We start from the raw sequence: 72,089 nt of genomic DNA on the forward strand, positions 1-72,089 counted from the left end.
TCCTATCTAGGCCTGCAAGGTAGAATTCGGATCATGGTAGTTGGGAGGAAGCATCCAGGATCTGGGGGAAAGCTGTGTTCTTCATCGGTACTACCTCGCACCCTAATTAACCCATCTCCTCTCCTAAACCCCTCTATGAGGGGATCTCCATTGGCCGACACTTGGGCCTTGGGTCTCCACTCTGCACTTCCCCCTTCATTTAATATGGTGTATACACATATACACATACATACACACACTTATATCGTTTGTTTTTTTTTGCATGATGCCTTATACCTGGTCCTTTGGCACCTCGTGATCGCACTGGCCGGTGTGCTTCTTCCATGTGGGCTTTTTTGCTTCTGAGCTAGATGGCTGCTTGTTCACCTTCAAGCCTTTAAGACCCCAGACACTATCTCTTTTGATAGCCGGGCAGCATCAGCTTTCTTCACCACATTTGCTTATGCACCCATTTGTCTTCAGCGATCCTATCATTGGAGGTGTGCAGTCAATGATATGATTTTTTGTTCTTTGATGCCTGGTAACTGATCCCTTTGGGACCACTCGATCACACAGGCTGGTGTGTTCTTCCATGTGGACTTTGTTGCTTCTGAGCTAGATGGCCGCTTGTTTATCTTCAAGCCTTTAAGACCCCAGTCACTATCTCTTGATAGCCGGGCACCATCAGCTTTCTTCACCACATTTACTTGTTCACCCACTTTGGCTCCAGCCGTTGTGTCGGGAGAGTGAGCATCATAGAGTTCCAATTTAATAAAAGAAGGTATTCATGCATTGAGGGAGTGCTTGAGTAGAGGCCCAAGGTCCTTCCGCCACCTTAATACTTGACCTATAAATATAGACACATAGATCTATTTCCCCATCCTCCTATATATATTTGAATGTACATGTCTTTGTCTAGACCTCCATGAATGCCCTTTGACTCCTAGCTCTTTTCTCCATCTCCCTTGACTTTCCTCCTGCCCTACTACCATGCTTCGTCGCCACCTGGGCTAGAGTATACCTCTTCTCTAAGCAACCTTACCCTTGATCATTTCCCACCAGGCCTGCCACTCCCCCTTCTCTACCATTTGGGGTCCCATGTTTTCCCCTTGTCCCTGGGTTTGTTAACACCACTTCCTTAGCCCCCCTACTCCCCCACCCCAAGTCCCCCCGGAACTGTCGGTTCCGTTGTTTTTCCTCCAGATAGTTCATCCAGCCTGTCCTATTCAGACAGACCTGTGGAGACACTAACATGCACGAAAACAAGACAGAGGAAAACAAAGCAACAGTATACAACCAGACAACAAAACAACAAAAACAAACCACTGACAAAGAACAGAACAAAACAGTTCACAAGAGAAAAGCTTGTAGTTAGTTCAGGGATCGTTTGCTGGCCCTTAGGAGCGTTTTCCAGTCCAGTCTGTTGGGGCACCACGCCCTGGCCCCAAAGTCCACTTTCAGCATTCCCTGGGGACCTTGCCACTCCATTCCCTTGCTGTTCCGCTGCACTCCCCCAGTGGTTTGCCTCGGTGTGGTGGGATCAGGTCAGGTGCAATTCCGACACTGTGTCTCCGGTGCTGTCCCCTGTATCGCCCTTAGCCACTGAGGGGCATCATGTCTCATAGTGGGGCCAGCCATGTTATTCTCTCTGTGGACTGGCTGCTCTCAGTCCATGGTTCTTTCCGTATTCTTTCCTAGCACCATAATTCAAATGCATAGTTGTTTAGTCTTCCTTACTCCATGTTCAACTTTCACATATATACTTGAAGTGATTGAAAACACCATAGCATGGGTCAGCTGTACATTCTCAATGTAACATCCTTGTTTTTCAACACTTTTAGGAGGCCTTGTGCAGAAGATTTCACCTAATGCAATGTGTCATTTGGCCGTGACTACTGCTTCCATGAACATTGATGGTGGATCCAAGCAAGACAAAATCCTTGATAACTTCAATCTTTTTCCCATTTATCATGATGTTACCCATTGGTTCAGTTATGAGGGTTTTTGTTTTCTTTATATTACCATATGTACTCGAGCATAAGCCAACCCCAAAATCAGCTGAGACACCTAATTTGCTACAAAGACTGCATAAAAAGTGTGCTGAAAGACTTGGCTTTTACTTGAGTATATATGGTAAATTATAATCTATATTGAGGGCTACAACTCTTGATCTTCATCAGCAAGTGCTTCAACTCCTCAGAGCAAACAAGATTATGTCGTTTTCATACTTCAGGTTGTTTTTAAGCTTCCAATCTTGATGCCATGTTCTTCATATAGTACAGCTTCTCTGATTATTTGCTCAGCATCAACGGATGTTGAGAGGACACAACCCTGTAGCATACGTTTCTCATTTTTAGACCATGTAGTAATTCCTTGTTCTGTTTGCACTACTGCCTCACGATCCAGGTACAGGTTCCACATGAGCACAATGAAGTGTTCTGGATTTCCCATTCTTCTCAAGGTCATCTACAGTCATGATCCACACAGTCTAATACATTTGTAAAGTTTATATGAAACACATTAATCATCTCTCGGCTATTCTGCTTGCAACCAAGACCCAACTGACATCAGCAATTATATCCCTTTTTTGTGCCCTCTTCTATTTCTGGATTGGATTTCTGACAGCTTCCTGACAATGTCCTACTGCGACTGTTGTTGAATGATCTTCAACAAAAGTTTACTTGCATGTGATGTTAATTATATTGTTATATGACTTATACATACCGATGGGGCCACCTTTCTTTGGAGTGGGTAGAAATATGGATCTCTTCCAGACTCATTTGGCCAGGTAGCTGTCTTCTAGTTTTAATTATATTAAAATTACAAAAGTGGACAAAGCAAAAAGGTCATTAAAAAGACAAATGAAAGAAAAGACCTAAACAATGTCGAGAGACTCTGAAACTTGCTCTTGAGGCTAGAGTTGCTAAAGTGAGTTGAAAAAGTAAAAGCTCATTTCAGTGGGTAGCTCCAGACAACCCACCCCACCAATTGCCCTTGAGTAGATTCTGATTCATAGTGAACCCTGTATAATGAAATGAAATGTGCAAAGATCTGGAGTTAGAAAATCTGAAGTGAAGAACATGTTCAGCCTTTTTTTAGCTCAAAGAACTAAAGGAAGGAACAATTTAAGATCTGAGTTATAATACTGAAGGATTTGATGTACAAAATATTGAATGATAGGAGGGAGGGAAAAAAAGAGGACCTGATGCAAAGGGCTTAAGTGGAGGGCAAATACTTTGAAATTGATTAGGGCAAAGAATGTACGGATGTGCTTTATACAATTGATGTATGTATATGTATGGATTGTGATAAGAGTTGGATGAGCCCCTAATAAAATGTAAAAAAATATTGAATGATAAAGGAAACATGAGAAGATGGAAAGAATATGCAGTCATTAAAGAATCGACTGATGTTCAATTATTGCAGTAAGTATCATCAAGAACCGGAGGTGTGGGAGGAAGAAGCTAAACTGAAGGCATTGACAAAAAAAGACTCCCAATATGCCAATTGAGATACTGCAGCAAGTAAACACGCCGTGCTGGAGGCTGCCTAGAATTCACAGAGGATGTGGAACAAGGGCTATCGTTGCTGGAATCAGATCGGGAACACCATGATTTTAATATGTGTGTGACTTTGCAAAGGCGTTTGACTGTGTGAATAACAAATTACGGATAGCAGTGAGAACAGGGATGCCAGAGCAATTTGTTGAGCTCAGGAGGAATCTACATAGATCACGAGGCAGTTGTTCTAACAGAACAGAGATCCAGCGTGGTTTAAATCAGGAAAGATGTGCGTCAGGGTAGTATCTTTCACCATTCTTCTGATTTATCGTATTGCTTTATTCAGAACTGTTCTTTAAGTCTTCCGTATAGAATAACCTGCCTTTTCTAAGTACCAGACTAGTGCAAACAAAATGACAGAGGGACTTGGCTGTGAAAACAAGTCATAGGTGACAGCAACTGGCAACATCAGGAATTGGATCATTGTTCATTTAAATCTTGACCAACCTGTAACTAGATCAAGGTCTGATTTTTGATCTCGTGTGTCCTTCAGGTCTGATGGGGTGCCACGCTCTGGCCCCAGAGTCTCCTTTGTACTCCCTCGGGGGCTCCCTGCTCGGCTCCCACAGTTGCTCTGCCGCACGCCTTTAGTGGATTGCCTCGGTGTCGGCGGGGGCCAGTCCGGGCCAGTCCCGACACCAAGTCTCCAGTGTTGTTCCCTTAGGGTCTTTCACCATTCTTATTCAATGTGTGCTAAGAAATGATCTGAGGAGCTGGGTTATCTGAAGAAGAATTCAGCATCAGGGCTGGGAGAAGGCATCAACAACCCTGTTTTCTGTCAACAAGACATAAGACTTTGTTGTTTCTGTTTGTGTATTTATTAAGTCACTTGTTCCGCAGCTCACTAATGCTCTGTTCATTTCCCACATTTCATTGTGGATAGCTATACTGCTATAGAGGGGTCCCTGGGCGTTGTAAAGATTAAGGTCCTCAGCTGCTACTTAAAGGGCTGAGATTTGAGTCTATCCAGAGGTGCCTCAGAAGAAAATCTTGGTGTTGACTTCCAAAAACATCAGCCATTGAGACTCCTGTGGATCACAGTTCTAATTTGAAACAGAAGGTAGACGGAGCTGGAGTCAAATTGGTGACAATTAGTTTCTGATTTATTTCTAAATAACAGTTTATTCAGCTGTAGTTTCTAATGTGTTAATACCATCCAACATGTTTTTTGCCTCAGAAGTACTTTGCGACTCTGGGAGTTCAATTTGAGCTTTAAAAAAATCTATGGCATATGACAAAACATATCACAACAATAATTTATGAATTATGAAGGGTCCATGGGGAGGAGGGGGAAAATGAGAAGCCGATATTAAGGACTCAAGTAGAAGGCACATGTTTTGAGAATGATGATGGCAACAAATGTACATATGTGCTTGACACAATGGATGTATGTATAGATTGTGATGAGAATTGTATGAGCCCCCAATAAAATGATTTAAAAACCCTATATTTTACATGTTTAAATGTTTATCTTCTTGAATATATAGAGTATAATCATAATAACTTTTCATCTTTTGCCTACTAAATCTACAATTTTTTTTAATTTTAACAATTTATTGGGGCTCATACAATTCTTTTCACAGTTCATACATATACATACATCAATTGTATAAAGCACATCTGTACAGTCTTTGCCCTAATCATTTTTTCTCTTTTCTTCTTTTACATTTTATTAGGGACTCATACAACTCTTACCACAATCCATACATATGCATACATCAATTGTATAAAGCACATCCATACATTCCCTGCCCCAATCATTCTCAAGGCATTCGCTCTCCACTTAAGCCCCTTGCATCAGGTCCTCTTTTTTTTTTTTCCCTCCCTCCCCTTTCCCCCCTCCCTCATGTGCCCTTGGTAATTTATACATCGTTATTTTGTCATATCTTGCCCTATCCGGAGTCTCCCTTCCCCGCTTCTCTGCTGTCCCTCTCCCAGGGAAGAGGTCACATGTGGATCCTTGTAATCAGTTCCCCCTTTCCAACTCACTCACCCTCCACTAAATCTACAATTTTTTCCTAAGTATTGATTGATTTTTCTTTTCAGAATAGTCTGTATTTCCTGTTTCCTTTCATAGTCTTTAATTTTTGTTTGGTTGTTAGATATTATGATTTATCTTATTGGGTGCTGAATATTTTTATATCCTACAGCTAAACAGAGAAAAGATTCAGGTCAAGGATTTCATATTAATTGGACCCATAATCAATGGTCATGGAAGTAGCAGCTGAAAAACCATGCATGCAGCATATGACCTTGGGCAGATTTGCTGCTGCACAAGACTTCTTTAGAGTGTTAAAGAGCAAAGATGTCACTTTGAGGACTAAGGTGTGCCTGACCCAAGCCATGATTCTTTTGTAATTGCCTCACGTGTATGTAAAAATTGGACAATGAAGAAGGAAGACCACAAAAGAGTTGATGTGTTCCAAGTACGGTGTTGGTGAAGAATATTGGAAGTACCATGAACTGCCAAAAGAACAAACACCTCTTTCAGAGAAAATACAGCCAGAATGCTCCTTAGAAGCTAGGATGGTGAGACTTTTTCCACTTACTTTGGATGTTGTCAGGAGATATCTGTCCCTGAAAAGGGACATAATGCTTGGTTAAATAGGTCAGTGAAAAAAAAGGAAGATCTTTTGTGAGCTAATATAAAAAACTTGAATAGAGGTAAAACTGAAATAATACACCCTAATTAGGATGATAGAACCATGCATGAAATGAACATTAGAAATTTAGCAAATGAAAACCAGATAGTTGTCATGTGTATCTGACTCTCTGTCATTGTGTGAATTCCAACTCAATGACCCAAAAGGGTAGGGTAGATCTGCCTCTATGGGTTTTCAAGACAGTAAATCTCATCTTTCTTCAGTGGAGTGGCTGGTGGTTTCAAAGTGAGCAGCCCAAGGCGTAAGGCAACTAGAGTTGTGAAACAACACAGCTAATTGGTTTGGTTTGAGAGAGCCCAGGCTTGTGTGCATGTAGGCTCTTTATTGGTTTTTAACAACAGTGATTATAGACTGGGATACATTGTGGGATATAGAGGCTGTTCCCTAGCTTGTCTCCCCCAAATATATGTCAGATCTGGGACACTGCTTGCAACTGATGGTAAATGATTGTCCAGTTACCTCCCTGAAGGCACCAACCATCCCGAGCAAGCAGACCCTTTGTCTGTCCCGCCATCCAGTGAGGCTCACTCCCTGTTATTAAGGACAGTGGGTTGCTTCCCCTGAAGGGCTCAGAATAGTCTCCAGCTCAAGGACAATCAAGGTTAAGCTACCATCATGAATCTAAGATCCACCCATCTTGTCACATGTGTACCCCGAATCCCTCCTTTGCTATAGCGCGTATACCTCCCATTACTGTATTACCTGTGGTACTCTCCCTTCCTGTGACTTAGGTCACTACCTGTAATCGGGGCTTGCACGCCCCCAAAGGTATATAAGCCTTGATTAGTTATAAGTCGTGCTCTCTCCTCCCGTACGTCCGTGTGGACCACCAAAAAGGACTGAGGTGCGCATGCTACCATGAAATGTGTCTGACTCCTTTATTTTACTCTCTCCCATCTCTTTTATTCTCTATTACTTTCCTATAATCTTTATATGTCAACCATACAGTTGTTCCTATGAACCCGTGATAATGTTAGAGACTGGTCTCCCCTCACAATAAATTAGTAATAGTAATAATAATAAATATATCCTTAGACTTTTCTGAAATGAAGGTGTATCTGAAATCCTCTCAAATAAAATTCAGGAAGGTTGGTGAAAATTATGGGAAAAAGGCTGCCCATGAATGGTGTAGCTGCATGGGTATGTGAATTGACAATATAGCTCAGCTTCCCTCGTCTCTTGAACTAGACATCTTTGTGCAGAACACAAACCATACAATAGTGTGTGTGACTGTGTCCACAGGGCTCCATCCTCTGGCTGGCCTGTTTGGCTAGTAGAGGGATTAAGAGGGCATCACTGAGAAATGTATTGATGTGAAAAAAAAGGATAACCTAGCTGTGGAATCCTGAGCCAATATAGGCTGCAGAGGAAGATGGATAAAATGTTCACATGCAACAGTAATTTTAGAACTTGAAAGGATCTCAGAAATGATTTTTTTCTTCCTGGCTTTTTCTTTCTTTCCAGATGAAGAATTTTTAACAGAAAGGAAGATGGTTGCTCTAAGTCTCCCCACTGGTAAGTAGGTAGCAGAACCTTGGCATTATCCCAATAGCTGATTTCAGGCAGTGTGTTTCCCATGATACAGCTTTAGGCCTTCTGCAATTTCCTTTCCAGGGTCTACCACTTTTATAAGTTAAAACATGGAGGAAAAAAAAAAAAACATGGAGAGGCTTTTTTGCCCCTAAAGTGCTGATTAGGTTACAATTAATATCTAAAATATAGACAAAATGACATTCAATGAGACAGCACATCCAAGCCTTGTTATTTATTTTTTATTTTTGTAGTTAGTTCAAGGATCATTTGTTGGTCTTTAGGAGTGGTTTCCAGTCTAATCTGTTGGGCACCACGCCCTGGCCCCAAAGTCCACCTTCCGCATTCCCTGGGGACCTTTCCTGCTCCATTCCCTTGCTGCTCTGCTGCACTCCCCCAGTGCTTTGCCTCAGTGTGGCAGATTAGATCAGGCACAATTCCCACACTGTGTCTCCAGTGCTGTCCCCTGCAGGGCCATGGGTCAGTGAGGGGCATCATGTCTTAGTGGGGCTGGCCATGTGGTCCTCTCTGGACTGGCTGCTCTAATTGGGGTCATTGTCCTCTAGGCCTGGTGGGCCAGGCTGTGTTCCACTCTCTCCTCCTCCCTCTTCATCTGCTCCTGTGTGCTCCAATCAGATATGTCCCTCTCCGGGAGCTGCAGACTCAATGCCGTCCTTTGAAATAAATTCTTAGGGGGCGGGGGGAAGGGTCGAGCATCGTTATTTATAGTATTTGAAAATACTATAGTTTTCACTCCCTCAGAAACTATGGTTTCTGGCAATAATAACTCCATGGATCTTGATGAACTGTGATAGAGTTAATGTCGTGTGTGTTCAAAGTTGTCCTCAAAGATCAGTATAACTTCATTATCTGTATATGACTTTGAAAACAAGACTTTAGCTATTGAAACAAACACTGAAAATATCCAAAATCACGCTAATGTGATTTTCCATTCTTTCAAGTAATATGGCAAGAGTTTAATGAGCAATTTAATTGCTTGATGTATCAAATACATTTTGCTTCTTGCTCCAAGCATTGGGGTGACTTTGGTTTAGATGAAATATTTAAGTTTTGTTCAGTGTAATTTACCTTCAAGGAATAAAACATGCTTTAGAAATCATCTCCAGGTCCCTCCCACCCCTTTACTAAGGACTGTTCATAAAGTTCAAAGCTTCATTTCAGTTTAGAGATCAGTTATTCTGAAAGTCTCCTTAATCAAATGGCAGCCAACATGGGAAGCCTATCACGTCTCTATCATACCCATTTTGTACTTCTTCACCGAATCCTGGTGTATTGTTGGTGACAATGTGGCCAATTAAAAGAGACAAAGGCCCTACTGCTTACTGAAAGCTATTCCTTTTCAGTAACAACGGAGAAGCTCAAACTGACATGTGCTTTTTGATCCTCACCATTCTCTGTCCGCCTTTGTGCTTGAAGCTCATCTGACTTTTCCTTGCTTTTTTGGGGGGTGGGGGAGGGGTTCATGATTTATTTCTGACACCCAGTACCCTCCTGAACCAGCACAGGTGATGCCACATCTTTCCCGTTAAGGACTCCCTCTGTCCAGGATTCACGCCATCAGAAGTTCTTGGAAATGACGCCGTCTGCCTTGGCCAGCCAGAGGATGGAGTCGCGGACTCCCCCATTCTGCGATGGCCCCGCAGATAGCGTAGGTCTTAAACTGGCCGTTGAACATGCGGGTAACCTTGTCAACCTCGGCCATGTTCATCTGGATGGACGCATGGTCCTTGGCGCCGATGATGCGGTTGCTGGCAGAGCATTTCCACGGCACATACAGGTCCAAGAACTCGCCAGCATCATTCTGCATGTTGGGGCCGGGCCTGAGGACACCACGCCGCGTAGCTTTATCCTGAACTTACATATAGGCATTTGGTGGCCTCTTCCACATTAGTCCCTGGTCTTGTTTTAGCTGCTCTTATTGAGCATCCTGTCTTCCCACAGGTGTAGTTGATTCAATTTGTGTGCGTTCTGTCTGGGGAAGGCCATGTGGATAGTTTGTGTTGTTGAATAAAACGTATCTGCGATGAAGAAGTCATTAGTCTTGCAAAATTCTGTCATGCCATCTCCAGCCTCATTTCTATCACTGCTTGGACTAAGCTGAAGCAGGTCAGGGCCCGGCACGTGCTTCCCTGCGTATCCCAGGAGGTCAGCAGCAGAGGCGCCAGATAAGATAACCCGTTAAGCCAGATGTTCTAGTTTGAAGAAAGCAAGGAGTCCACAAGCAATTCTTGGAGTTCCCAGACCCCATGTGCTAATTGCCATACATTCCTCACCACCCCTTTAAAAACTGAGCATGACTTCCCTGACCTGTTGGCCTAGGTCAAGTAAGCGTCTGATAAAGCTATTTCTGTCTCTGCTCGCCCTTGAGCTGTCAGTTATGTTTGTCTGTCTCCCTGTCCCTCAGTTTCACCTTTACAATCACCAAGCCCCTATTTTCCAATTACTGTTATTTCCTCTTTCTGATTTTGGCATTCCAATCACAAATAGTTATTAATGCATCTTGATTGCATATTTGATCAGTTTCTGAAGATGTTGGTATAATTTACTGGATTTCCTTGAATGCAGAGAGATATATTCCTATTATGGACAGCCCTATACTTCCAGATAGATCTTGAAGCGTCCTTTTTGATAAGGGATCTAATACCATTCCTCTTGATTATGTCATCCTCACCTTAGTGAACCATGATTTTCTGATTAAAAATGCCCAGGACCAGGCCATCTTACCCCAGTAACACTGAGAATATACATTTTTATGGGTTCTGTTCTTTTAAAACAACTTATTATAGCATATTTTTACAATTTCCTAGATTCATACTCCATACATTCTAATTCCCAATTATTAATTACTATTTGCAGCTGTTTCTTTTCCTTTTGAATCATGCCTGTCAATAAATGACGGTCCTGACAGCTTTACTCCCACAGCCTCTACTCCATGCATGTCATCATGGTCAGCTCTACTTCGAGAAGGCAGCTCTTCCTCAGTCATATTTTGGGCACCTTCACACCTGAGGGGCTCATCTTCTGGCACTACCAACAATCATGTTCTGCTTCTATTCGTGAGATTTACAGTATTTGACAATGTTTCAGTGCTATCCATAAGGTTTTCAGCAGCTACTTCCTCTGAGTAGACAGCCTATTCCTTCTCCGTAGTCTGTTCTACGAAGCTCTGCTGAACCCTGTTCCCTCTGGGTGACCCTGCTGGCATTTGAAACAGCAGTGACAGAGCTTCCAGAAGCACAGCAACACATAAGCCACCACAGTGTGACAAAGTGACAGACAAGTGGTGGTGAAACAGATATACACATTTGAAAGTTATGTTTCGACTACTTGATTTTGAATATGTAATGCATTCATATGGTTCCAAATTTAAAAAGCTACAAGTGCATATATTTTACTCCTCAGCCATAATATAGTTTTTTATGTATCCTTTCAGCATTTACTAGTATGCAAATGAATATTCATCTTCCGCTTTTATGATTAATTGCACACCATACCCACAATGATGGACTTTTCTTTTTAATTTAATATATAAAAGTGCCCCTGTTAGAGCTCTCTGGAGCTAGAGTTATACCTCGGTCCTTGGCTCCGCATGAGAAAGAATTCACACCGTAGCCTGGTTCCTGATCCAAGTGAGTTTTATGAGAGTTAGAAGTTTCAGGCTTCCACGGCACCCATAGGACTCTTCCAACCATGTAGCCTGGCAGAAGCTGCTCAGCGTCAAGCAATCTTTCTCTCTCGACTGAGCTCCTGCCTTTTCAAGGATTCCACGGGGAGGCGTGGTGGACAACCCCTGATCGACCCCATTGGCTGAATTGATTTCACCTGGCCTAGGTGGGCCAATCCAGGTTTAGCGTCTACCCATGCCCACCAGCGGGAAACCTGAGCCTCTGAGCATGTGCAGTGCGCCTCTCCTTGTTCCCGTGCTTGGCTCTCTGGGCATGCTTTAATAGACATCTTTGAGCCCTGCCCTAGTCTGCCTAACATCCCCAAGTCCCTTATGCGATGCACCCACAGAGAAGTAATGTTTCTTGTCCACAGAGTTTTCCCATGGTGTTTTGGGGTGAGGCAGGCTATTTCCTACATCAGGACATCAGGCCAACGGACTGGGATTCTAAAATCAGCTTGGGCTGAGTTGCTCAGAAGACTCCAAGTAGATGGTCAGACTTGGCTGGGGTCTTGAAGGAACTGGGGAGAGAGATTTCTCATCTTGCCTTCTTCCACATCCCTAGGTGCCAGAGACCAACTGGAAGCTGAGATCTTTTATTTGTAGGAGATTTTGATCGAGGAACTCTAGGTCAGGCACTTCAAATACTTTAGGACTCCCAATCCCTCATTTCTGGATTTGGGGTGGGGGTGGGGCGGGCGCGCAGGTGAGACCAGGTACTTCAGGGTGTAAATGAAGGCACCGGGGCCTGCTTCTGCTCGGTCTGGTCTGGAGTTTGAAGTTCAGTAACCGGAGGGTCTCCTAAAGATGGATTTTGCAAGCCTGCCACGACTGCCTAGTCCGCTTCCGCCCAAGGCCTCTTCGGAAGAGAGGAGCTGAACCCAAAGGAGCCTGGTTTCTTCGCTTCTTTCACGCTGGGAAACTGAAACACAGGTGCTTCAGTGTGCGTGCGTGCGTGCGTGCGCGCGTGCGCATGCGCACAGAAGGCTTTCTCTGAGGTAGGCTCTCCCGCGCCGGGACTGAGCTGAGTGGTCCAGATTGGCCTTTGCAGGTGGCGGCGGCGGCACCCAGTCCCCCACCCCGGCCCCCCCTTTTCTTTCCGGATTCATCTCCTGAGCTTGGGGCCTCCAACAATAGCATGCTTTTCAACTGACCGCGTGTGCTCTCTGGCTCCGCAGAGCCGGCTCTGCCACCGGGGTGTGCTAAGCAGACGCAGCCGGTGCTTTCCGGGGCCAGGTCTGCGCGCCGGCGGCCCGGGGGAGAGCGGGCGGGAGGAGACCCAGGGAGGGCGCGGAAGACGGCCGCCCGGAGGCTGCGGAAGGGCCGAAAGCACAGTGTGCACCCCGGGGACGTCTGGAAGCTTTGGTGGGGTTCCTCGGCCCTTGGCTTTGCGGGAGAAAGAGTTCACATCCGAAGCCTCGTTTGTGAGCCAAGTGAGCGTGTAGAAAGGATGGGCGTTTCCGGGTGTCACAGGCACCCGCAGGGCACACCCTCAGGGCACTTCTCCCCGCGTGCGGAAACGAGGCCAGAGAAACCGGCAGGCTGAGCAGCACCTGTTGAGAAGAGGGCAGAGGCTCAGTTTCTGGCTTCTCAGGGCCCTCCTCTGGGAGGCGTGGTCCGTTGATCCCGTTGGCTGATTTAAAGCCCACCTGGCCTAGAGGGGGGAACACCCAGGTGAACCGCTCACTTAGGCGGCCGCCCCGCTCGGCTTGTAGCCTGGATGTGACATGCCCTCCAGTGGCATGCTCTGCCGAAACCTCCTGTAGGGCACCTTGGCATAGAGAGGAACAACTCCCCATCCCCGGCTGCCCATCACTTTCTTCCCCCATCTCCAGATAGGACTGAATTCTGAGCAAACGCCTTCCGAAAAAGACACCTCTTAGATAACAGCTCCTTTACTTCACGGACAATGGCTGTGTTGCCAGGTGCCGGTGCACACGTGACCTCATAGGGTGACGTGGGACCCCAAACTGGCCCTTAGTGGCCTCCATATCAAAATTATAGTCAGCCGGGAGACGAGCCTACTTCGTAAGACCTTGCTGACAGATGTCAGCAGGAGCTGGGGGCTGTGTGTTAGTGGGTCTTGGGGGGTTTGCAGTGAAGTTGGGGATATGAAAAGGATGGCACTATAAGGAGGGTTTATTGATAGGCCCCTGACTCCCCACATCCTCGTTGGGAGCATTTCCAGTGGGTGACAGGACTGGCTGATAGGAGGAGGCAGTGATGTCTACAGCTACTGGAGCAGCAGGGCAGAGCTGCTGAGGCAGAGACTGAGGGAAGGGCTCAAGGAGCCCAGGTTGCTGGGAAGGTTAGGGTGCATTTGTTTGGTGAGATCGCAGACCCTGCCATTGACTGTACTCTTTGAGAGACACAGAGGCAGCCCCGGGTGCAGTGGCTAGGAGAGGACTAGCGTCTCGAGGAGCTCAGGCACAGCTGGAGTTGATAGGACATCTGCCACTGACCTGGGGTTGACCTAACTGGCACAGACCATAGACTTTGACTCATGTCCTGTAGAATGCCTCTCAGTGAAGAGAAGCAACCTCCAGAGGCAGCTCAGAGCAGAAAACTGTAACCTCCCCACCCAGAGTCCTGCTCTCTTCCTGAACATTTCTCCCACATGTGAGAGGTTCTCCTTTGTGGGGGTAACCGGCCCCCCCCCACAACTAATCATGGGCCCGATAGGTGCAATCGTACAATTATGATACATAAAATTGTAGTAAAGTCATAGAGAATAGGATAGTAAAATAAAGTCAGACATTTCATGGTAGCATGCTCACCTCCTGGGCAGCCATGATCTCACCAGCCAGGTCTGCGTACATCGCGGGTCAACGAGAGGGCAGGAGCGTCTCTATTTCTGGCCAAGGCCCATATATACTTAGGGGTGTGATTACAGGTAACCACACACATCACAGGAAGGGGATGTACAATAGACATAAACGTAATGGGAAGGGGATGAGCAAGGGGTGTACACATAATAGGAAAGAGAGGGACTAGGAGGTATACATGTGACAAGATGGGCGGACCCTCGATTCAATATGGCAGCCTAACCTTGGTCACCCTTGGGTGGGTTTGACCTCCCTGGTCTCTCCTTCAGGGGAAACAATCACTATCCTTATCAGAAGGGTGCGGGCCCTACTTAGGGTGGGACAGACTATACAGTCTGATTGCTGTAGATGGCTGATAATCCCCAGGGAGAATAACCTCTGACCTTTCGTTGACCTCCAAGTGTATAGTTGTTTGCCATGTGTAGCAAACAGTTAGGTTTGGCATATATTTGGGGGAGACAACTTGGGCGAAATCTTCCTGTATCCCACACTCTAGCTCACTTCTAACCTACCTCAGTTCTTCCTCAGACCCATCCAGGAATCTCCCGCCCTCAGATTCTTTCCCATGGCTGCTCATGCCTGTGCTCTGCATTAAGTCTCTCAGTGACTTTCAGTAACCCTCCGCAAAAAGCCCTGTCCCAGGATGTGGCCCGAAAGGTTTCTGCAGTCAGCCCCTGCTTGCCTTTCCTACGTTCTCCCTTTGTCTGTCAGTGCACGTCCTGCCCTCTAGACTCCAGACCCAGCAGTCAGCTCCTAGCATCTACACATCTCTGATCTTTCCCCTTTCTATAGTTGCCTTAGTAGTTCGGTCAACCCTTCTCCTCTTTTAAGTCTCAGCTTGCGCTGCAGCTTCTCAATGAATGATCCCCAAGGCTCCCAGGGAGACTAACCATTTCTCCATGATACCCTGTTCCTCCTACCTACCATCACACTTGCTCTATCTTCTGACATTAGCTCCAGGTACAGTGTGCCACAATTCCTTTTCCTTACATGCATGTGTACATGTCTTTATTACAAATGTAGATTTATTTCATACCAAATTATACTATAATGTTCCAATTAGAAAGTGAATGTTCTCTCCCTTATTTACAAGTCATTGTTGAAAGGGTGTGTGCATCCTGCTAGCTCTTAGTCAATGTACATGTTAGGTTCATAAGTAATTATGATCCCGAGTGCCCTCTCACTGGATGTGGAAATTGCATCCGGCACCTCTTCTCTTTGCCAATGTCAAGCTCAGGACTGATGGGGCCACAGGCTGGCTGAGAAAATACTGAACTTTGATCTCTTTTCCAGGATCCCAGGTCTCTGCTGCTGCCCCTACAGGGTTTTCTCTGAAACGATCTGAGAGCAACTCTTTCCCAGTGCTCTACCCTCCATCTCAAGGACCTGCCCTCTGCCCTCTCCCACCATAGGAATCCAAGGCTCAGACATAACCCCTTGAGGTTGGAGGCACCTCCGTCCCTCGACCTCTGCACTGCAGTCCGTCCTGCCCTCTGCTGCTGAATTGACCACTCACTGACTTCTCACTCATGCATTGCCATTACCTCGAGTCATAGAAACTCTGTGGAGCATAGGAAAGAGGAGAATTGTCCCCTTTGGGTTTCTGAGGTTGTAAGTCTTTATGGGAGCAGACAGTCTTATTTTAATCCCATATAACAGCTGGTGGGTTTGAACAGCTCACCTTGTGGTTAGCAGCCCGATCAATGCTTAACCCACTATGCCACCAGTACTCCTATCTGTCACTAGTTGACTCTTTTCTTCTTTATGTGACACTGTGCCCTGTAACAGTAACAGGTAGGTCACTCCCCGCCCAGTCAGGAATGGGTGCCCTGTAACAATAACAGGCAGTTCACCCCTCTGCCCGGTCAGGAATGGGTGCCCTGTAACAGTAACAGGCAGGTCACCCCCTGGTCAGAAATGGAAAAATTTAAAATTGCAGCCTGAAACAGGTGTAGCCCAGCCCAGGATGTTTACGCTCCAAGAAGCAGCCTAGCCTACCTATAGTATCATTTGGCAGACCACTGGGGACAAACTGACCTTAAATGTAGAACTTACTTTGTTAGACTTAAAAACTGTTTTGTTTCACTTTTCTGAGAATGCTTTGCCAGTTTCACACAAGAACTTGCCTTCCCCCTCCCCTTGCTTGGCAAGACGCCCCACAAGGATGTATAATAACTTTCCTTTGAAGCTGTTCGGGGCTCTCGCCTTACAGACTGAGCCTGCCTCAGTTGCTGGTGAGGGCCCAGATTCGAATCTGTCTGAATAAAGCTTTACTGTTTCCATCTCTGTTTCAGTGAGTGGTCTGGGTGAGGGTCTCGCTCGCTAACACTTTATTTATCTTTTAATTAAAAAAAATCATTTTATTGGGGCTTATACAACTCTTATCACAATCCAAAAATCAATTGTGTAAAGCACACTTATACATTCATTGCCCTCCTCATTCTCGAAACTCGTTTTCTGCTTCTTTTAAAAAAAATAAATCATTTTATTGGGGGCTCTTACAGCTCTTATAACAGTCCATACATCAATTGTATCAAGAACATTTGTACATATGTTGCCATCATCATTTCCAAAACTTTCAAACTTTCTGCTTGAGCCCTTGGTATCAGCTCCTCTTTTCCCCCTCCCTCCCCACCTTCCTTCCCTTGGGGACCCTTGATAATTTGTACATTATTTTTATTTTCATCTTTTACACTGTCCGCCATCTCCCTCCACCCACGTTTCTGGATGGCTCCTTCTAAATCATGCTTCTGACTTGCCTCTCACCTTAAAAATGTCCACTCTCTCCCATTTTCTAAACAATGTATGTAATCTGATTTTCATGGTCCTCCATGATCCCGTTGTGTAGTAGATATGTAAGTATTGTTTTTATCTCCCTAGGAAATGTTCCTTTCTTTTTCTTTTTCTTTTTTTTCAGGGGAGAGTGCGAACGCAGTCCCCCACTACCACAAATTATGCAGTCGAGTTTCCCACATTTGGGGAAATCGCAGGGGTCAGCACATCCGGAGTGCAATGGATAAGCCTCGCCCTGGGAAAACCACCTTCGTGATCATGGTATCTCCCCTGCCAGGTAAGTATAAATGTTCCTTTCTTCTGGGCACAGCTCCTCTTCTTTGGCAGTAGAGGGGACTTGTAACTCGGGCCTGACCAACTATGGCATCCCATCCACCAGGACACAATGAATGGCCCTGTGGTAGGTGAGTGTCTTTGACAAGGCCAAGCAGAGCAACATACGGCCGAGGGAAAGAGAGAGGCTCGTGTGCCAGAGTGCCAGCTGCAGGGTGCGCATCTGGATTTGCTGATGGCTTTCTTCCCTGACTGTGCGGAGGGCAGTGTTGGTAGGAGAGGCCAGCCCACATACCACAGTAATCACAGCTGAAGGAAGTGTACCGTTTATTGGGGCGCGAACAGAACCAAAGATCCAATTGGCAAAGTTTTAGAAGCAGACTTTATTGAGACGCTTGCGGGCGGGTTCAGTAACTCAGGGTATTGAGCTATTGAAGCTGCGCATTGGGGAGTTCTGGCTGCGTTTTTATACCCACTGCTGGTAGGCACAGCTGGGCAGGATCAAAGCTGGGGAGGATCTGCGCACACAGGTGCTTCAGAAGGGAGAAGGTCGTTAATCTTATCTATATGTCAAGGACGGGTGAAGGGACCATATCTTCAAAGAACCTCTTGGCTTTGGGAATGTTTGGTTCTCAGAACTTGCGGTGTTCAGCGAGGGGAGGGGAGGCCAGCGAAGGGTGAGTTCTGAGAGCTAAGGTGGAGGCGCCGAACTCAAAATGGAGACCCTTGTGCCAAGACCAGGCAGGAAGGATACTGAGAAATGAGCACCCTTTTAGCACTTAGGGGCTCTCATGGCATAGTGGGTTCTGCGTTAGGCTGCTCACTGCAATGTCAGCAGTTCGAAACCACCAGCGACTCCCCAGGAACAAGAGGAGTCTTTCTACTCCTGCAAAGAGTTTTGTTAGGCAGCTAGCACAGGGACTGGGGCATCCCTTGCACATGCTCAGAGGTTTGAGCTTCCGGCCAGGAAGAAGGGGAGGTACACCTAGGTGGGCATTACACCTGGCCTGGCCTATCTGAGCCAGGTGAATTCGATTCAGCCAATGGGGTCCACCAGGATCGTTGGCCACGCCTCCTAGCAGAGCACCTAAAAAACCAGAATCCAGAGCCTTGTGGCTCTTCTGCTTCTCCAGCTGCTTCTCAGAGGCTGTGCAGCATCTCCTCGGGCCTCGGGACTCCAGCAGTCGTGAAAACCCACAGGGAGTTCTGCTCTGTGTTATATGGTCACGATGAGCTGGAATCGATTAGATGGTCGAGTTTTTAGTGCTTGCATCTAATCCTGCCCAGCTGTTCCAGTGTAAGAATCCGTGAATCCTTGTTGACCAGCCCAATGTGGGTTCCCTCAATCTTTCTACATCTTCATTCCTATCTCCTTTGAGCAGATGGGCTGTGCTCCTGCCAAACTCTTCCTCAAAGGCAACTCTCTTTCCTGCCCTCGTCTTCTCAGCTTAAAATGCTGCCTACATTGTATTCCCAATTCCCCACACCCTTGAGTTCACATTGAAGATTCCTCAGATGAGGATCCATTTCCTAGGGCTGCAGTAACAAAACACCACCAAATGGGTGTCTCAGGAGATCTGGAAGCTATTGTCTCAGCCCAAGGCTGGGAGTCCAAAATCAGCCCTGTGGATTCCTCCTGAGGCTCTGAGAGAAAACATGTTCTGTGCCTTTCTTCTAGCTTCAGATAACTCCAGGTGTTCTTCAGCTGCTGGCTGGGGGTCATATGGGTTGGTTCCTAGGCCTCCCTGCCTATGTATTTCTTCTCCTGGTTCCTAAGGACACCGTTCAGATTGGATGAGGACAAGGAGTGGGTCGTAGTGGGTTACTTGTTGGACTGCTAACTGCAAGGCCAGCAGTTTGAACCCACCAGCTGCACGGAGGGAGAAAGATGAGGCTGTGAAAGCCTTAAGGGCGTTCTACTCTGTCCTTCAGGGAGGCTATGAGTTAGATAGAATTGCCTTGAACTCAGTGAATTTGCCTCCTAGCCTCAATTGATAATGCCTAAAGACCCTATTTCCAAACCTTTCATTCCCAGGTGGGGGGGATAGGATTTCAACATATCTTTTCAAGGGGCACTGTTAAATCAATACCAGCTATCTAGAGACTGTCTTTCTCTGCGACTCAAGCTAAAGCCTTCCAAGGTAACACGCACTTCACGGTGCACAGCATGCTGTGGCCTCTCAGAATGCCTGTGCTGTGCTCTGACGGGGCTGCCAATACTGCCCTAGCAAAGACTGAAATCACACCATTTATCATAGAAATGGATTTTCCTCCAAAGTGTATTACTAAGATATATCTATCTGACTTTGAACTTGGAAGGCACTGCGGCACAAAAATCACAAGTACTCAGCAGGAAGGTCAGCGGAAGGTACTGATGCCCAGAAATGTAAATCGCGTCAGTCTCAGAGAGGTTGGAGAATGGCTTTGCAGCCGGAACAAGATCCCCTTCAATGACCTCAGCTTGTTTTTTGAAAAAATTTTCCCTTTGTTTTTAGGATCCAAAGAAAGGCTTAAGAACCGTAGCCAAAACCGAAAGCCAACATTTCATTGGCCTGTCCTTCCTTTCGGTTCGTGGATTGAACTCAATTTTGAAATAAATCAAGCTGGCCCAGTCTTGTCCGTTGTAGAATTAGAACTTGAAGGTAGAAGCATGTTGGTAAGGTCATTCTAGCAGGGGTTCTAGCAACCTGAAGATGCTCCAGGGTGGATGCGAGTGAGCAGGACCCAGTCTAATTACTGTAGATATGAAAAGTATAAAAGTCACTCTTGCACACTGACCTTGGTTTCTGCTTTGGTCTCAGGTTGTTTTAAGAACTAGACATAACATTTAGAAAATATGTAACAGAGTGCTTGGTACACAGAAATACCGAATAGGTGGTTGTTGCTATTAAGATCACCCATTACATTCATTAGACGGACCCTTCCCAAAGAACAACCAAAAAAACTCTCACGGCCGCTGAGTCAATTCCAACTCAAGATTCATCCGATAGGTCAGAGCACGGCCCTTTTTCTGAGGATGGGCATCTTTATGGGAACAGAAAGCCTCCTTTTTTTCCCTGTGGAGTGGCTGGTGATGTTAAACTGCTGACCTTGGTTTTTAGAGCTCAATGTGTGACCCACTGCACTAGCAGGGCTCCTCCAGGAGAAAGATGAGGCTTTCTACTTACTCCTGCAAAGGGCTAGCCACGAAAACCCACAGGGGCGGTTCTTCCCTGTCCTACGGGGTCGCCAGGAGTTAGAATTGCCTCGATGGCACTGAGTTTGGTTTTGGATTACCAGGACCCTCAGGTGGACCCTTATAGATTTATAAACCAAATGAATAGGGTAGGGTGGGGGAGGGCTTATGGGGGTTTTAGAACTGGAATTAAAGGAAAGCAGAGCCAGAGCTGGGTTTAATTTAACAGGTTTTATTAGAGTTAACGACCTGCCTGGCGTTTAGATTGGAATGAGAGTAAAGGCAGGGTGAGGGAAGGTTGGAAGACAGAGTAAAGAAAAAATAGCCAAAGGTAAGAAAGGGAGAGCTAGAGAGAGGAAGGGCCAGAAGGACAGAAGTGTGGCCACTGGACAAGGTGGTGAAAGTCCGAGAGAGAGAAAACAAAGGAATCCCACGTTAATAAACCTTTGGAGCAGAAATAAATCCTTATGTCTAAAAGGAGCCTGCACCACCCCGCCCCCCAATGTTGTGGCACCAGAGGACTGACCAGGGAAGAGAGGGGGGGCAGGTTTCTGTGAGATTATTGAGAAGGTGAGGTGTCACCTTACCCTTGGTGGGGATGGAGAAGGGGTTAGAGACACTCTATGGCTGAGAACCGTAGCATTACTTCTGGACCCTTTATGGGGAAGAGCTAAAAAAGGTTTCATGTATTTTAAAGAGTGCATAAAGGTGAGTTTCAGTAGGAGAATGTGGTCCCAGGCCTTTTGGTCATGAGACTTGCTCTGCTCTGGAGAACATTGGCCTAGGGAGACAGCTAAAGCATGGCTTTCTCTTTAATTAATTTCCTACTCTAAGTTCTCCACCACATAGGCTCCTTTTACGCTCCTCTTCAAGGAGTGAAGGGCCCTGGTATAGTTGTGTTTTTGTGTTGGATTGTGAATTGCAAGGTCAGCAGTTCGAAAACAAAGCCACAGGACTTTCTACTCCCATAGTCACAGTCTCAGAAACTCACAGGGGCAGTTCGACCCTGCCTTGTCCTCAGAGTGACTCAGGATCACGTTGAGTCTGCTAAACTTGGTGATCTGTCCTTCTAAATATTCCCCATAGCACAATGCTGTCAAACTGAGCAACTCTATTGGACAAAGGATCAGTGCCCATCAGGTTTCCACGGCTGCAAATCCTTTCAGAGGGCTCATCTTTCTCCTGCTAAACGGCTGACCTTTTGAATAAGATCCAAGCACTTCAACCTCTGACTTTGCCAACAAGGGTCCTTTCTAGGATCCATTGAGTTGGTTCCAACTCTTAAGGACCCTACGGAGAACAGAGGGAAACACTGTGTGACCCTCACAATTGCTCTATGTTTAAATCCATTGTTGCAGTATCAGCCCATCTTGTTGAAGGTCTTCCCCTCTTTTGGCTGCTCCTCTACTTTAGGAAGCATGATGTCCTCCAGGGACTGGTCTCTCCTGACAACAAGTCCAACTATGTGAGACAAAGTCTTGCAATCCTTACTGCTGAGGAACATTCTGGCTTACCTTCTTCCAAGACAGATATGTTGGTTCTTTTGGCTGTAAATCTTTACTGGAGTAGATAGCTGATGGTTTCAAACTGACGACCTTGCAGATATCAGCCCAACTTGTAAACCACCATGCTGCCGAGGTTCCAATTCTGACTCATAAATACCTTATTTAGGGTCTACTTGGACTAGGCATGAGACTGATAACTACAAGGTTCAAATTTCAAACCCACCAGCCTCTCTGGGGGAGAAAGGTGAGACTGTGTGCTCCTGTAAAGAGTTATCATTTTTAACTGGAAACACGGAATCCAGGACAGATGATCCCTTCAGGACCAATGGTGAGAGTGGCGATACCGGGAGGGTGGAGGGAAGGTGGGGTAGAAAGGGAGAACTGATCACAAGGATCTACATATAACCTCCTCTGTGGGAGATGGACAACAGAAAAGTGGGGGAAGGGAGACGTCGGACAGTATAAGATATGACAAAATTATAATAAATTATCAAGGCTTCAAGAGGAAGGCGGGAGTGCGGGGGGAAGGGGATAAAAAATGAGCTGATACCAAGGGTTCAAGTAGAAAGGAAATGTTTTGAGAATGATGATGACAAATGTACAAATGTGCTTTACACAATTGATGTATATATGGATTGTGATAAGAGTTGTAAGAGCCCCCAATAAAATGATTTTTAAAAAATTTATCATTTTTGCTTTTTTCCATATTCTTGCTATATGAATGGTGCTGTGCTGAACACAGCTGTACATATATCTGCTCTTACTTTATTCCTTAATTCTTTAGGGTATACGTGGGAACAGATTGTCTTAAGATGTACTTTGTTGCTTGGAATTTCCAGGCTTCTGAGTGTCAGAATGCATTTATGGGACGGTTTGTAATTCATTTCCTTTCTCAAAGTAAGGCAGGACTGTCGCCATATTCCACAATTTAAGCAAGGCCATGGGAAAAACTGTCAGCTCTTTCCAGTGAGCTGAGACTCTGAAAGTCTGACCTTCAACTGAGTTAAAGTAAATGCTTTCTCTCTGCTCTCTAGAAAATGGCTGAAACAGCATTCTGCAGGTGTTCAGTTAAACTCCCCTCCAAACCACAGTCTAATTGGGTAAAGACATTCTTGCTTCTTTGTCTACCTTCTAAGAAGTTGGTAACAATCCCTTTGGGTGAGAAGTTGTTGTGGACTTCAGGATACCTGACAACAACTGTTTATAAACCTGCCTCGAATAAAGCTCTGGACCCTGAAGTGTCTATGGCTTCAGGAACCCCTTAAGCCCCACTCTCTTGTCTCCTTATCTCTTAATCTGTCTTTGGACCATGTCCCTCTTGAGCCCCTATTCATTGTGAGAGAGCTCATGTTCCTTTAGTCCCACAGGTACAGATGGAGAAGGCTCTCTGGATCGTATGGTATTTCTATTCCCAGTTGTTGAGGAAGTGTCATGGCGCTTTCCACAGTAACTACAGTTTACAGGCCCACCAGCAGTGTATGAAGGTTCCATCCTCACCTCATCTTCAACATTTGTTATTTTTTGAACTTTGCTGTCAAAAATGGGACAAGGTAATATCTCAGTGTTGTGAGTTGTGTCTCTCCCATGGCTAGTGATTGTGATCATTGCTGTATGTGCTTGTTGGCTGCCTGAATGTCTTCTTTGGTGAAGTGTCTGTTCATATCCTTTGCCCATATTTTCTAAATTTAGAATGTACTCTTTCTTAAAAACAATTTTACTTTGAAAATGATTAGGGCACAGAATGTACAGATGTGCTTTATACAATTGATGTATGTATATGTATGGATTGTGATAAGAGTTGTATGAGCCCCTAATAAAATGTAAATTAATTTAAAAAAATACAAATGAGTAAGAAAAACCCCCCAAAAACAATTTTATTGGCATATAATTCACATACAATTAAATGGTTTAGATATACTGAAAGAGTTGTGCAAATTCTGCCCATTTTTACTGGGAGTGTTCATAGTTTTCTTGCTGCGGTGAAGGATGGGTAGCTGAGCTTTGGTGTATACACACAGTGGGATCGTGTTCTTCTTAGGTGCCATTGAGGAGGTTCTGACCCATAGTGACTGTGCAAGAGAATGAAACACTGCCTGGTTCTGTGCTATCTTTACAATTGTTCCCATGCTCGAGCCCACTGTTACAGCCACTGTGTCAATCCATCTCCTTGAGAACATGATGTCCTTCTCCAGGGGACTGGACTCTCCCGATAACATGTCCACAGTATGTAAAACAAACTCTCACTGTCCTTGCTTCTAAGGAGCACTTTGGCCTTTTTTCTTCCAAGACAGATGTTTATCCTTTTAGAAGTCAATGATACTTTCAATATTCTTCTCCAGCATCACAATTTAAATGTATATATTCTTCTTCAGTCTTTTAAATTCAATATCTAATTTTCACCTGCATATGAGGAAATTGGAAACACCATGGCTTGGGTCAGGCACACCTTAGTCTTCAAAGAAACTTCCTTGCTTCTCAATATTCTAATGTCTTGCACAGCAGATTTACCTAATACAATGTTTCTTGATCTCTGACTGCTGCTTCCATGAGCATTGATTGTGGATCCAAGCAAAACAAAATCCTTGGCAGCTCCAGTGTTTTCTCCATTTATGATGTTACCTATTGCTCCAGTGGTGAGCATGTGGGCCTTCTTTACAGTTGTAATCCATAGTGAATGGCGCAGTCCTCCATCTCCGTCAGCTAGTGCTTCCAGTTCTCCTCACATTCAGGAAGCAAGATTGTGTCACCCGCATATCACAGGTTGCTACTAAGCCTTCCTCTAACCCCGATGCCACATTCTTCTTCATACAAGCCAGCTTCTCTGATGAACAAGTACGGTGAGAGGATACCACCCGACGCGCACCTTTCCTGATTTTAATCCATGCAGCGTTCCCTTGTTCCCTTCATACAATGCCTGTTGAGCCACCTTTCCTTCTCTTTCTATCCCTGGCACCCATTAAAGAATGCTTTGTTTTGTTTTGGGTGAAAATATTCTCTTGTTTTTTTGTAATAGAGGTCGCATGCAATATTTGTTGTTTTGTGATTGAAGTATTTCATGCAGCTTAATGTGACACGGGTTCATCCATGTTACTAAAGGCTTCTCCAATGTATTGTTATTCTTTTATTTTGCATGGCATTCCACTGCGTGTGTGTACTGTAGTGTGTTTATCCCCTTTTTTCATGGGAATTTAGGTGTTTCCATCTTTTTGTTGTTGTTGCTATTGGGAACATGGGTGTGCATATATCTATTCGTGTTGGGGCTCTTATTTCTGTAGGGTATATGTTAACTTGTGGGATATAACATATAATAAGGAACATGCCAGCAAAAAATGACGAAAGCAAAGGAAGACCTTGAGAGAGGAAGAAGAATCAAAGGCAGTAGAGGTGAATAGTATTATGTAAACAACACAGTAAACAAACATATTAAAACATGTTAGAAGCTGCTACAAAACACACTGTCATTGAGCTGATTCCGACTCATAGGGACCCAATAGTTTCCGAGGCTTTGTAAATCTTTACAGGAGCGACAGTCTCATCTTTCTCCTGCTGGCTGGTGGGTTTGAAACAATGTCCTTTTGACCAGCAGTTCAGTGCTTACCCGACAGGGCCACCAGGGCTCCTTCTAAAAATCTCACTTTCACGGAGTCGATTCTGACTCTTTAGTGACCCTATAGGACAGGGTCGTTAGCTCTTAAATGGGGTAGAAAGACTTTGAATTGCAGACCCTGTGGTTAGCAACCATTAGCGGCATGACCACTACACTACCAGGGATCCTTAGAAGGTACCAAGTGCTATAAACACAACAAAAGAAGAGAAGCAGTGTGAAGGGAACAACTTGACTTTCCACCCTTCACCTTCCTCAGTTTCGCTCTGGCACTTGTGAATGTGTGTCCTAGCACCTGTGTGTCCTTCCCCAGTCATTGCACTTACTCAATGGTAATGCCCTGTTGTGTGCACTCCCATGTCTTCGTACTGGACTGAGCTTCTCAAGGGCAGGGATCAAATCTTATTGACACCCGCCACTTCCTTCACCCCAGCACACAGCTCGGGTGGGTCACAGTCGATGACCAGGGCACAGTGATTTCGTGAATGGCTGAAGATTCATGAAATATAGTTTGTAACTGTGATGTGCTACTGGCACTTTATAATCATATGGGAATGACAATCAGGAATATCTGTACAGTTACTTTTCTTTATCTCTTTACTATTTCCTTTTCAGGTCCTGCGTTTGGATTCAACAACCCCTTTCAATCAGCCAGCTCCTTCTAGACTTTGGGTCTTTAACATGAGTCTGAATTGATTCTATGGCAGTGAGTTTTTTGTTTTGCTTTTAGAAACACATCTATAGTTTGATGGAAAGGAGCCCTGGTGGCACAGTGGGTAGGCATAACCACAAGGTTGTTGGTTCAAACTCACCAGTCACACCACAGGAGAAAGAGGAGGCTGAGCGCTCCAGAAAGGTTTGCAGTCTCAGAAACCCTATAAAGGGTAACCATGATTTAGAATCAGCTTGATGGCAGTGGCCCTGGGTTAATATGCTTTCCTCAAACTGGCATATAAAATCTCTGCATGAATATATATACACATACATAATGCACAAATATGAGGCTAGTTGTGGGGCACAAATGGAGCCCTGGTGGTATAGTGGTTATGAGTTGGGCTGCAATCTGCATGGTCAGCAGTTTGAAACCACCAGCCGTTCCATGGGAGAAAAGCTCCCTAAACAGTGACAGTCTGGGAAACGCACAGGAGTCGCTATGAGTCAGCACTGACTCGATGCCAGTGAGTAGTAAGGGCCAGGCGGTTGATCTTGCTGTCTTCTTGGTCACTCAGAGTTATAGGTGAGGGGAGCAGTTATTCTTGTTTTTGCTGCTGTTGTGTTGTCTTCTGACTCGTGGGGACCCCGTGGACCACAGGACTGGATAGTTTTGATCCATGGGGTTTTCCTGGTCTGGATTTTGTAAATTGGTTGCCAGACCCGTATTTCGCCCAGTCTGGAAGCACAGCGGACCCCTGTTCAGCGCTCAAGCCCTCCACCCACACGTGAGAGGTGGTTGCACGTGAGGCTCTGTGGCAGTCACCCAATCTGGCGTCAATTTAAGGATGAAGAGTGTAGGGGTGGAGTCTAGGCTGTCAATCTGGCGAGAGCCAGTGAGACGTCTGTGTGGGCATGGCTTTCTCCTGAGAATTCTGGGAAATCTGGTACTTCCTCCTTGGAGACGGAAGACACCTCTCTCCTCTCTGCCACTTCCTGGAAGACATTGCAGAAAACAAGCTACATGGATGCAACCAGACCTCGGAAGGTGAAGAAGCCACAGAGAGACCCCTGCCAGCGCTGAGATGTTTACAACGTAACTGGACCCAAAGACTTTCTACCCACTGGCCTGCGATTGTCCTGCATTTGGCTTCATTGCATGTGTTTCGTGAGTCTGAAGAGGAATTTATAGATTGGTATCGGACATATGGGCTAACATCAGATTTATGGTCTTGGACTAGACTGGGTTGGGATGTTTTCTCAATGTTCAATTCCTCTTGTATATAAATCTCTTTCTTATGCACATGTGTGTCCATGGAAGTGTTTCTCTAGTCTACCCAGACTAACACAGGCACATTGATTAGAAATAGCAGATTTCCTGTATGGAAGGCACAGATTCTACCACCGAACCACCAGAGGGTAGTAGAGCATTCTAATAATGTTTCCTCCTTTGTTCTGTGGGTAGTCCTGGTATTGTGTGAGGAAGTGGGTAGGACTGCCAGAGGAACTTGGGACGTTATTATGCCCTTGACTTATAAAACTTTGTGGAATTGCCTGGCTAATTGGCACAGAGTTTCACGACAGCTCTGGTTGGTTATTAAGGTGAGACACAGTGAGATCAGTATAATATCCCATGCTTCTATTTGCAAAAATGCTTTTGATTTTATTTGTATTATTTGAGACTTAGTACTGTATGGCTTTAAGGAGAAAAAAAATCTTAGTGTCTGAAAAGCAAATCTGTGTTGTGCTTTCTCAGTGGGTTTCATCTGCCCAGAAAAGACGTACTATTTGCATTTCCATCTTGAAAATGTTTCTCTCCTTGTCCCCTTGATTATTGTGAGCTATGTTTGTAGACCACAGGGACAGATTTTGCTGTACTTTAGTAAATCAAATGTATAATTAGCCTTGATGTCCACAAACATTACTGTGGTAAACATTATGTATAAGACCCCGATGGGGCAAACTGTGACAGTTAAAAACATTCTTGACCCCGAATCTGGGTCAATGGAATGATAAATTCCCTGGCTGTTGTGGATCGACACCGACTTAGAGTGATACTCCGCGTGATGCCTGTGTTTTTGTTTACCTCCTTCCTCGTTGACTGGTAACTGGTCTCAGATATCCTCAAGCCAGCCGCAAGCCTCGGGGGACACGGGCTTCATTTTTATCAATGAGAAAATCCAAAATGTGTTGACAATGAAGGATTAGAGGGAGAAAATTGAAGTTGAAGAGGCGAGGGGGAAACGGAAAGAGCTCTTTCAGCAGGGCCCATCTGGACCCCTTCAACTTGCTGTGACTTCTCATGACATTTTTGCAGCCGCCCTCGCTAGCCACCGGCCTTAAGACTCCGCTCTGCATAAAAGGGCCGGGAAGACTAGGAATGCTGTAAGTTAGAGGAGGGCGTGCAAGGCAGGAAGCAGCTGGGGAACAAAGAAGTCTGGTTTTGCTGTACATTAGGCCTGCCTGTTACAGATCCAAGTGTTTGCTGGGGTCTTCTACCATTGCTACTGATGCCCTGTGTGTTTTGCTTTCTGGGGAGGCCTCAGAGTCTCTGTCCTCAGCCCTTTGAGGAGCCTGGGTCACTTTCCTGCCTCTGGGCACCTGCTCAGACAGCCCCTCCTCATAGGTGCCCTCTGGTGGCTTACAGTGAGGAGGACTCTTCTTAAAAGGTATTTACATTTTAATAGAGGACACTTTTCCCATCAAATCTAATTCTGACTATTCTTTTGTGAATATTGTTATTGCAGTAAAACATATGTGCCACAAAGCACTCAAATCTTAAGTATATAGCTTTAATTATTACAATGTGACCACAGTCTATGTGGAAGAGTAAGGATGTCACTTTGAGGACTAATGTTTGCCTGACCCAAGTCGTGGGATTCTCAGTCACCTTCATATGTGTGTGCAAGTTGGCCATTGAATAAGGAAGACTATAGAAGAATGCATTGAATAACAGTGCTTGCAAAAATTAGTGAGAGTGCCACGGACTGCCCAAAGAACAAACAAATCTGCCATGGAAGAGGCGCACCCACAACACTCTTTTGAAGTGAGGATGCTGGGGTGGAGGCCCAAAGCCCATTCATAGGCCACTGGACATCCCCTTACAGAAGAGTATCGGGGAGGAGACGAACCAGTCGGGGTGCGATGTAGCAATGATGAAACATACAACTTTCCTGTAGTTCCTAAATGCTTCCCTCCCCCCACTATCATGATCCCAATTCTACCTGGCAAGTCTGGCTAGACCAGAGGATGTTCACTGGTACAGATAGGAAATGGAAACACAGGGAATCCAGGGCAGATGATCCCTTCAGGACCAGTGGCGTGAGTGGCAATACTGGGAGGGTAGAAGGAGGGTGGGTTGGAAAGGGGGAACCGATGACAAGGATATACATGTGACTTCCTCCCTGGGGGATGGACAACAGAAAAGTGGGTGAAGGGAGACGTCGGACACTGCAAGATATGACAAAATAATAATTGATAAATTATCAAGGGTTCATGAGGGAAGGGGGAGCGGGGAGGGAGGGGAAAATGAGCTAATGCCAGGGGCTTAAGTGGAGAGCAAATGTTTTGAGAATGAGGACAATGAATGTACAGATGTGCTTTACACAATTGATGTGTGTATGGATTGTGAAAAGAGTTGTATGAGCCACTAAGGAAACGATTAAAAAAAAGGAAGTGAGATGCTGAGGCTTTGAATCACATATTTTGGACATGTTATCAGGAGAGACTCGACCCTGGAAAGGGACATCATGTTTGTCAACGTGAAAGGGCAATGGAAAAGACTGAAGAAACAGGAATGTCTTTGAGTCACGAGGCTGGCAGAGAATACTGAAAGTACACGGACTGCCAAAAGGACAAACTAACCCGGGCTGGAAAAAGTTCTATCATCATGCTCCTCAGAGGCAAGGACGGAAGGACTCCATCTCGATACCTTGGACGTGCTGTCAGGGGAGACCAGTCCCTGTAGAAGTACACCGTGTTTGGCAAGTAGAGCAGCGACAAAGGAGAAGGCTCTCAAGGAGACGGATTGACCCCATGGCTGCGACAATGGGCTCAGACATAAGGACAATTGTGAGGGTGGTGCAGGACTGCAGTGTTTCTGTTTGTATAATGTCGCTATGGGTCGGAACTGACCCCATGGCATCTAACAAAAGCAACAACAACATGCATGTGAAAGTTGGACATCGAATAAGGATCGATGCATTTGAATTATGGTGCTGGCAACAAATATTGAAAGTCCCATGCCTGGCGAAAGAACAAACACCTTTCCTTTTTCTGGGAAGAAGTGCAGCTAGCATGTTCCTTAGAGGAGAGGATGGAAAGACTGCCTCACGGCCTTTGGGCATATTACCAGGATAGACTGGTTCCTGCAAAAGGGGACCTCATTCTTGGTCGAGGAGAGGGGCAGAGACAAAGAGGAAGACGCTGACTGAGGTGGATTGACAGTGGCTGCACCAATGGGTCTGAACGTGATAATCAATCATCTTGAAGATGATGCAGGACCGCGTGGTGGTCCATTCTGTCGTAGATAGGGTCACTTTGAGTTGGAACCTACTTGATAGCACCTAAAAACCACAGCAAAATAGCCTTCGATGTATGTCCTAAGACTATTTTAGGGTATATGACTGAGTAGAATTGTTGGGTCATAGTGTGTTTGCATGTTGCACGTGAGTACGTCTGGACAGGCTGCAAGGTTCCATTTGCAGGGTCACCTTGTGGATGAATCCTGTCTGAATTCCTTCAGACTCTTAACTAGGGACAAGCATAATGTTACCCTCAGGCAGAGTGCTTTGGAAAGTGGTTACCTCCACCCTCTCTAGCCAGGCCAGGGAGGGGCAGTCTCTCTCAGGGTCTTTCCTGGGCACGTCCTTGATGGAGAGCACTGTAGTAGGGACAGTACTGGGTGAATGCTGCTTAACCATGAACCATGCTCTGTTAGTAGTACCCTGACTACCTTGGTTGGAAGGCTCTAGACTAATTTTTAAAGCTCTTCTTTCTAACATACTCTATGTGTTATAATCATGGTCATACCCATGCTTCCATAGCCCTACCTGCAACAGTGATGTACAGATCTGCCTTTTATGAATTTTTATTTATGAGTTTAATTATGCACTTACGAATTTGTGACTGATTCCTCTGTTCCATGGCTGCTTTAAGTGGCATCCTGACTGTGAATCAATCCTAGGATGCCGTTATGACCTCATGCTAATGGCCTCCCTCATCAAATGGTGTGTCATTGCCTTTGTTTGTCTTTGTCCCTTTTAAGACTTAATAAATGTTCTCCTTAAGTTATGTTGGAGACTGGGACCTCTTTTATACCCTAAAACATGTGCCAGTTGTGACTTGAGTGTCAGTCTGGGTAGACTAGAGAAACAAATCCATGGACACATATATGTGTATAAAAAAGAGATTTACATACAAGAACAGTTGAATATTGATAAAACATCCCAGCCCAGTCCAGATAAGTCCAATATTAGCCCATATATCTGATACCAATCTATAAAGTCCTCTTCAGACTCACAAAACACATGCAATGACGCTGAATGTAGAAGATCATAGGCCAGTGGGTAGAAAGTCTTTGGATCTAGTGGCACTGGAAACATCTCAGCGCTGGCAGGGTCTCTGCATGGCTTCCCATGGCTGCATCAAGGTGGGTCCAGGTGTCTTGTCAGCTGCAATGTCTCCCAGGGGGTGAGCCGAGAGTCCTACCTCCAAGAAGGAAATACCAGATTTCCCAGAATTCTCAGGAGAAGGCCATGCCCACACAGAAGCCTCATTGGCTATGATCCGATTGACAGACTAGACTCCACCCCTTCACTCGTAATCCTCTCAAATTGACAATTAAAAAACTACCACACCTGAGGATATAAGATATCATGGAAGCTTCCACTCGGTCTCTCCGACTCCTGCCTCTGCCATGATAACAAGCCCAGGGTAGTATGAGGAAGAACGAGGAGAACTAAAGTGTCCCAGCAGATCGTCCACAAACCCTTATCAAAGAGCAGTGATGATATTTTGACTTGTATACCTTTGAAGATGAGTAAAATTGAACTTTAAAAAGACATATAATGGCCATTGCTTATTTATGGTATTTGCATTTTATTCTCTCAGTATATTCATCTATGTGGAGAACACTTTTTATACAGAGAAAGTATTAACTCTTTATATTATATGCAGGAAAACTGTTCACACAGTTATCATTTAAGATGTCACTTTGAGGGCTAAGGTGGGGCTGACCAAGCCAGGGTATATTGAATAGCCTCATATACCTTTGCTATCAGCTCATCCCCCCTCACACCCCATCAACCCTTGATAATTTATACATTTTTTTCATGTCTCACACTGACTGATGTCTTCCTTCACCCTCTTTTCTGTTGTCTGTTCCTGTGGGAGGGGGTTATATGTAAATCATTGTGATTGGTTCCCCCATTCTCCCTCCACCTTCCCCTTACCCTTCTGGTGTCACTACTCCCATTTCTGTTCCTGAAGGGTTTATCTGACCTGAATTCTGCATGTCATGAGCTCTTCTCTGCACCAGTGTACATGCTCTGGTCTAGCCAGAGTTGTAAGGTAGAATTGGGGTCATGAGATGAGGCTGTGGGGGGAAGTAGGAATTAAAGAATGAGAGGAAAGTTGTATGTTTCGTTGGTGCTATATGCACACTGACTGGCTCGTCTCTTCCTTGTGACCCTTCTGTGAGGGGATGTCCAATTGTCTACCGATGGGTTTTGGGTTTCCACTCTGCACTCCCTCTCATTCACATTGATAAGATTTTTTGTTCTGGATCTTTAATGCCTGATATCTGATCCCATCGACACTTCATGATCACACAGGCTGGTGTGCTTCCTCCACGTGGGCTTTGTTACTTCTCAGCTAGATGGCCAATTGTTTACCTTCAGGCCTTTAAGACACCAGATGCTATATCTTTTGATAGCTGGGCACCATCAGCTTTCTTCACCACATTTGTTTATGCACCCACTTTGTCTTCAGTAATTGTGTTGGGAAGGTGAACATCACAGAATGCATGGTTACTAGAACAAAGTGTTCTTGTGTTGAGGGAGTACTTGAGTAGAGGCCCAGGATCCATCTGCTGCCTTCATACTTAACATATAAATATATGTCCATAGATCTATTTCCCTATCCTTATATATAAATATATGTACATATGTACATGCCTGTATTTAGACCTCTATAAGTGTCCTTTGTCTCCTGGTTCTTTCCTCAGATTGTTTATCCCGCCTATCTTATTTAGATAGACATGCAGAGACAATAAGAAGCACAAAAACAAGACAGAGCAAAACAAAGCAACAAAACAAAATATAAAACAAAAGAGAAGCCTATATGAAGTTCCAGGCCTGTTTGTTGACTTTTAGGAGTGTTTTCTGGTTGATTCGGATGGGGTGCCACACCCTGGCCCCAAAGTCTATTTTTGGTATTCCCTGGGAACTTCATTTCATTGCTCCCCTTGCTGCTCTGTTTCTCGCCGTTAGTGTCTCACCCCGGTGTGGTGGGATCGGCCTAGGGCACAATTCCCGCACTGTGTCTCCAGTGTCGTCCCCTGTAGCGCTGTAGGTCAGTGAGGGGAGTGTGTCTCATGGTGGGGCCTGCCCTGTGGTCCTCTCTGCATTGGCTGCTTTGAGCAGGAATATTGTCCTCAGGGCTTGGTGATCGAGAATGCATTCCTCTCCGTTTGTCCCGTGTGCTCTGGTCACACGTGCCCCTCTCCCTTCCTCTCCATCTGTCCCATGTGCTCTGATCACATGTGCCCCTCTCCCTTCCTCTCCGTCTGTCCCGTGTGCTCTGATCACACGTGCCCCTCTCCCTTCCTCTCCGTCTGTCCCGTGTGTTCTGATCACACGTGCCCCTCTCCCTTCCTCTCCGTCTGTCCCGTGTGTTCTGATCACACGTGACCCTCTCCCTTCCTCTCCGTCTGTCCTGTGTGCTCTGATCACACGTGCCCCTCTCCCTTCCTCTCCGTCTGTCCCGTGTGCTCTGATCACACGTGTCCCTTTCCCTGAGCTGTAGCTTTAGCTCTGCCCTCTGAAGTGCATTCTTCTTCGGGGAGAGGGGAGAGTGTCCTCATAATTGTGATTGGGGCCGGCCCCGCAGACCTCTGTTGGTTCCCTGCTTCTTGCTGGTCTGTTGCATTCGCCTCTTGGTGCAACGGGTTGAAGTCTGGTCCCTCTCTCCCTCTCCTGTGGGGATGTAAACACACCCTCCCCTTGGGTTGGTTAATGCCTGCTTCCCCCCTACCCATGTCCTTTTTTTCTTTCTCCCCACCCCCCTTCTTCTCAGTTGGCTGGCCCACAAATTTAACAGCGTACACAGGTCAATGTATTGATCTTTTCCTTTTCAAGTAATTTTCTGTGGACAACACTCATATAGACAGTCCCATCCCCATAATTACATCATTATTGACCTATTAGGAGACTCAAAGATTAAAAAAATAATTCTCTAATTGTAAGACATGGGACTTGGTAGACCATTAATAACGCTAATAAAAGTAGGAATAATTAGGATGCTCTCATATGATAAAATCTGTGCTTAAAAATTAAAAGATATATATTTCACATAAAAGAAATTTTGTGGTGTAATGTAGTGTAAAATTGGTTGTTAGTAAATTCATAGTTTGTGAACAGACCCAATTTCTTCCATCTGTCACATCTTTGTTTTCAGGTTATCTTCCTGGTTACCCTATGGCTGCAAAAGGGCAACATGCTTCCTTGGTGTACTCCAGTGGGAGAGAGATTATCTTCCCAACATTGAATATAGGAGCCAGCTGAGGTTACGCACTTATCCTGAGATCAATAACAGTGATTAGGAGAATGCCAATCAGGGATTTCCTTATGTTAATCAAGACTCCCATTTGTGAGTTGGAAATTGGATGACTAAATAGCTAACACAACAGGTCTGGGCAGGAATGAGAAAAGGGGGAATGAAGGGGCTGGCTCCAATCCCAATTATGTGGACAGCTCCCCCTCCCTTCAGAAGAGTTCACTTCAGAGGACAGCACTGAAGCTACAACTCAGGGAGAGGGACATGTCTGATTAGAGCACACAGGAGCAAATGAAGGGAGAGGAAGAGAGAGTGGAACACATCCTGGCTCATGAAGCCCTGAGGATGATATTTCTATTCAGAGCAGCCAAAGCACAGAGAGGACCATAGGGGTGGCCTCACTAGGAGACTCGACATCCCTCACTGACCCATAGTGATACGTGGGACAACACTGGAGACACAGTGCGGAAATTGTGCCCGATCTGACCCCAGCACACTGAGGTGAAACAGTAAGGGTATACAACAGAACAGCAAGGGGAACAGAGCAACAAAGTCCCCAGGGAGTACCAAAAATAGACTTTGGGGTTTAGGGTGTGGCACCCCATCAGACTTGACCAGAAAACACTCTCAAAGGTCAACAAACAGACCTTGAACTACTTGCAGGCTTTTCTTTTTTGTCATTGGTTTTTTGTTGTTGTCATTTTGTTTTCTTTTGTTGCTATGTTTGCTCTGTCTTTCTTTTGGTGCGTGTTATTACCTCTTCAGGTCTATCTAGATAAGAAAGGCAGGATGAACAATTTGGAGGAGAAAACAACGAGACTGACTATTCTGGGGGGACATGGAAACGGGAGAGGTGAGGGAAAGGAAGTGGGTGTTAACAAACCCAGGGACATGGGAACATCAAGTGATCTAAAATCGTTGGCAAGGAGGGTGTAGGGGGCTTTATCAAGGGCAATGTAACACAGAGGAATTGCTGAAACCCAAATGAAGGCTGAACATGATGGTGGGACCACAGGAAAGTAAAAGGAAATAGAGGAAAGAACTAGGAGGCAAAGGGCATTTATAGAGGTCAAAATACAGGCATGCAAATATATTTATATATGATGATGGGGAAATAGATCTATGTGTGCATATTTATAGGTTTAGTATTAAGGTAGCAGATGGACATTGGGCCTCTACTCAATTACTCCCTCAATGCAAGAATATTTTGTTCTATTAAACTGGCATTCCATGATGCTCACCATCCCAACACAGTTTGTTGAAGACAAAGCAGACGCATAAGCAAACGTGATGAAGAAAGCTGATGGTGCCTGGCTATATCACAAGATATAGCATCTGGGGTCTTAAAGTCTTGAAGATAAAGAAGCAGCCATCTAGCTGAGAAGCAACAAAGTCCCCATGGAAGAAGCACACCAGCCTGTGCGATCATGAGGTGTTGAAGGGTTCAGGTATCAGACATCAAAGAACATAAAAAGCATATCATTGAGAATGAGGGGGAGTGCCGAGTGGGGACCCAAAGCCCATCTTTAGACAATCAGACATCCCCTTACAGAAGGGTCTCAGGGAAGAGATGAGCTAGTCAGGGTACAGTGTAGCAATGATAAAACATACAACTTTCCTCTAGTTCTTTAATGCTTCCTTCCCCACCACACCCCCACTATCATGATCCCAATTCTACCTTACAAATCCAGCTAGACCAGAGGATGTACACTGGTACAGATAGGAACTGGAAACACAGGGAAACTAGGACACATGAACCCCTCAGGACCAGTAGTGAGAATGTCGATACTGGGATGGTAGAGTGAAGGTGGGGTAGAAAGGGGGAACCGATTACAAGGACCTACGTAGATCCCCTTCCCTGGGGAATGGACAACAAAAACATGGGTGAAGGGAGACATTGGACAATGTAAGACATGACAAAATAATAACAATTTATAAATTATCAAGGGTTCATGAGAGAGGAAGGATGGGGAGGGAGGGAAAAATGAGTTGATACTACCAAGGGCTCAAGTAGAAAGCAAACGTTTTGAGAATGATGATGGCAGCAGATGTGCAAATGTGCTTGACACAATGGATGGATGGATAGATTGTGATGAGCATTGTACGAGTCCCCAATAAAATGATTTAAAAAAAAGATTACCCCTTTGAGAATCCTTCAAACTGTCACCATGACCCTCTGAGCTCACTTCTCTGCCTTGACTTACACTGGCTCCATAGATCCCCTTGGAAGCCACTGTTTTGATCGTATATCTTCTTCTCTGCATCATATTCGTAAATCCAAGGCTCATTCCTGTGATGATTCATCCCATAAAATCACCTTAATTAGTTTTGATCATGCTTTAAAGACGGATAGAAAGGTCCACTCTTTGAGCTGGTTGATTGCCACACAGATCTTTTGTCACCCGTCCAGGTGAAAGTTGGCGAGGCCAAGATGTGTGCCAAAAGAAAAAAAAAAAGCCAAACCAACTTAATTAGCTCCCATGGTGATTCGACGGGCTTCGCCTTTCTTGATGGAACCTGCAGTTTCTTCATTCATGGCGGCAGATGGCCCTCATTCTTTGGATGTTCCTTAAAACACTTGCTCCATCTATAACCTGTTGTTTTATGTTCCTTACTTTGCTGTAAGCTGGTTGCAAAGCTTCAGTGATTTGGGAAGGTGTGTTCTTGGGTTTTGTTAAAAGTGTGATGTTAGACCTGACCTCAGAGTCCTTTTTCCCATAGCACAAAAAATGTTTAAAAATTTTATAAGGCACCGTAATGAGACTAAAATTATATATATATATATATAAAATTGAAATTTGTGACAGCCTTCCCTAATTGCAAAGACATGCTTGAACATGTTTCATTTGGATTCAACAGCACATGTATGAACTGGAGCCACAGCAGCAGGATTTTCTGACTGTCACTTGTGTCTTACTTGATTTGAAGCTGGTTATAAATATCGACCAAGTTTTCTTTTCAACCACACTCCTGGCTGTCCTTTCACTGCCCTTCTACTTTGCTTGGCTTTTTAGGAGTTTGGGCGATTGGAGTCGATATTTTCCAGTGAGTTATGTCTGAGTGAAAATTTTAAGGGCTAACGTTTTCCGAAAGCTGACTCCGTCTATGGTGAAATTGTCATCATACCCATATGGGTTAAATCCCCCTTTGATTTAACAATACAAACAAATCTGATTTAAATTTCTATATGCGACTCTCACTGACTCACTAACTCTCACTCACTGTCTCACTAACTCACTCACTCTCTCACTTTCTCACTCTCACTCACTCACTCTCTCACTGTCTCACTCACTCACTTACGCACTCAATCATTTACTAAGTCACTCACTCACTCTCACTCACTCACTAATGCACTCTCTCACCGACTCACTAACTCACTCTCTCACTGACTCACTCTCTCACTGATTCACTAACAACAACAACAACAAAAAATTTCTATATGCACGCAGAGCGTTTTAATTGATATCACTTTGTACTTTTCAAATGAAACTGAGCTGCTTTCGGTCTCTGTGTGTGTGCTCCACCCCCTCCGCCCCCATTATGACACCAAACAATCGATCCTTCTGGCAATGAGGAATGCATCTCCTAGTAGGAGGATGGAGAAGCAGGAAGCCTCCTGTGCTGCCAGTCTGGGCTCATGACCTGGGGCCCCCTCCTGTCAAAGCAGTCAGCACTCACGGTTGGGTCTGACCAAATAAAGTGCTCTGTGCGCAGCCGGAAGCCACAATGAGCTGGTCTAGAGCCGAGGCTTAACTTTTCCCCCTTCCAATAGAAGGGGCTCCCTCCCCATTTATCATAACCGCACACCAACCATCTGGATGTCCTCCATCCACCTAAACCAGGCCACGGCATGGGTGTATACAGCGATTGATTGCTATTTGTGGATTACCATACCAGGGCCCTTTACCATCTTCCGAGGCATTTGGCTCTCCTCACCTTTAACTCTTGTCTTCTGTTCTCAACCTGTGGGTCACGACCCCTATGGGGGTTGAATGATCCTTTCACAGGGGTCGCCCGCCTCATAACAGTAGCAAAATTATAGTTACAAAGTAGCAATGAAAATAATTTTACAGTTGGGGGGTCACCACAACACGAGGAACTGTATTAAAGGGTCGTTTCCGAGACTAACATTTTATGGGAGTAGAAAGCTTTGTCTTTCTACCAAGGAGGTGCTGGTGGTTTGAAGGTTGAGAACCACGGATCTAAGAAGATGCCCTGTTATGTCACCAGATCAGAAGGTTGTTTGGTTCTGTCAACTCATAACAGCCCCATATATCATAGAATGAAACGGCCAGATCCTGTGCCATCCTCACAATGGTGGTTCTGTCTGGATGCATTGTTGCGGCCACGGCGTCAGTCCATCTCCTTGACAGTCTTGTTCAGTCTGACCACTGCTTCACCAAGCACTTTGTCCTTTTCTAGGAACCAGACCCTCCGGCTAACATGCCCAAAGTACATGGGACAAAGTCTTGCCATCCTCACTTATTTTTAATTATTTTATTAGGGGCTCATACAACTCTTATCACAATCCATCCATCCATCCATTGTGTCAAGCACATTTGTACATTTGTTGCCATCATCATTCTCAAAACATTTGCTTTCTACTGGAGCCCTTGGTGTCAGCTCCTCTCATCCCCTCCATGAACCCTTAAAATTTATAAATTATTATTATTATTTCATGTCTTACATGGTCTGTCATCTCCCTTCACCCACTTTTCTGTTGTCCATCCCCCAGGGAGGGGGTTATATATAGATCTTGTAATCGCTTCCCCCTTTCTACCCTATTTCTGTCATCCTCACTTCTAGGAAGCATAGTGGGTGTATTTATTCTGAGACAGACTTTTAATTCTTCTTGAAGTTCTGGTATGCCTACAGACCCAAGTAAGTCTATAGACCCAACTCAGGCTTTTGAGTGTCGTGAACAAAGGGTTGGGTGCTCATAGGCAGAGGTACATGGCAGAAAGTAACAAGAGGGTTACCAGCTACAATTGTTCTTCTCATTCTAATTCCATTTCCTAGTGTCCTGGGACATACTGACTCATTCTTCTTCTATCAGGCAAACTTGATGATTATCTTTTAAAAGACTATTCCTTGCTTGAGCTCAAATCTTGCCCCTTTTGGGATATACAGTAAGTAGTTAAACTTTTTCAAGAAGCTAAATTGTCTCTTTTGAGCAGCAGAAGCAGAGATTTAAGGCTTAGCTGCAGTTTAGTATAGATCTGGGGCCATTTTAGTCATGGCTTCTAGAGTAGGAGCAGGAGCCCCGGTGGCATAATGGTTACACCTTGGGCTGCTAACCTAAAGGTTAGCAGTTCAAACTACCAGCACCTCCTTGGTAGAAAGACAAAGCTTTCTACTCCCATAAAATGTTAGTCTTGGAAACCCACAGGGGCAGTGCTACTCTGTCATACAGGGTCTCAACGAGACAGAATCGACTTGATGGCAGTCAGTTTGGTTTTTGGTTGAAACACTGCCTATTATATAATAGGAAGCACTCCAGAAGTGGTAGCATTGATTAGTGTTGGGATTCCCCCCCCCAACTATAATTAGAGAAACTTATGAAATAATAATGCCAGTTTACTCACTTGTTTTGACTCTGAAATGTCTGAGGGCCTCCTGTTTGTCTGGGTTTTATTCCACTTGAGTGGCAGCTTTGCAGACTTTGCATTTCCAAGAAGGACAGAGAGTGGAGGATATCTGAGGTGGAGTATTCAGCCTGGGGCTGGGGGCTCCATTAGCACAATCAATTCTCATGGAAGCAGCAGTCTGGGAGGTCCTAAATCTGCTGCACAAGACCTCTTTGTAGTGTTGAAAAGCAAGAATATTACTTTGAGGACAGAAGTGTGCCTGACCCAAGCCATGTGTTTTAAATAACCTCATATGCATATGAAAGTTGGGCATTGAATAAGGAAAAATCATCAATGTATTTAAACGATACAGTGCTGGAGAAGAATATTGAAAGTTTTATGGGCTACCGGAAGAACAAACCAATCTGTCTTGGAAGAAGTACAGCCAGAATGCTCCTTGGAAGCTAGGATGGAGAGACTTTGTCTCACATGCTTTGGACAAGTTATCAGAAGAGACTGGTCCCTGGGAGAGAACATCATATTTGGTAATGTGAATGGGCAGTGAAAAAGAGGAAAGCCCTCACCAAGATGGACTGACACATGGTTGCAAGAATTCTTTATTTACAACCCTTCCCCACTTTTTTTGTCTGTGATTGCAGGAGCAGTGGTGATTCAGTAGTAGAATTCTTGAATTGCATGCAAGAGACCCAGGTTCAATTTTGTTGCTGTTGGCCAATGTACTTCTTGTGAAGCCACCATCCACCTGCCCCTGAAGATTGACATGTTGTTATGATGCTGAACGGTTTTCAGTTGAGCTTCCAGACTTAGACAGACTAGAACACCTGTCAATCTTCTTCCAAAAACAAGCCAATGAAAGTTCTAAGGATCATAGTGACCTGATCCACAACTGATCTCAGGGATGGAACATGGGATTTTGTTGTGCGATGTGTGGGGTCACCACAACAGCAGTAAAGGACATCCACAACCTTCGTAACACCATAGACGAGAAACCTGAATCATAAAGAGGTTGGGTAATTTCCCCAGTGTCATGCCAGCAAGGCTGGGATTTGAACTGGGCAAAGTCAAAATCTACATACACTCTTCACTTTTTCTCCTTGTTTCTTGGTATTGCCAAGGTTTGGAACATACTTATGAGTACCCTAACCACATTTTTACAGATTTAGGCCAAGTGTCAGCCATTTATAACCCATGTGCCAACTCCCACTCACCGCCTGTTTTTATGTTTTTGTAACTACAGTGTCATTGGCATGTAGCCATTCCCGCGTGTTCACAATATGGTCTGTGGATGCTTTTGTGTCACAGCAGCAGAATGCAGAGCTGTGACAGAGACTAGATGGCTTAAACCGTGAAATCTTTTCTATCTGGTCCTTTACAAAGTTTGCCAACTTAATTACAAGCAGACTTCTTTTTCATCCTTCATCTTTTTCAGTTGGGCAGAGCAGCCTCGACAACTGAGAATTTAACATTTCTGACTGCGCTGAGTCATGCGCTTGTTAACAAAACACATACATTATTTGAGGTGAGGGAGTCTTCCACTTGAGCACTCAACTTCATCTCAGGTGGATGTGCTTCACGTCTCATTCTGCCACTTACTAGCACCATGATCTTTGAAAAATTGTGTAATCCACCTAAATCCATTTGTTCTGATTCATTGATAAATGTTATCTGGCACCTACCAGATAAACCAGGACACACCATTGGAAGAAAACAGAAAAAAAAATCAGAATGCACTAATGAGGAAAACAGAAAAAACAAAACCCACTCCCCCCCACCCCCCCAACTCTGCCCATGTGGAGTCTACATTCCACCAGCTGGAGGCAGATACTAAGAAGAGAAGTGGGAGGTTCCATATGGAGATAACAAGGGTCTGTCCTGAAGGAAAGGAAGCAAGAAATGGGGGTCAGACAGGCAGAGGGGGTGGGAAGGGCCTGTGGCTTAAATAAGGCGGTCAAGGAAGTCCTTATTGAGATGGTATTTGGTAAGAAAAGGTGGTAAGGAGGCAAGAGAATATGGTAGTGCAAACCTAGGAGAAAGACCATTCTTGGGTGAGGGGTGTGAAATAGCACGTTTCTAAGGTAGAAGCACGTCTGCCACGTTGACGGAATTGCAAGGAGGCCAGTGCCGCTGTTGTTAGGTGCCACTGAGTCACCTCCACCCCATAGCGGCCCTTTGCACAGCAGAACGAAACACCGAGTGCTCATGCACCGTCCTCACAATTGTTCCCATGCTTAAGGCCGTTGTTGCAGCCACGGTGTCCGCCATCTCACTGAGAGCCTTCCTCGTCACTGCCCTCTTCTTCACCAAGCATGATGTCCTCCTCCACGACGGGTCTCTCATGACAGTATGTCCATGGACATACCAAAGGAGAGGAGACCTGAGTTTGACTGTTATGCTTAAGTGATAGAAAGCCACTTGAGAGCTGATGAGGACATAATCTGATTTAGGCTTAAAGTGGGCCGCCTTAAATACTGTGTTGAGAGGGAGTTGGAGTGGAGGGCAAGAGTAGAAGCTGAGCTACCAGTGAAGGGACAACTGCAGTTTTCCAGGTGAGAAATCACAGTGGTCCCGACCAGGGTGGTTGTGGTGAGCTGGTGAGATGGGGTGGAACTCTGGATGTGTTTTAAAGGGTGATCAGCAGGACTTCATGACAGCCTTGCTGTGAAGTGTGAGAAAAAGAAAGGTTTTTGGTTCAAGAACCTGGATGATGTAGTTGCCCTTAATGAAGGTGGGAAGACTGCAGTTGGAGTATATTTGGACTGAAAATTAGGTGTTCACTAAGTTGGCATTAATTTGGTGGCAAGTGGTTTTTAAGTTTGAGGTGCCTGTTAGACATTTAAGTGGGGAATATAGAGAGGTGGTTGGGTGGGGGTCGAATGCTTGAGGCGGATGTTCTGGAGGGGACGCCATCACTGGAAAGAACACAGGCAAGGCTTTGACCAATGGAGTGGTGGCTGAGGTGGGATGGGGGCGGGATCTTAAGTGCCTGAAAAGACAGACTATTGATTAAATCAACTGGATGGACACGAAAATGATTCTGTGGGAAAAGGTGACAGTGAGCCAAGAGCAAACATCTGAGAGTCATGAGAGGAGTGATGTGGGCGGGGGCGGGGGGCGGGGAGGATCAGTAGATGACTGCAACAAGGTGCATAGGGGCTGAAAACCGTGCGGCGATGTGAGATGTAAAGCACGGGCAAGGTTTAAGGAAGAATATTGTAGAAAGTCAATGAAGATCAAGGAGTCCAGTGGTGGAAGGAATGTTAGCGAAGAAATACTTATGATGTATGTGTTAGTCTGGGTAGACTAGAGAAACAAATTCATAGATACACATATGTGTACAAGAGAGAGTCCTATACAAAGGGTAAATGTACATCAAGAAAGCATCCCAACTCCATTCCAAGCCCCCAAGTCCGACACCAGCCCACATATCCAACATCAATCTACAAAGTTCTCTTCAGACTCACAAAACACATGCAATGACGCCGAATGCAGTACGATCACAGACCAGTGGGTAGAAAGTCCCCAGACCCAGTGACGCTGCAAGAATCTCAGCACTAACAGGGGTGTCCATGTGGCCCCTCCAGTTCCCACGGCTGCATTGGGGTAGGTCTATGTGGCTTCTCCTTAGGGATGTCTCACAGGAAGTGAGCAGAGAGCGAGAGCGAGAGAGAAAGAGAGAGAGAGAGAAAGAAAGAGAGAGAGAGAGAGAGAGAGAGAGAGAGAGAGAGAGAGAGAGAGAGAGAGAGAGAGATAGTGTCCCCTGCCTCCAAGAAGGAATACCGGATCTTCCAGAATTCTCAGGAGAAGGCCATGCCCACACAGAGGCCTCACTGGCAATGATCTGATTGACAGAAGACTCCATCCCTTCACTCATAATCCTCTCAAATTGACACCAGGTTATGTAACTACTCCAATGTGGAAGGACTGTAAGAGAGGATTTGTCTTCAGGAAAAGGGACTGGACCTAGCCAAGGCTTTGCTGAGGAATGGTTAAATGACCCAGCAGGAATGGTGGGAAGATTTCAGAAGCTGTAGGTGAATGATGGTGGGAGAAGGGGTCAGCAAAGGGGAAGCACAGATGATTTGGAACCGTGGAGTTCTTGTGGTGGCTGATGCGATGTAGCAGACATAAAGGTTTTGATGGTCACAGTGGTGGCCAGGCAGTGGGTGATGAGGATGGAGGGACCAGGTGAGCTTGTGAAAGCATGGAGTCCTGGGTTCCCTCTTGGCTCCTGTTAGTCCAAGTGCCATGGCTAGAGGGAGAATGGTCTTAGTTGCAGGGCTTCCTTGTAGTTCTTGGGTTGGGCAGTACCCACTCTTGTCTCCTGCAGTCAGAGACAGGGAGCCCATGTGCAGGAACAGAAAAGACTCTACGAGGAAAAGGGAGCTTGTTGGAAGGTCTCCACCACCTCCACGGGCTGAGAGGACTTCAATGTTTCTGTTGACGTCTCTGCTGCTAAAATGAGCAACCCACTTTCAGTCTCTCTCGTTCTGGGCTAGAACTTGGCATTTGGAATGCATAGCCCAATGTACAAAGTCAAATGGCACAAACAGGTTTTCCGGGGAACCACTTTTCTGGATTGGGCACAAAGATGGGAGGGCTAAAATGGATGGGGAAATGATTGCCAATCAGGCAGATGTGTGCTGCAGTGTCTAACCGAATAAGCTTAAGATTCTCACCTGTGAAATGGGTGTGGAGGTAGGGAAGAGCGATAGTACCCAGTACGTTCATTTGAGGTGAACGTTAAATAAGATGGCATTTAGCTTGGCGTTCTGTACTCATTAGACATTAATTTCTATACTTGTGACATTAGGGATTTGCCATTTTCCCGAGGCATCAATTTGGATGGTACTGGTTGTGTGGCTGGTGTGTGTTTCACTCATGGGGAGACAGAGGAGCAGGGGTGTGTGTGCAGGGGAGGATCAGCATGCCGGGGTCTGGCCAGGTGCTCGCCAGAACTCTCAACAATGAACACTGACATTTCAGTGGGGGCTTTGTTGTTCTCTCCTTGGGTCTAAAGGGGATACGTTGCATTGCTCTTTGTACTTGATTGCTGTTTACTGGAGAATTCTACTCTATAGAGAGTTGCTTGAATATGGAGACCCTGGAGGTCTAGGGATTCATTCTTAGCTAATGCCAAGGGTCCCGTCAGTCTCCTTTAGACTCTATTCCATACGGCAGCCCCTCCATCCTCCTGACCTTTATAGCTGATCTCTGCGAGTCTGCCTTTGTCTCATTTCTCATGCAGTTTCTATTGGGATGGATCCTGAATGTGAGCAGCCGCGCATCCAGCCTCTCGGCTAAGCATTCCCCGAGCGTTCTCTCAGTCACTTAGAATGCATCGGATTGTGTATCTCTATCAGTATGTGTGGGTGCATGTGGGCATAGCACCCAAGTGTGCCCTCCAAAGTGTGCTAAAAAGAGATGCTCAATGTCCCCATGGAAGTTGTGTGATAGAGAAATGTGGTATGTGCTGGAATCATTTTTGGCTCTGACTGAGAAATCCTGAGGATGCCCGGCTGTCCCAAAGCCTGTAATGCATTACTGGAGAGGAGACTATTGTCATTCACATCACAGTGATTTGCAGCAACTACAAGGTCACAGAGAGCCTGTCTGATCTCCTCCTGACTGTTCAAGGTAGCAGATCATGGGAGCCTGGATAGCAAATGTCAGACTTTTCTGATTTCTTGCTTTCCTACTGTAAAACATGGGCAAGAGTTTTTTTTGGGAAATAATAGGCTGTAGAACTGAGGAATAAAGTCCTAAGGCATTTTCATGAGCCGTAAATATAGCATAGCTGTAACTTGGACACTATTTGACGGGGTATGTTACCCCAGATATTACTTGATCCTATCCCTTCCAATTTACTCTGTCAGATATGGTGGCCAGGGGATAGGGAGGGAGGAGCTGAAATGTGACTCAGGATAAGTGTTTGGAAATAAATGATTCTTTTTGAAAATTGGAGTTTTTATTACCTACCTTCGGGTCCCTGGTGATACATTGGGCTGTGATTCCCCCAGGTTTAACTGTTTGAAACCACTAGCTGCTCCTCTGGAGAAAGACGGATCTCAGAAATTCACAGGGGCAGTCCTACCCTGTCCTGTAGGGTCACTATGAGTGGGGATTGACTAGATGACAGTGAGTTTGTTTTGAGAGCGACAGACTAAGCTTGTGACGCCCAGTGAGTTCTCTTCATTATTATGAGTGATTAATGGTGACCTTACCACACATAAGAATCTCCTGTCAATCCTAATGAGGAGTTTGGGGTTCAATCACAGTTGCTCTTGAGCCCACCCAGAGTTCGCTGCCACTGAGTCAATTCTGATTCACAGTAATCCTATAGGACAGGATAGAACTGCCCTTTCTGAGTTTCTGAGGTTGTAACTCTTTCTGGGAGGACAAAGCCTCCCCTTTCCCTGAAGAGAAGTGGATAGGTTTAAAGAGCTGACACACTTGGGCTCCTTTGCTGTTGAAGCGGGTATGGAGGATACTAGTCGGTCCTTGGGCTAGTCTGGGTAGACTAGAGAAACATGCAGCGAGCTTCAGATACGTATGGGAAAGAATTTTATATATCAAAGAGTAATTGAATATTAAGAAAACATCCCAGCCCAGTCCGGATCAAGTGCATAAGTCTGATATTAGCCCATATGTCCGACACTAGTCCATACATTCCTTATTAGACTCATGCAACACATGCAATGGTGCTGAATGCAGGAAGATCACAGGACAGTGGGTGAAAAGTCTTGTGGATGCAGTGGTGGTGGAAGTATCTTAGCACTGGTGTGGGTCTCCATGTGGTTCCTCCAGCTCCAGGGATCTGGCTCCATCAGTGCAGCTCTATCTGGCTTGTCAACAGGAATGTCCCACAGGGAGAGTGTGTGTTCTACCTCCATGGAGTAAGACAGGAGTTCCCAGAATCCTCAGGAGAAGGCCATGCCCACACAGAGACCTCATTGTCTATGACCTGATTGACAGACTAGACTCCACCCCTTCGCTCCAGTTGACAGGAGACTATGTAACTGCCACAGTCCTCTTTAGCAAATCATGGCATTTTGTCACTCCACTCTTGTTTGAAAGGATTTCATGGCAAAATACATAACTTAATACTTTAAAATGGATTTGAAAGCTACATGGTGAAATACTGCATGGTTTTTATTTTAGTGAGGTATATTGATTCAACTTGCCTGATTTTTTGAATGAGGAAATTTAACTCATCATTTTAAGTTATCAGCCTGAATGGAAAATAACTTTATTTTTATTATGTAGAGCAATTCATTAGGATGAGCATGATATAAGCATTGAATTTCACGTATGGAACACGATTTCAATTGTCACAGACTATCAACTGTTGTACCCAGGGTCGTCAATTAATCTAGCGCTAAGTTGGTGGGGGGCTGGGTGGGGAGGAGTCATGGGGGCATAGTGGGTTACAAGTTGGGTCAGCAGTTCCATAGGAAAAAGATCCAGAAAGGTTTACAGCCTCAAAAACCCAAAGGGGCAGTTCTACTTACTTTGTCCTGTAAGAGAACTATGAGTCAGAATCAGCTCAATGGCAGTGAGTGAAAAACTAAAAAGTAAAAATAAAGAACAGATCCAGCATATCCCCTGTCTTCTGACTCTGTGTTGTATCCTATTTATCTGTCCTGGCTACAGCCTAAACCAGGGGTCCTCACACTTTTTAAACGGGGCGCCAGTTCACTGTCCCTCAGACCCGTTGGAGAGCCGGACTATAGTTTAAAAAAAACAAAACTATAAACAAATTCCTATGCACACTGCACATATCTTATTTTGAAGTAAAAAACAAAACGGGGCAAAAACACCTGGCAGGCTGGATAAATGTCCTCGGCAGGCCAGCCGCATGTGACCCACAGGCTGAAGTTTGAGGATGCCAGCCTAAACCATTGACCATGCTGGGCCATGACAGCAGGTGACGTCAAAGCAGCCTAATTACAAGTCATCAAAAGAGAATGGAGAGTGTTTTAAGTGTCTATTTCATGAATGGGACAAGAAGAATTTTAGTATGTCCTTGTCAAAGGTGGTGCCAATGCTCAGACTCAAACCCCAGAACTCAAACTCCCCATCATTGAGTAGATTCTGACTCATACTGATCCTATAGGACAAGGTACGACTGCCCTTGTGGGTTTCTGAGACTGTAACTCTTTATGGGAATAGAAAACCCCATGGTTCTGAAAAGTAGCTGGTGGTAAAGAACTGCTGACCTTGTCGTTAGCAGCCCAACAGGTCACCCACCATGCCACTAGGGCTCTGAGGGCTGCAATATCCTGACACTCAGCAGCGATTTGGCCCCAAGCAGAGATCCCAGTCCACACCCCACAAGACAACATGGGCTCCAGATGCAACTCCGAGCAACAAGAAAACAGCTTCCATTCCAGGGAGGTTGGACATTCTTCCCCCAGAGGCCACACGGATAATGTAACTCACATGGATTAGCTTGTGTCCACTTGGATAGCTTCAAGACCGCTGCTTTCATAGTCTGTGAGTTGATTCACTTCCATGATTTTTCACAGGCTGTTCCCTCTGCTGACTCCTTCACAACTACACCTCTGGCTCATTTCCACTTGGTTTTCAGGACTCTGTTGAGAGGTTGGTTGCTTCCTCTGGGTATCCCTCTGAGTCCCCAGGCCTTGCTTCAATGCTCTTCAATAACGAGTGGAGCCAATGATGCTGTTGGGTGAGCAGTAGCCTTATCACTGCAAGTTTGGTGGTTCAAAGCCACTAGCTGCTCCATCGGAGAAAGATGAATCAATGTCTTCTCAGAAAGATGTAGAGGCTCAGCAAACCTTATATAGGGTCGCTATGAGTTAGAATCGACTCAGTGGTGGCGGGTTTGGTTTGGGATAATTGTTTCTTTCACTAAGCTGTACAGTAGTTTCCTAATACTTTAGGAAATTGTTTATTCTTGATGTTAAATCTGTAATTCATCTTGAATTTATTTGGATATAAAATGTGAGGTAGGGATCTAACTTTATTGCCCAAACATGTTAAGAAGAATTCTTACACTTTCTTTCCTGACACTGACACAACCACTGCCTGCTCCTGTGGGTTTACTGTGGGGTTGTGGTGGAGTGGTTCCCTTTTGTGGCCTTTTGCCTTTGGTGGTAAAATAACATATGGGCTTTCTCAAATTGTTCTTTTGCTTCTGCTGGTTTGCCACTTTGTTGGTTCTGGCTTTCTGGTAATTCTCAAGTGAGAAGAACACAGTATGGGTGGGGAGAGCTGCAGTCTGTTTGCACCTGGGGGGAAGCTGGGTGGCGCTGGCCGGCCATGCTTGCTCCAGCAGTGGTGGTGGGAGTAAGAGAGGGTGCTGAGGGTGTGAGGAGCTGTTGGACACCGCTCCTGCTAGAGGAGTTTCCACAGAGCGTTAGTTCACTCCATGGAAAGTTGCCTGTGAGGGGGTGGGGAGTTTGACTAGGGAGAGAGGACAGGTTTACGTTGAGTTCCCTTCAGTTGAATGGGCTCTCCAGGACCAGGGCTTAGTCAGGCTCAAGCCTAGAGGTGTGAAAGAACAGAGCACAGTTGGGTCTGAGTAGATCGTAGAAGCTGGGAGATGGGGTATGGCAAGCGCATTGGTAGGGGTTAGGCCAGGAAGGTGACATAGGAGGGACAGTGTCGGATGTGCTGGGAGTTAGAAGTGGAACTGAGCAGCATCTGCTGAGCCATAGATTTCTCCCAATCTTCCCTGCTGGCACAGTCGTTGAAGTGCTCAATGGCTAATTAAAAAGTAGGCAGTGCAAACTCCATGTGAGAAAGATGTGGTAGTCTGTTTCTGTAAGCCAGCGTCCTCAAGCTACAGCCCGCGGGCCACATGCAGCCCGCTGAGGACATGTATCCGGCCCGCCGGGTGTTTTTACTTCAAAATAAGATATGTGCAGTGTGCATAGGAATTTGGTCATAGTTTTTAAAAAACTATAGCCCGGCCCTCCAACGGGTCTGAGGGACAGTGAACTGGCCCCTGTTTAAAAAGTTTGAGGTCCCCTGCTGTAAAGAGTTACAGTCTTGAGAACCATATGGGGGCAGTTCTCCTCTGTCCCACAGAATCTTTATGAGTTCGAACCCATGACAGTGGGTTTTCAAGTGCTGAGGGTTGCTTCCTAGATTTGAGCTTGTGCCCAGTGAAATTTATCTCTTTTTAAAACTCTTAATAGCATCAAGCATTGCAAGGCAATTGCTTGGGGTGTGTTGTGTACACAGGGTTTAAGTAAAAAGTCTTTAACCCCTGAACTTCCAATATTTCCCCAAGATCAGTGCTTGGTTCAGATTTTCTCCTTTGGACTTATTTACTTGATTACAGGAATGTAAAAGGTTCTTCTTGCCGTTGTTGAAGAATAAGGCCTGCGTTAACAGGGTGGCTTTTAGAGATAGGCAACTGTGAGCCACCGCGAGCTTTTAAGGCAACAACAGTGGAATAATGAGATGCGGGTTGCCTCTCTCTCCCCCAACTCTCCAAATGTGTTGTGAATGGCCTAGACATGTGGTGTGGGAGCCTTGGTGGTGTTGGGGGTTACAAGGGGGGCTCCTATCTACCAGTCAGTGGTGAATCCACAAGATGCTCCTTGGGGGGAAGACGGGATTTTCTGCTCCTGTGGAGATTCAAGCCTTGGCAATCCACCGGGGCAGTTCTGCTATGTGCTCCAGAGTCCCTATGAGTTCGCATCAACTCCAGGGCAGGGGCTTAGTGATGCCTGTGGTTAGGACAGCCTGGTGGCAAAATGGCTGAGCTCGCTCTTGAAAGGTTGGCGGTTTAAACCCAGAGTAGCTCTGTAAGGAGAAAAGAACGGATGATCTGTTTCCCCAAAGATTACAGCCTAGAAAGCCCTAGGGGCAGTTCCACTCTGCTACAGAGGGTCTTTATCAGATTTGCCAACCCTGAACTGCAATGATTTGGGAATGGGGTTTCTTTGTTATGCTAATAGGCAGGCTAGTCTTTACATTTTTATTTCAAAAGGTTGCTGGAGAGTGGCAATGAGTCGGCATCATTTGTTTGTTGTTGTTTTTGTTTTGAGTCATTCCATCTCTTTGAGTCTTCCTCTTTTGTGCTGCCTTTCTAGTTGACGAACCAAAGCGTGATGTCCTTTTGCAGGAACTGGTCTCTGCAGATGGCACGGCCAACGTTTGCGAGACCAAGTCTTGCCGTCTTCACTTTTGTGCTGCTGGAGCAGCACCAAATGGCTCAGACAAAGCCTACCTCAGTCCGCTTTAGAAAGGGCAGTGTCTAGAGGCAGGATCCAGACACTGGTGTTGATTTCATCTAAGCGGCCTGGTGATTCAGTTAGGTTCCTCGGGTGGTGGAAATACCTTGGTCCTTGGCTTTGAGCGAGAAAGAATTGTGAGCCAAGTGAGTTTTTATAATAGATAGAAGTTTCGGTTTTACATGGGCACCCTCCGTGCACTTCATACCCACATGTGTGGAAACCTGACGCTGAGAAACCCGCAGCCCGGCTGAGGAGCAGCTGGAAAAAGAGGGAGGTGAGCTTCGGAGTCTGGCTTTTCAGGCCCCTCCTTGGTGGGTCGACAGCTCTGGTTGACCCCATTGGCTGAATTAAGCCCACCTGGCCTAGATTGGGGCCCTCCCTGGTGTACTGGCTTCCTGGCTCAAGGGCCTGAATTTGTGCATGTCCTCTAGCCTTTATCCACTCACAGGGGCCCTCAAACTTTTTAAACAGGGTCCAGTTCACTGTCCCTCAGACCCGTTAGCGGGCCAGACTATAGTTTTTAAAAAAAAACAGGGTCATCATAAGGACCGGAAAGAACCTAGCATTTAGTATCTAGAACAGTGTCCAGTACATATTCACATGCTCAAACTTGAAAATTTCTTATGTGATAGATTATTATAATGGGCTTTCTATGCCTGTGGCTGTAGTTCCATTTTGGAGGGCATTCTCTACTGTATTGATAGACCTGACCTCTTGTCAGGGGAAGCCAGCCCCTAACACATCATTACGGGTACGGTAGGCGCAATTGTACAGCGATAAGTAAAGATCATAGTAAAGTTATAGAGCATGAGAGATAGATGTATTGAAATAAATGGGAGTCAGTCACAATTCATGATAGCATGCTCACCTCAGCTCCACTCGATGGTCCACGTGGAGGGAGAGAGAGAGAGTTTAATGGTAGCCCTGGCCCCTTTTATATTCTCTGGAGACGTGCAAGCCCCCTAATTACAGGTAAGGACATACGTCACTGGAAGGCGCTGTCCTATAGGTAATACAGTAATGAGAGGGGGGTGGTCTAGGGACATACATGCAATAGGAAGGGGAGGGATTGAGGTTATACATGTGACAAGATGGGCTGATCCTAGGTTTAGGATGGCGGCTTAACTTTGATCTATTCCCTAGATCTCCATAGGAACCATTATCAGTAGGGTGTAAACCCCACCTACTGGAACCAAATAGATGTCTGCAGGCATCCATTTTCTTTAACAGCAGGGAGGGGGGCCTGCTGCAGTCTGGCAACTTGGAGGATGGCTGTGAGTGGCTTACCTCCCCCCACAATCTCTGTAGAGGGTATGAACCAAGCCACTGGACTTTAAGTCCTGGGGCATCTTGAAGACCCCACATTAGTTGTTTTTGTTGTCAGGTCCATCTAATTGGTTCTGGCTTATAGCACCCCTTTGCACAACAGAACCAAATGCTACTCAGTTCTGCACCATCCTCTAAGTGGTTGCTATGCAATAGCCCATAGATGCAGCTGCCAGTCAATTCATCTCCTTGGGGGCTTCCTCTTTTTTTGCTGCCCTCTACTTTATCTAGCCTGTGTCCTTCTCCAGAAATTTGTCTCTCCTGAAAACGTCTTACATCACACACTGACTGACCCATCTCCTCTCCTAAACCCCTCTGTGGGGGGATCTTAGTTTCTCAGTGTTTCTGTAATAGAAGTACCACAAGTGGTTGGTGTAAGGTAGTCGAGAGGCACCAGAGAACAAATCAGTCGAATTAGAGCAAACAGGCTTTATTGGGGAGAAAAACCCAGCCTGGGTGAAGTCCCACAGTCCACAGTGTCCGGGCTGAGGGAGTCTCACTCCAGACTACAGGAGTGGTGTTTATATAGCCGGGGAACATGTGAGCGGGCTTGAGTCCATATAAGGTAAAGTAGTAGGGATTGGGAGATACAGGTATGTCTGGGTTTCTGCAATGTAAGGTGTCTTCCTGGTTCTGGGTGTATTCATGCTGGTGCAGAGCGGTGGATTCAAGAACAAAGGGGGCACTGAGACAAACGACTGTGAACAAAAAAAAGAAAAAAAACTTGCAAAGCTGCGGACAGGATACATAGCCAGCTCTGGTCAGCTCCGCAGGCAGGTGCGGGAGATTCAAGGCCACTTGCTGCTAGTTGTTTCAGCCAGCTCTGGTCAGCTCCACATGGGTGGGGGAGATTCAAATTCATTTGCTGCTAGAAGCCAGCCTGGTATTGATCCGGGCATACATTTGGCTTTTATTTTTTTCACAGTTCATGAGGCCAAGAGTCTGAATTCAGTGTGTGACTCTATAATGAGATCCTTGTTTGCCTATTCAACTTCTAGTAGCCAATGATCTTTAGAGTTCCCGAGTTCATGTGTCATTTGCCTCCATTGTCATGAACCAGTGTCTGTCTTCCTCAGTGTGTGGTAGCATCTGTGTTTGATCTGCTCCTTTTATAACAAAGAAATGATTAGGCTTAGAACTCACTCTACAGTGATATGGCTTCACTACATAGCAAAGAAAACTCTATTTCCAAGTAGAAATACATGCACAAGTACAGCAGTTAGAATTATAAAACACAGTTGCGGATGGACAATTCAATCCATTAAAAAGTTGGCTTTATTACATATTATAGAAGAGCGAAAGCTGAGACCCAATAACACTATATAGCTTACCCAAGTTTGCTGCTACTCAGCAGCAGAACTGGGATTTGAGAACCACAGGCCATTACTCTCATCAGATAACAGCACCCATCAATCCGAACGCTTCAGATTTTGCACTGCTGGCGTTTCCTCAGGATGCTCATTGCCCCCGTGGTGTGCTGGTCAGTGCTCTCCCTGGGTAGTTCTGATCTGAATGCTGGCTGATATTTTCACTTGCATTTATGAGCATAATGGAGCCTGGATGCTAACTACCTATCATTCTGAGCAACTTTTTTACTGACATGGATAATAGTTTTGAATGCTGGAAGACTATTTCTTCAAATTTTTAAAATTTCCAAGGTAATGACTATAGATACTCTATATATCCTTTTATCATGAATTAGGTAATAGTTTTTATAGGGCAGATAATCAGTTTTACATTCAACAACCCATATACATTTTGCTTACAACTCATTCATTGTAATCCCTCAATGTAACTTCACTTATCCCACTATTTGTTGTTTTTTTTTAACATTTTATTAGGGGTTCATACAACTCTTATCACAATCCATACATATACATACATCAATTGTATAAAGCACATTCGTACGTTCTTTGCCCTAATCATTTTCAAAGCATTTACTCTCCACTTAAGCCCTTTGCATCAGGTCCTCTTTTTCCCCCCTCCCTTCCTGCTCCCCACTCCCTCATGAGCCCTTGATAATTTATAGATTGTTATTTTGTCATATTTTGCCCTATCCGGAGTCTCCCTTCCCCCCCTTCTCTGCCGTCCATCTCCCAGGAAGGAGGTCACATGTGGATCCTTGTAATCAGTTCCCCCTTTCCAACCCACTCACCCTCCACTCTCCCAGTATCGCCCCTCACACCCCTGGTCCTGAAGGTATCATCCACCCTGGATTCCCTGTGCCTCCAGCTCCCATATGCACCAGTGTACAACCTCTGCCCTATCCAGTCCTGCAAGGTAGAATTCGGATCATGGTAGTTGTGGGGAGGAAGTATCCAGGATCTGGGGGAAAGCTGTGTTCTTCATCATTACTACATCACACCCTGACTGACCCATCTCCTCTCCTAAACCCCTCTGTGGGGGGATCTCCAGTGGCCGACAAATGGGCTTTGGGTCTCTACTCTACACTTCCCCCTTCATTCACTATGGTGTATATATATATATACCAAATATATAAAAATATATATATTTTTTGCATGATGACTTATACTTGGTCCCTTTGGCACCTCGTGATCGTACAGGCTGATGTGCTTCTTCCATGTGGGCTTTATTGCTTCTGAGCTAGATGGCCGCCTGTTCACCTTCAAGCCTTTAAGACCCCAGACACTATCGCATTTGATAGCCGGGCACCATCAGCTTTCTTCGCCACATTTGCTTATGCACCCATTTGTCTTCGGCGATTGTATCATGGAGGTGTGCATCCAATGATATGATTTTTTTGCTCTTTGATGCCTGATAACTGATCTCTTCGGGACCACGTGATCACACAGACTGGCCCCTAACTCTTTGTGTTACTTATTTCCATTCTTCTTTTTTCTTAGCGCTCTGAATTTAGTCCCTGGCTAAATACTACCCTTTTGATCTTAAATAGTTGATTATTCTAACGTGCGAGTGGGAGGTGAGTTCAGTAAATTTTGGGGGTCTCACCTGTCTCTATCCAACAATATCCTGTTTGACACAACGTTTTAAAGTTTAATCTATATTATCACATTTTCTTAAATCTAAACGAGTAATCATTTGGAGAGTTTGCAGATTATGTTGCATAAACACTCCCATCCTGCAGTGGAAGAGAGATGCTCACCAGTGCGCTCTTGCACACTATTCCCACCGCGTGATGCAGACACATGCGAGAGCCGAGATGATGACGAAGTGTAGAGACAATTCAGTTTTTTTACTCTGTTATCAGTTTTGAGTATTTGTTAGCTTTGTTTTAAATACAATTTACTGACTCATACATTTTATCATTTATCAAAAATCCTAATAATGATAATAATAACCAAATCCTAATAATCACAAGGCAGTGTGAGCCAGCCACAGTACACCCCTGCTGTCCCTCTTCCTCTCCACTGACCCAAATTATGCTCCGTTTTCAAGGTTCATATAAAGCTTCACATCCCACAAGGCCTGACACTGATACGATCAGGTCTTTTCATGAATTATTCAAACTGTAGCTGATACCAGCCTTTACCACTTATTTTGTCTCATTTAACTTGGTTTTTCCAAACATTTGAATTTTTGCTGTCTTTTGATTTTTGCATACTCCCATTCACCAACAACATGGTAAGCTCTGTGAGGGCAGGGGCCACATCTTTGTCATCTTTTGAATTTTGACAGTGCGTAGCATTTTCTTGAAAGGAGTACTCAATATTATGCTGTTGATCTAGCTGCTTTTTGGAAACATTTCCCCATCTGTAGCTGTTGAATTTCCATTTGTCCCCGTCCCCAAAAGGTGAGTATTGAGAGACAAGCCTGGTTCCACAGGAATGGGAATTTATTGGATTTGCATAGCCCAAATTTCACTGACTGGGGGCTTTAAAACCCACTCAGCATGACCCTGGTGTAATCGGTTCACAACTCCAGATTCACTTTCTTTGAAAAGATTGCCCTTTGGCCCTCAGAGCCCCGGCAGCTCAAATCCAACCATCATTACCACCTGGCATTACCTTCCTCCCCAGTCATCTCATCCTTTTCTTATGCTGCCGTTCTGTCTACCTGTTGAATTTTGAATGAAAACCCAATGGACAGGAGTTCTTCGCTGCATTCTATATTTTCTTCCTTGCTGAGCTTTCATGAATATAAAATATCATCACAAAAGCGGGAGTCTGCAGGTAGAGATCAACACTATCCATATTTAATGAGCAGGGAGACTGAGTTCATAGAAGGGAAAACTGAGAAGGAGGCCTTGTTCAATAACTCACTCGTCCTTACTGAGTGAGCTTCTAGCAAAAAAAGAAATCAATATCTAATGACACATTTGTGCCATTTGTGCTTTAGAGGGGCCCTATCATTTTTATTCATAAAGGGAAAACAAGTGTGCCAGTAAGAAAGGGATTAAATAGCAATTAGTAATCAGAAAATTGCTCCTGCCTTGATACAACAAGGACCTTCTTCACCAGGATTCTGAGCTCTTTGGGAGTGGGCACATCTCCACCATGCTAAAATCCCTACAATTCTACCCTCTACCAGAAAGGCAAGGGAGAGGGGCAGGGAGGCCTGGACCTTGAAGCCAGTGGTGCCCTAGCGACACTGACTGGATCTGTGGGCCCCTGGCTCTCAAGCAGGTTTTCCCAATGATGGCCTGTCCAGGTGCAGTTTCTTTCCTGGCACCTACTGGCTTTGGACATCTTCTTAAGGAAAGTCCTCTGGTTGCACCATGACCGGTTGTAGTAGCTTCGCCACAGGACTTACAGCTCCCTGTATCTCTTGCTTCCAGAGCGCTTGTCTCTGGCCTTCTCTGACAACTTCCAGGGCTCTGTAACCCAGGAAGACACCATCACTTTTTTTAGGATCAGGTGTGTGGATTCAAAAGAAAAAAAAAAAAAGGATGTGGGTAATAACCATATCAACAAAACCTGGGGTTCTACCATCACCCACCTCCCCCACCCCCCGCAATTCCAATTCTCATCCACTGATTTTATCCCTTGCAACACTGAAACTGGTGAGGTGGAGGTGTTGGGGTCATCTGATATCTTCTAACTTCCTGAGCAGAGAGACAGTCACCATCAGCACCAACCCAAAGCGGATTCTTATGATTCAAAAATCAGACATAGCTCCTCTCTCCACCCTTTTTACCCATTCTGAAATAAGCCAGCCCTCCCATGGAGCTCTCTACTCTTCTGCTGCATTCAGTAAACCCTTGCATTGAGTGAGCCAACAGGACCCACAGACAATACTCAATGACTATAGGCTTTTTTTAGGGAAGTCAAGTCACAGGTTACAATTCATGATCAGGAATGACTCAGGATACAGTTCTTTAGTCAGGACAGCTTCACGACTGTCCATAAGCTAGTCTCTCACTGGCCCTTACCCTCTCAGCCATTACCCCTTCCGGAATCTTGGAGCATTCTAGCTTCTGCTCTGTTAGGTAAATGGTACAAAACGATTTTCCTGCTCCATGGGCTCTACTGTGCTCTCTCTTGCTGGTCTCCTGGTTCTGGTGTTTTATTTCCTTTGTGACCACATTTTGCCATCTCACACTGTCTCCTGGGTCTAGGAGATTTTCATTCCAGAGAACTGTGGCCCAAAGCATGTTCTTCACATTTATCTCTTATTCTTGGTGGTAATGAGGCTTCCACTTTCTCGCCTCTGGGATGGCTTATTTCTAAAAACAAAATACAACAAAAAATAAATTGTGATTTGGGTGAAGGTTTACAGAGCAAATCAGTATACATTTCATCTACATTTGGTATAAAAACTCAATTCGTACATATTTTGTTTCATGACATTGTGATCCCACAATGTAACTCACTCTGCTTCCTCTGTCTTTCCTGTCCTCCTTTCTCCTTTTTGCCTACAGGAAAGACAAGAAGGAAGCAGAGTAAGTGAGTTACATTGTTTGTTTCTAATGGTTGATTTTTCTGAGGAGTGTACACCTCTCTAGTGATTGTTCTCTTGATTCACTTGTTCCTTTATTTTATTTTTTTTGTGAGTGAGTGGTGAGTGAGTGAGTGGTGAGTGAGTGGTGTGTTAATGAGTTGTGAGTAAGTTAGTGAATGGTGTGTGAGTGATGAGTGAGTGAGTGGTGAGTGAGAGAATTGTGAGTGACTGAGTAGTCAGTGAGTGGCAGGTGAGTGAGTTGTCAGTAAGTGAGTGGTGAGTGGGGGGGGTTAAAAAAAAGTGAGTGGTGAGTGAGTGAGTGAGTGATGAGTGGGTGGTGTGTGAGTGGTGAGTGCTGGGTGAGTGAGTGATGGAGTGGTGAGTGAATGAGTGAGTGAGAGGTAAGTGAGTGGTAAGTGAGTGAGTTGTCAGTGAGTGAGTGGTGAGTGAGTGAGTGTTAGGTGAGTGAGTGAGAGGTGAGTGAGTGAGTAATGAGTGAGTGATGAGTGGGTGGTGTGTGAGTGGTGAGTGAGTGATGAGTGAATGGTGAGTGAGTGAGTGAGTGATGAGTGATGAGTGACTGGTGAGTGAATGAGTGAGTGAGTGGTGAGTGAGTGAGTGAATGATGAGTGACTGGTAAGTGAGTGAGTGTTAGGTGAGTGAATGAGTGAGTGAGTGATGAGTGAGTGGTGAGTGGTGAGTGGTAAGTGAGTGAGTTGTCAGTAAGTGAGTGGTGAGTGAGTGAGTGAGTGGTAGGTGTGAGTGTTGCGTGAGTGAGAGGTGAGTGAATGAGTGGTCAGTGAGTGAGTGGTCGATTCACTTGGTCCTATGCAGGTTCTCTATGAATTGAAATCAACTGGATGGCAGTGGGTCATTGTGTGGCTGAACATTGAACCATGGGAGTAAATTCAGTTCTAGACCTGTAGAGTGGCGAAAGATCATATTTCATGGTTCTACCAGTTGCTCCCCAACTATAAGCCTGCTCTTTTTCATGATTTTGAATTTTGTTCCACATTTTTATCCCACTCTATTCAGAACCTTCTAATTTTACCCCTTTCAGAACAATTGATAGTGGTAGCTCTTTGTTTGCATGTCTTCAATTTTATTAATTCCTCTTTCTCTTGGTCTTGGAGAGACCAATAACTGCACCTTAGATGGCTCCTCACGAGTGTTTAAAAGCCTCATCACTACTCACCAAAGTAGGATGAAAACGAAGATCCCCAACAAGATGGATTGACACTGTGGATACAACAAGAGGGTCAAACATAACAAGGATTGTGGGGACGCATAGGACCGGGCAGTGTTTTGTTCTCTTGTGCAGAGTCTGTCGGAGCCAGCTGACCGAGTCGAACAGTCCTTAAAGGGGGAGTGAGGATTAAGGAAAAAAGAGAGACAGAAAGTATTGGGAGGGCAACAGTGAATATTGAAACCTCGAATTTATTTTACACACTTCTTTTAACCATGCAGAAACAACACGGGGTTAATTATCTCATTGTTAAGCAAGCACATTTGATACACATAGCAGCTCTATCTTTTGCCAAGCCAGACATCCTTGAGAAACTGAAACAACCCTTTTTTCCCAGAACTTTCATACCTCCTTGTTTTTGTTCTTAACAGTCTGTTCTAAACATTAAGTCACAGAAGAAATCAGCAACATTGACACATAGGTCATGAGAATGCTCAGCCGTTTCAAGGCTGAGTCTTAATGGCCTTCAACAGAGTCTATGAGTCAAAACTGACTCCATGGCACCTACGAAACAGTAACAATATTTATTCTGTTGACAGTGTTTGTTCTCTTGATTTGTGTGTGTGTGTGTGTGCGCGCGCGCGTGTGTGTGTGTGTATGTAAGAGAAAACATCCTAGCTCCATCCAGATCAAGTTAATAACTCCGGTATTAGCCCATATGTCTGATACTAGTCCATAAATACCTCTTTAGACTCACACAGCACATGCAATGATGCCAAATGCAGGAAGATCACAGGCCGGTGGGTGGAAAGTCTTGTGGATTCAATGGCGGTGGACGCATCTCCAAGGCTCTGGCTACCATCTGCGTGGCTTCATGTGGCTTGTCTACAGGAATGTGAAGCAGAGATAGATAGATAGAAAGAAAGATAGATAGATAGATAGATAGATAGATAGATAGGGGTCCACCTCTTCTGATGGCAGAATCAAGAGAGAGGTAACTCCCAGAATCCTCATGAGAAGGCCATGCCCACAAGGAGGGATCACGAGGCTGTGACCTGATTGACAGGCTAGGTTCCACCCCTTCACTCTTTTGTCAAGTTGTCATGAAATTGTGTAACTGCCACAGGGTATAAAGCGTCAGAGAAGGATGGTGAGATGGGTAAGGGGAGACACCAGTGACTTTAGGGAAAAGAAAGGCAAGTGACTTTGAAGGATTACAGCAGCTCTGAGCCCTGGGTGTGTGAGAATTCTCGCGATTCATACTGAGAAACTAGTTATGAGACTTACTAAACTTTAATTTACCAGCCTCTTACTAAATTCTGATACTCCAGTGGAATTTTGTAGTTAGCAACTAAATTTTGAACTTCTAAAGTCAATTGTTTGCCCAATTCTGTTTTCAGTCCTAACAAAATAATTATGGAAGCCAAGAATAAGATGTCACTACCTGTGAAGACCGAAATGTAAAGACCCAAATCCTCAGAACTGGACCAATAGGTAACAACACGAAAAATGGGAAAAAGTTGAAGGTGCCAAGGATTGTCTTACTTGGATCCACAACCGATGCTCATGGAAGTGGCAGTCAAGAAGTAAAAAACAAAGTAGCCTAGGTAAACATGCTATAGCAGACCTCTTTAGAGGATTGAAAAGCAAGGATGGTACTTTTAGGACCAAGATGTGCCTGACCCAAGCCACAGTATTTTCTTTTTTTTTTTTAATGTTATTTTTAAAATTAAAAATTTTCATTTCATTGGGGGCTCTTACAATTCTTATGACCATTCATTATTCAATTGTGTTAAGCACACTGTACATATGCTGCCATCAACATTTCCAAAACATTTTCTTTCTATGTGAGCCCTTGGTATCAGATCCTCATATTTTCCCCTCCCTCCCTGCCCCTCCTTCATGAACCCTTGATAATTTATAAATTATTATTGTTTTGTCAAGTCTTACACTGTCTGATGTCTCCCTTCATCCACATTTTTGTTTTCCATCACTCAGGGAGGGGGTTATATGTAGATCATTGTGATTTTTTTTTTTTATGCTACCTTCCCTCCACCCTTCTGGTATCACCACTCTCACCACTGGCCTGAGGAGTTCATCTGTCCTGGATTCCCTGTGTTTCCAGTTCCTATCTGTACCAGTATGCATCCTCTGGTCTAGCTGGATTTGTAAGGTAGAATTGGGATAATGATAGTGGGGGTGTGGTGAGGAAGGAAGTGTTAAAGAACTAGAGGAAAGTTGTATGTTTCATCATTCCTACACTGTACCCTGACTAGCTCATCTCTTCCCTGAGACCCTTCTGTAAGGGGATGTCTGGTTGCCTAAAGATGGGCTTTGGATCCCCACTCTGCACTCCCCCTCATTCTCAATGATATGATTTTTTGTTCTTTGGTGCCTGATACCTGATCCCATCGACACCTCATGATCACACAGGCTGGTGTGCTTCTTCCATATGGGCTTTGTTGCTTCTCAGCTAGATGGCTGCTTGTTTACCTTCAAGCCTTCAGGACCCCAGATGCTAAATCTTTTGATAGCTGGGCACCATCAGCTTTCTTCACCACATTTACTTATGCACCCACTTTATCTTCAGCGATTGTTTTGGGAAGGTGAGCATCATGGAATACTAGTTTAATTGAACAAAGTATTCTTGCATTGAGGGAGTACACACAGATCTAGTTCCCCATGATCATCCCCATTTACAGATGTACATGCCTGTTTTTAGACCTCTATAAATGTGCTTTGCTTCCTAGTTCTCTCCTCCATTTCCTTTTACTTTCCTCTTGTCCACTATCATACTCAGACCTTCATTTGGGTTTCAGTAATTCATCTCAATTACATTGCCCCTTATCAAGCCCTATTGGGACTCCTATACCCTCCTTGCCACTTATTTTGGATCAATTGTTGTTCCTTGTTCCTGGATTTGTTAACACCACTTCCTTTCCCCCACCTCCCCCTCTCCCATGTCCCCCTCGAACCGTAGGTCCCGTTGTTTTCTACTACAGTTTATCCCGCCAATTTTATCTAGATAGACCCGCAGAGATAATAATATGCAAAAAAACAAGACAGAGCAAAACAAAGCAACAAAAGAAAGAAAAGACAACAATAACAAAAACCAATGGCAAAAAAAGAGAAAAGCCTGTAAATAGTTCAAGGTCTGTTTGTTGACCTTTAGGAGTGTTTTCTGGTAGCGTCTGATTGGGTGCCACGCCCTGGCCCCAAAGTTTATTTTTGGCATTCCCTCAGGACTTCCTTGCTCTGTTCTCTTGATGTTCTGTTGCATGCCCTTAGTGTTTTGCTTCAGTGTGGTGGGGTCAGATTGGGTGCAATTCCCATACTGTGTCTCCAGTGTTGTCTCCCGAAGTGCTATGGGTAAATGAGGGATGTCGTGTTTTGTAGTAGGATTGGCCCTATGGTCCTCTCTGTGCATTGGCTGCTCTGAGCAGGGGTATTGTCCTCAAGGCTTGGTGAGCCAGGATGTGCTCCACTCTCTCTTCCTCTCACTTCATTTGTTTCCGTGTTCTCTGATCTGACATGTCCCTCTCCCTGAGCTGTATCAGCTCTTATAGCAATCCATACATTAATTGTATCAAGCACATTTGTACATATGTTGCCATAATCCTTTTTTCCTTCCCTCCCTCCCACAATCTCCCACCTTCATGACCCTTGAAAAATTATACATGATGATTATTTTTATATCTTACACCATGCCCTGTCTCCCTTCACCTATGTTTCTGTTGTTCGTCATCCTGGGTGGGTGAGTGAAGAGGTTATAAGTCTATCATTGAGATTGACTCTCCCTTTCTCGCCCCACCTTCCTCCTACCCTCATAGTATCGCTACTCTCATTATTAGTCCTGAGGGGTTTATCTGTCCTGGGTTCCGTGTGTCTAGAGCTCTTATCTGTATCAGCATATATGCTCTGGTTTCGCTGGATTTGTAAGGTAGAACTGGGGTCATGATAGTGGGTGGGGAGGAAAACATTAAAGAACTAGAATAATGTTGTGTGTTTCGTCGGTCCTATATTGCACCATGGCTGGCTTGTCCCTTCCTTTTGACCTTTCTGTGAGGGGATTTCCAATTGTCTACAGATGGGCTTTGGGTTTCCACTCTGACCCCCCTTGTTTGTATTGATATGATTGTTTGTTTTGGTTCTTCTGATGCCTGACACCTGATTCCGTTTACACCTTGTGATCACACCGGTTGGTGTGCTTCTTCCATGTGGGCTTTGTTGATTCCCTGCCAGATGGCCGCTTGTTTAACTGCAAGCCTTTAAGACCCTAGATGCTATATCTTCTAATAGCTAGGCACCATCAGCTTTCTTCACCTCATTTGCTTAAGCACCCATTTTGACTTCAGTGATCACGTTGGGAAGGTGAGCAATACAGAATGCCAGGTTATTAGAACAAAGGAGTACTTGAGTAAAGGCCCCATGTCTGTCCCAGATTATGTTCCTATCGTTATATATAAATATATATATTTATATCTGCCTCAGATCATGTCTCTATTTACATATGTATGTGCCTGTATTTATGCCTCTGTAAATATCCTTTGCCTTTGAGCTCTTTTCTCTATTTCCTTTTACTTTCCTCTTGTCCCACCCTCACATTTGACCTTCATTTGACTCTCAATACTTTATTTCGGCTACGTTGCACTTGACCAGGCATTCTACACCCTCCTCACCTTTGAGTTTAGATCTCTTGTTCTCGTGTCCCTGGGTTTTTTGGCTCCACCCTTCCTTTCTCACGTCCCCCTCTCCCATGTCTCCCTTGACCTGTCAGTCCCATTCTTTTCTCCTTGGGATTGTTTATCCTGCCTATCTTATATAGATAGACATAAAAAAAGCCTATACATAGTTCCAAGTCTGTCTGTTGACCTTTATGAATGTTTTCTGATTGAGTCTGATGAGGTCTCAAGTCCTGCCTCCAAAGCCTATTTGGGGGATTCCTCGGGGACTTCATTCCTTTGCTCCCCTTGCTGCTCTGTTGCATGCCCTTAGTGTTCCACCCTGGTGTGGTGGGGTCAGATCGGGCACGATTCCTGAACTGTGTCTCCAGTGTTGTCCCCTTTAGAGCTCTGGGTCAGTGAGGGGATGTCGTGTCTCCTGACTTTAACTCTTGCACTCCTCCCTCTGTCTTCCCCTGGAAATGGCTTATCTTAAGTCTAGTAGGATGGAAACACTGACCCATCCCCTGATTAATGTTCCATACACCATTTTTTTCCATGTCTCACCCACACAAGGATTCTATGATCTTATTCTTAGCAGGGCACTTAATCCGATTGGTGGGCCACAGACACTATATTTATCTAGCCCCACCCAATCATTTCATTAGAGTTATAAGACCATGGAGAGAAAGACCTTATACAAGTCTTCTCCATGGTCTCCTTGATAAAAGATCTATCAGACTTGGGGGAGTAGTGAGGGAGGGGGAAAATGAGGAGCTGATTCCAGGGGCTTAAGTGGAGAGTAAATGTTTTGAGAATGATGAAGACAATGAATGTACAAATGTGCTTTACACAGTGGATGTGTGTATTGATTGTGATGAGAGTTGTATGAGTCCCTAATAAAATGATTAAAAAAATAAAAACGATCTATCAAACCACAGACAGAAACACCAGTGAATACCACAACCCGGAGAGAAGTACCATGTTTCTAACGGAGCCTCCCTGGGACTTTGGACTGCCTCCTTTGAGTCATGCACCTGTTTGCACCTTTAAATAGTTGCTTGTTTAGCCTTTCATTCAATCACCCCCCCCCAATCTTTATTGAGGACCCATTGAGGCCTGTTGGACTGCTACCTACAAGGTTGGTGGCAGATCAAACCCACCAGCCCCTCCCAGGGAGAAAGATGAGCCAATCTGCTTCCATAAAGATTTACAACCTCAGAGACCCTATATAAGGTCACTACACGCTGGAATAAACTTATTGGCGTGGGATTGTTTGGTTGACTGTGTTCCTGTCAATGTGCCACAGCTAATTGGATTGAATCTTGCTCTTGAAGCTACTAATAGTCTAGTCATAACAATAATAAAAACTTAATGTTCAGTATATTATGTCTCAATACCACAAGGTAAATACTAGTATTCTTTCCACTGAAGAGATGGGAAAACCAAAGCACAAAATTTAAATGGCCAATGCTCACACAGCTAGGCAAGTAGGCAATTATTATTTTGTGTAGTCATCACGTAATGCCAAAATCCGCTAACTGTAGCGAGTACACTCAGAAATAAGGGGATACCAACCTAACCTGGCTGTGTTCTTATTCATATACTCTGATTCTAGAATTTTGCAGAGGTAAATAGGTGTAAAAACGAACAACAAGTAATCATTTTAAAGGGAAATGCATCAGACTGCACTAGCAATAAAAGGAACTACTCATTTGAAATGAGAGAAAGTGCACTGTTTTAGACCCAGGCTGACCTTAGATTTACATGTGTCTTCTGGTGCTTCTGTGGTAGAAAGACCAGACTTTCTACTTCTGTAAAGAGTTGCAGTCTCTGACACCCGCAGGCGCATTTGCACGCTGTCCTATGGGGTCTCTGTGAGTCAGCATCGACCCGATAGCGGTGAGTTTGGTTTTTGAGTTTCCTGGTGGTTCTGGCAAAACTCAACCCTATTTCTGGAGCAGTGGTCTTCACAAGGATGACTTAGAAAGATGAGTGATTGCTGAGGATCTCTTGAGAAACCGTTTCAAAGTAGGAAAGCCCAACCGTGTGGAGCTAGTTTTCTTAACAACCAGAAGCAGGTCTTTTGCAGACACATGTGCGGGCCTGGAAGCTGCTGCGTTGCTCTCGCCGCTGGTATCTGCTGGATGCTCTCTCTCCCCTTGTGCCGACACCAGCAGCTTTTGGAATGGGAAGGGATGTGAGGTCTGTTTGCCCTGGTGCTTGTTGTTGTAGAGGGCATTTGAGCCCAAAGCATCTGCCCAGGAAGTCGATGCCTTTCATAAATGCACAATCTCGACTCTGTTGATTCAGAGAAGAGAAAAAAGAAAATCAATATAATGCAGACCTCTCCCAGGTTTCATGTGATTGAAAGCAGCTCATTGACGGCTTCGGCTGTTTGCTTTGGTTTCCTGTCGAGCAGCTTCTGGCTTGTCTTTCTGTTGATATTCTTATTTGGGGGTGGGCTAAGACCTCTCACTTTGATGAGAGCTGAATCCTCCGGGTGGTGTTTTCCACATCAGTTTGGGGCATGACAGAAATTTTTTTGTCAGCAAGACCAGAGAACGATGCCCAAAGGAAGCAACTTAATGAGTGGTTGGCAGAGATTCTAGCTCTAGAAGGAAAACTTTAGATTCCAATGTATTTTTGAAAAGTAACAAATCTCCGCAGATGTCTTCCTATCCATGCCTTTGCTGTCCACGAAAAATAATTACAGGGAATCTCTTTAAAGAAGTCTCACGTAATAAGAATATTTTATTTGATGCCAAGGTGGTTTTTGGAAGGAGAGTTTTGGCCATCTGTTTACCCTCAAGTGTGACTACTACCTCCAATTTTAACTTTTATAATAATTAATTGGCTTCCTACCAGCTTACTATTTCCATTTTATTCTGGAGACAGCTCAGTGAGGTCGTTAGAGCAAGCAGCCGTTTAAAGATAAGGACCAATGCGCTGAGGTGTCAGGTATCTTAATTCAGCCCCATTCAGGACTGGAGCTGCAATTAGAACCCATGATTTTTATGTCGTGGGTCTAGATACACATATTTCCTGTATCATATTTTTGTTATAACGAACTCATAGTTAAGTGCTTACGGCTTTCTATGATTCTCAATAGGTTTCACAATGTACATATTGTTTCCTCAACAAGCTAGTGAGCTCTCGGGAGGCAGAGAGGAAGCCTTGCAATTGTGTGGAGTTATGGCCATGAGGGGTTGGTGCATGTAGCTTGGGGAACAGCACTGAGGGTTAAGCTTGAGGATGCCACAGAGGACAAACTGCTTGCTGACTGTGTGCCTGCGAAGTGAGATCACAAATACTTAGAAGACAGTAAGGAAAGCAATTGAGATGAATATAATGTTCACTAAGCATGCAATGCATTAAGTAACTTTTTAGGATTACATTTGGGGTCTCATTTGTTAAGAAAATTTTATTTTATAAATTTAAAATATTCAAGAGTGAAGAGAGTAGTTTGATACAACCTTCACTTAGCTTCAACTATTATCAACTCAAGATGATTATTTGTTAAAACTATTTTTATTTTAAGTTAAGACATATTCAAAAGTAAAGAGACTGAATCTGTATAATGAATCTTAGTTTCACTTAGCTTCAAGGCTTAATTTGTTGCATTTATCTCTTCCTGCTCTCCACCGATTATGAATAACTTGGAAGCAAACTCAAGACCTATCTTTTCATTTGTAATTATTTCTGAATGCCTCTCTATAAAAGACAGGACTATTAAATAAAACCACAACACCATTATCACACTTCAGCAAAGTGAAGAGTAATTTGTTAATCTCATCAGAAATATGCTTGCTATGTGCCCTCGAGTCATTTCTACCTCATAGGGACCCTGTGTACAGCAGAATGTAATCCTGCCAGTCCTGCACCGCCCTCACGATCATCCCTATGTTTGAGTCACTTGCCGCAGCCACTACGCCAGTCTACCGTGTTGAAGGTCATCCTACCAAGCCATCCTACTGCCATCCTACTGCCATCCTACTGCCATCCTACCAAGCATGGTGTGCTTTTCCACAGATTGGTCACTCCTTATAGCATGGCAGTGACATGAGGTGAACCCTTGATATCCTTGCTTCTAAGGAGCATTTTGGTTGTAGTTCTTCCAAGACAGATTCCTCCAGTCTTTATGGAGTTTGTGATGTAGTCAGTATTCTTCACCAATACTGTAATTCAAAGATCTCAATTATTCCTTATTCATTGTCCAGTATTCTCATTCATGTGGGTTGCTTGAAAATACCACGACTTGGGTCAGATGCACCTTGGCCCTCAAAGTGATATCTTTTCCCTGGAACAATTTTCAGAAGTCTTTTGCAACAGGTTGGTGCTTACATGACACTGTGGGCTAGGCATCGGGATGGTACCCGCAGGGTCAGTGTTTTGAACCCAGCAAACACTGCATGAGCGAAAGATGAGGCTGCTTGCTGATGGAAATCTTCAACAGTGCAACTCAAGGCTTGACTTTTCCGTTCCTTTAGCCAGAGAAAACCCAAGCACAGCCTTTCCTCATGGCATTGTATATTCTTTCCTGCTAGCTGAAAATTTTTCTCATTGAGAAGAACATCCTTGTCCCCACCCTAACGCACACTACTCACACAACCGTGTCAGAAAGACACCACCAACTTACCATTAATTTCATTACATAAAGAATTTATCATTACTTTGACAGTTATTTGGTCATTAGCATCTGTTCCACTAAAGAAGTTATAGTCAATTAAGTGCCTGGAATTACCCCACCACACAGGTGAGTCTCTTGCCCAGAGACACCCAGTTTCATTCACCGTGTGGGCCAGGACCCCACCCACCATTTTTCTTGTGCTCTGGCTCCTGGTTCAGCTGCTGCTGCTTTGTGCTTCTCCTCCGGTGTCACAGCGCTGTGTCCTAGGTTGAGGAGGTTCAATGCGCAGGAATCTCAGGTCCAAAGCACACACTCTACCCTGGCTCTCCTTCCTTGATGGTAGTGTGAACCCCATTTCCTACTTCTAAGATGGCTCATTTTATACCTTGCAGAAGGATGAAATTGACCAATCACCATCCTCGAGTTTCAAGTTTTTACAATCACAGTTGATCTTGTTAACAATCGCTTACAACAGAATCATATACTCTGTCAGCACCTCCATCCACCTCCTCTTAAACAGACCTTTCTGACAAAAGTCATTGGTGGGAGCTGCAAAGACGATGGCTGGAAGTGCCCAGTAATTCACTGCAACATGGTCTTCCCTTGGGATTTTGGTACATTTGCATATTGTCTTCCTGAGAACTAATATCTAAAAACACATCTTTTTTATTTCTTCACTTCTATTTTGGGGACTTAAAGGAATGCTCTGTAGCTTTCCCTCATAGAAGGTCCAGACATTTCTTAAGTTTCATATTTTGATACTATCAATGGGGTATTCACGTTCATATAACTGGCTTTTGTTTATATATGTGAAACCTACTGCTTTTTATACATGCTACTTTGCAATTTGCAGTAGTCGTTTTCCCACGGATCCTTCTGGGTCATCCAGCTAGAAGATAACAGCCACTCTACTCAGACGTTGTGTTTTGGCGGCTTTGCTGAGGATTATGAAAACCTGATCACAAAATCCTGGTCCTCATTACCCACGTTTTCTCTCGTGCACTTGAGTGTTTTCTTTGTTCTTAATATGAATTTTGGTCATAATCAGCCTCTTTAAAAAATGAATTGGCAAGTGACATTGTCAGGACCCTGTTGCGTACACATACACACGTATGTACACAATCTTCTGGTGAGATCATGCATGAACGGCATTGAATATGTTCTACACAATGAGATGTCCACGTAGGTTCGTGCAGCACTGTTGAAGACGGCAGCACACCTGTCACCTATGTCCTGCTAAAGGTGAGACAATTCCTTAAACGCAGCTAGCACGCTTCGCTTTTTGAATTGCAATGTTGTGTTTATCAGTATTTTGTTCTCATGATGTTCCTCGGGGGAGAAGGAAGGTGCTGGAGACTCCATTTTGGGTCACAGATGTCCCACGTGACAGAGCTACCCCCTGGGCTTTCCTTTGTGGGCGCACACTGAAGACTTTCTCTCCCGTGGAGCTGCTGGATGGGGGTGCTGGCACCCAATTGGGTAGCAGCTGAGACTTCACCCTGCTTCCTTCTCGTTCCCCAAACACAGAGGATCCGCGCTGGGACTGCGGGAGGAGGGGAAACTCGAAATCAGATTTGTCAGCACTGATGCTCATTCTTTGTAACATGTCCCTATTCCCGCAAAACCTGGCTGTTGCCTTTAGAGCCCATTGCTTTTTAATTTAATTTTTAAATGTTCACTGGGGGCTCTTACGGCTCTCATAACAGTCCACACATCAATTATATCAAGCACATTTGCCCATATGGTGCCATCGTCATTTCCCAAACACTTTCTTTCTGCTTGAGCCCTTGGTATCAGCTCCTCTTTTTCTCTTCCTTCCCCGACTCTTCCACCCTCGTGAACCCTCGATAATTTATAAATTATTTTTATTTTCATGTTTTACACCATCTGCTGTCTACCTTGACCCACGTTTCTGTTGTTCATCACCTCTCCTCCCGGGGGTGGTGGTGGTGGTGGTATATGTAGATCATTGTGACCAATTCCTCCTTTCTCCCCTTCTCCCCAAACCTTTCCCCTCCCTCACAGGATCACTACTTTCATTATTGCTCCTGAGGGGTGTATCTGTCCTGGATTCCGAGTGTTGAGAGCTCTTATCTGTACTAGTGGACATGTTCTGGTCTAGCCAGATTTGTAATATAGAACTGGGGTCATGATAGTGGGTGGTGGTTGGGGTGGGGAGTAAGAAAGCATTAAAAAACGAGAGGAATGTTGTATGTTTCATTGGTGCTGCACTGCGCCTTGGATATATCCTCCCTTCCTTGTCACCCTTCTATGAGGGGCCATCCGACTGTCTACAGATGGGCTTTGGGTCTCCATTCCAATCCCCCTTGTTGCATTGAAATGGTTATTTGTTTTGGGTCTTCTGATGTCTGATACCTGATCCCATCGACACCTTGTGATCCTATAGGCTGGTGTGCTTCTTCCATGTGGACTCTGTTGTTTATTGGCCACTTGTTTATTTTCAAGCCTTTAAGACTCCAGATGCTGTATCTTGTAATAGCCATTGTGTCTTCAGCAATCATGTTGGGAAGGTGAGCATCACAGAATGCCAGGTTATTAGAACAAAGTGTTCTTGGATTGAGGGAGGACTTGAGTAGCCCAATGTCCACCT

At 44.9% G+C, this 72,089-nt stretch overlaps 1 non-coding gene and 1 pseudogene across 1 annotated transcript; both read right to left on the reverse strand.

Annotated features, from left to right (window-relative positions):
* Positions 1 to 9,310: 9,310 nt before the first annotated feature.
* Positions 9,311 to 9,560, reverse strand: LOC142440822 (small ribosomal subunit protein eS21 pseudogene; annotated as a pseudogene).
* Positions 9,561 to 17,156: 7,596 nt separating this feature from the next.
* Positions 17,157 to 17,320, reverse strand: LOC142441959 (U1 spliceosomal RNA). Its single transcript, XR_012783235.1, has one exon. It is a non-coding gene; the product is annotated as a U1 spliceosomal RNA (small nuclear RNA).
* Positions 17,321 to 72,089: the final 54,769 nt, after the last annotated feature.

The sequence above is a fragment of the Tenrec ecaudatus genome, chromosome 2 (genome assembly GCF_050624435.1).
Source record: "Tenrec ecaudatus isolate mTenEca1 chromosome 2, mTenEca1.hap1, whole genome shotgun sequence".
Lineage (NCBI taxonomy): Eukaryota > Metazoa > Chordata > Mammalia > Afrosoricida > Tenrecidae > Tenrec > Tenrec ecaudatus.